The 72,089-nt window shown below is 32.3% G+C and overlaps 2 protein-coding genes across 9 annotated transcripts; both read left to right on the plus strand.

The window, feature by feature from the left end:
• Nucleotides 1-8,688: 8,688 nt before the first annotated feature.
• LOC134721676 (GATOR2 complex protein WDR59-like) lies at nucleotides 8,689-51,408 on the plus strand. 8 transcript variants are annotated; one of them, XM_063584830.1, is made up of 27 exons: nucleotides 8,689-8,780; nucleotides 11,583-11,632; nucleotides 12,220-12,355; nucleotides 13,585-13,673; nucleotides 14,163-14,243; nucleotides 14,703-14,740; nucleotides 15,543-15,631; nucleotides 16,833-16,949; nucleotides 18,641-18,718; nucleotides 19,262-19,421; nucleotides 20,916-20,995; nucleotides 21,284-21,505; nucleotides 21,998-22,159; nucleotides 22,403-22,492; nucleotides 22,820-22,985; nucleotides 26,318-26,378; nucleotides 26,748-26,883; nucleotides 27,607-27,758; nucleotides 28,470-28,551; nucleotides 28,912-29,024; nucleotides 29,580-29,721; nucleotides 32,209-32,260; nucleotides 38,467-38,577; nucleotides 45,602-45,746; nucleotides 46,520-46,662; nucleotides 47,499-47,606; nucleotides 49,617-51,408. In XM_063584830.1, the coding sequence occupies exons 1-27, from the start codon at nucleotides 8,724-8,726 to the stop codon at nucleotides 49,754-49,756; spliced, it is 3,000 nt and encodes a 999-aa protein (XP_063440900.1). In that variant the 5' UTR covers nucleotides 8,689-8,723; the 3' UTR covers nucleotides 49,757-51,408. The 8 variants fall into 8 exon arrangements, 5 of the variants coding, with proteins under 5 accessions (XP_063440900.1, XP_063440899.1, XP_063440902.1 ...); XM_063584829.1 differs by lacking the exon at nucleotides 32,209-32,260 and adding an exon at nucleotides 33,531-33,585; XM_063584832.1 differs by lacking the exon at nucleotides 38,467-38,577.
• Nucleotides 51,409-58,825: 7,417 nt separating this feature from the next.
• LOC134722899 (uncharacterized) lies at nucleotides 58,826-64,183 on the plus strand. The gene is made up of 4 exons (XM_063586533.1): nucleotides 58,826-59,221; nucleotides 60,707-60,819; nucleotides 61,222-63,164; nucleotides 63,906-64,183. Exons 1-4 carry the CDS (start codon nucleotides 58,826-58,828, stop codon nucleotides 64,181-64,183), a joined length of 2,730 nt encoding a protein of 909 aa, XP_063442603.1.
• Nucleotides 64,184-72,089: the final 7,906 nt, after the last annotated feature.

Raw genomic sequence — 72,089 nt, forward strand, 5'->3', positions numbered from 1 at the left:
TTTGTTTTTTGCTAAACGTCCATTTGGAAATTATTGCATATATGTTCAGGACGAGCACAAGTTGTCAAAATAACAATATGTACGTCTTAAAATAGGAGGTCTCCGGATGAAATGCGTGAAATTTTGATTGTCTAGATATTGAGTGTATCTTGGATAGGGACAGACATTTGCCTTGAAGCAGATCACCAACAGACCCCCCCCCCCCCCCCCCCACACACACAAAGAGTAATTCACAATGAACAATTTTCAGCAATGGATGCAATGTACATAACATTGAACAACAAATCGGAGGACTTAACTTGTTTGTATTGGAAACCTAAGCTTCACAAAATTCCCGCATACAAATGTGCATATTTTACAGTGGCAGACGACATTCTCCGTCATCTGAGACCCAAGGGGTCCCAGTGTAGAAAAATGATTATTCTGACGTATATTGCCAGCTCATCTGCATGTTCCACTAATTAAGTGTCCTTTAGATTGACTAAAATTCTGTCCGCATGCAGTGAAAGAGGGTCTTCAAAAATACTATGAAACTGTTTACTTGCGTATCGTTATTAACCATAAGTGGATGCCGCAATTTTGCACCTATCCCAAGTCAGGATCCTTTGGCCTTTGTTAGTCTTGTATGATAATAATTTAAGTTTTTTGTGTATAATTCGGAGTTTAGTATGACGTTTATTATCACTGATCTACTATACATGTTTGTTTAGGGGCCAACTGAAGGATGCCTCCGGGTGCAGGAGTTTCTCGCTACATTGAAGACCCATTGGTGGCCTTCGGCTGTTGTCTGCTCTATGGTTGGGTTGTTGTCGCTTTGACACATTCCCCATTTCCTTTCTCAATTTTATCAATCAAATCTTTTGATTTTTCAACCGTGTAAACCGGCATTCCCAATGTGAAATGAAAAATCGCATAAAAGAAATAATCCACAATGCTTTCAACATAAACATGGTAGTATACGCTATAAATTTATTACTTTGGGATATCATAAGGCCTGTTTTGTTAACAGCGAAGAAAAGGGTTAAACATACATGCATTTTTTTATCTACCACATATTTGTTGAATTTGGAGTTACACTTTTTCTACAAATTGGCGGCATTCCCATGAGAACGAATCGTGCGCCTCTCCTTTCGACCTCTTCTTATTTTCATATGAATCGGAGTTCCTTCAAACACATGTCAAAAACAAGATCAAAGAAGCCAGATTATTTAATTTGGCTTTCAGATATATTGATGATATTCTTTCTATTAAACATCCGAACTTTTCTGATTGGGTTCCATTAATATATCCCCCAGAACTAGAAATTAAAGCAACACCAGACTCGGCTTCCTCCGCGTCATTTTTAGACTTACTCATCGAATTTGACAAACACAGTCATCTCAGTATCAGAATCTATGACAAACGAGACGATTTTAATTATGAAATTATCAATTTTCCCACCTTAGTAGCAATATACCAACTTCACCTGCATGTGGAATATACATTTCCCAACTTATTCGATATTCAAGAGCTTGCAGCTCCTACTCATACTTTGTAAAACATCACCAGTGTCTGAACAGAAAGTTGATGAACCAGGGGTACGCCATAGAACGTCTCTTCCTTTTAAAAAAAAATCATCGGAAGGTACCAAGACCTTGTTGAAAAACATTCCATATGAACTTCACACACAATACATGATGGTCTTGATGTATAGATTCAAGGTACTGACGTTGTTCATCATCTTAACGTGATATATTGTTCGGTATTTGTCCTTGTTCTATTATTTCTATTAGTTTTACTGTTAGGTTTGTTTTGGTGATATTCAACTGACGTGGCTCGGTACTTATGCATCCCGTCAATGTATTTTTTTGCATTATCTTTCGTTTTAGATGGTGTACTTTGTACGTTTAACTTTTCTGTTTCTTTGGTACATATGACGTGACTCGGTACTTTTAAACATACCGCTAATATGTTATTAAACTCAATTTTCGGCTCTCCCTTGACACCATTTGCGAGTATGGTCTCGAGGAAGCGATGATAGTCCGTCGGAAGGGGACGATAAATGGCTGACCCGTGTTAAGAGAGAGCCATATCTCTTGCACGTTAAAGACACCCTTGTAGGTTTCGAAAAAGAGTAGGCTAATGCCGCTACAAGGTAGCACTTGCACCCGCAAAGTGTACATAATGTGGCGGGGTAAAATATGTTAGCGGGTTCCCAACCCTCAACCTAACCAGGGACAGTGGTATAATAGTACAACATAAGAACGAACTATCAAAATTAGTTGAAAAAGGCTTAACTCATCAGATGGACAAAAATACAAGTGGACGTGGCCGGGTACTTATACATCCCGACACAATTAACAGATCTGAAAGTACTCACAGTTATCTGACACCTAGTTCAAAGCCACTAACAACTAATAAAAAAATCATTCATCTAAGACTAAACTATCAATCCAATATGTCTGTTTGGTTCATGCATCGTTATAATTTTAATGTAATGGAATTTGATGCGACTGGTAAACAAGTGAGAGGGTTAGCGCTATAAAACTAGGTTCAATACACTATTTTCTACATTTGGAAATGCCTGTACAAAGTAAGGAATATGACAGTTATTGTCCTTTATTTGATATGTTTTATCACTTGATTTTTCCAATTGATAAGGGACTTTCCGTTTTGAATTTTCCTCTGAGTTCAGTATTTTGAGGTAGTTTGTCCATCTATATTATATTGTAATACTATATATATATATATTCATCTTTTTTGCAGAAATTATTTGGGTGAAAAAGACTTGACTTTGTTTAATTGTTAAATAATCAATGTAATCAATATGTAATCACTTGTATGAAATTGAACCTAATTGTACTGCTCAAATAATTGGGCGTCATAATTGACAATAAAAAACTTTGTATTGTATTGTATTGTATTGCAAGGTAGAGTCCGTAATCAAATAGCAAAATCAAATGCTCAAACACATCAACCGAATGGTTAACATCTGTCATACTTCTAACTTGTTACAGGTATTTTCTTATGGAGAAAATGGTGGACTTAACCTGGTTTTATAGCTAGATAAACCGCTCACTTGTAATGCAGTCACATAAAATTCCAATACAATGACAGGGGTCTCGATGACCGAGTGGTTTAAGTGGTTACTACTGTAATCACTAGCCAGTCAACACTGAGGTTGTAAGTTTGAACCCCGCGGGTGCGGGTGCACTCGACTCCAATCTCAATTGACTATAGGATCGTCAGTTTTCCAATCGTTGGTTATCTCAGGAAAGTCCGGTTTCTCTATCAATATCAACTGGTCGCCATGAAATAGCCCAACAGCGGTGCTTAAAAGTAATGTTAAAAATAAACATAAAATAAAAAACAAAACTAATCATTATATTGACAACGATGTGTGACCAAAATAAAGACATATAAAATATGTCAAAATGTCAAAAATTAGGGTATAGCAGTCAACATCGTGTAACTAATTATTTTCATCACATTAAAACAGACGTGTAACAAGGAAACACTAAAAGGCAAATAGCACAGTAGCGAAAATGGAAAACAAGAATTGAAAAAATTACCACAGTACAAAAATTTAATGACGGGATGTACAAGTACCGAGCCACTTCATCTGTAATAAAGAAACACAAAGAGGTAAATAGACAAAACACATTAGCGCAAATGAAAGACAAGAACACAAAATTTTGCTTTAGCATATTAACGGGATGTAAATGTTAAGAGCCACATTATATGTTACCAAAAACAGTATAAACAGTAAAAGTAGTATTCTTAAAGACAATTTGAAAAATATTATACATAACAAGTTCTTAAGATGACAAACAATGTAGGTACACAGAACCAATATTTCAAGACCATCGTTTATTATTTGTGAAGTTGATATGGGAATATTTATCAACAAGTCTTGGTACCATCCGAAAATCTTTGAGAAAAAGAACGAGACTTTCTTTGACATATCCCTGGTTTGTCAACTTTTTACTAAGACACTGTCTGAGTAGCAGTTGCAAGCTCTAAAACACCGAAAAACGTGGGATTTTTGGCATGAAAAAAAGCATCATACTAACCCCTCAGAGTTGTTACAAAGGTTCTGTATATGTAGTTATGAGTTTGGATGTGCCTCGGGTACCTTTCGTCCCGCTTTTGTAGACTTTCAACTAATTTTTCAATTTCCTTGACCTTAGTAGCAATATACCAATTTCACTTGCGTATTGGATTTACTTATCCCAACTCATTCGGTACTCATAAGCTTACAGCTACGACCCAGTCTTTGTTAAATGTCACCATGCAGTGTCTGAGCAGAAAGTTGTAATCCAAAGGTATGTCAAAGAACGTCTTGTCCCTTTTTCTAAAATAAAGTTCATCGGAATACAAGAATCTTGTTGATAAATATTCCGTTGCAACTTCGCTAAAATACACGTTGGTCTAGATTCTAAGTACTGCTGCTAATATGAAAAAAAAAGAAGATGTGGTATGATTGCCAATAATACAACTCTTCACAAAAGACCAACTGACACTACAATGAACAATTCTAGGCAATCTAATTAAAATATTGATCTCTGATTTTACGTTATACTGCATATCTCATATGCAGTATAACGTAATCAGAGATCAATATTTTAATTAGATTATCTCATATGCAGTATAACGTAATCAGAGATCAATATTTTAATTAGATTGTATAACGTAATCAGAGATCAATATTTTAATTAGATTGAATTCTAGGTTACCGTACGGCTTTCAACAATGAGCAAATATAAAAACAAGAAGACGTGGTATGATTGTCAATGAGACAATTCTTAAAAGAGGGACGAAAGATACCACAGGGACAGTCAAACTCATAAATCGAAAATAAACTGAGACAAGAGATCAAAATGACAGAGAAATGAACAACTATAACTGTCACCGTATGACCTTCAACTATGATCAAAGCCCATGTCGCATAGTCAGTTATAAAAGGCACGAATTGAAAATATAAAACAATACAAATGATTAAACTGACGGTCTAATTAAAGTACAAAAAATGAACGAAAAACAAATATGTAACCCATAAACAAACGACAACCACTGAATAACAGGCTCCTGACTTGGGATAGGCAAATACATACATAATCTGGCGGGATTAATCATGCTAGCGGGATCCCAATCCTCCCCCTTTCTTGGGACATTGGTGTTACAGTACAACATAATAACCTAATTTTTTTTATTAACTGTGCATTTGAATTCAGGTATCGCAGATCAAATTTGTTCGTTCATAATGTGTTAATTCACGTGTTTTGGTTGAATTCAGCCTTCCAATTGATATTTTATCGTGTGGTTTTCTATGTTCTGATGTAGGAATCTGATGTACAGTAGTTGTTTTATGTAATTTTTAAGTGTTTCTCGTTTCTCGTTTTTTATATAGATTAGACGGTTGTTTTTTTCCCGTTTAAACGGTTTTACACTAGTAATTTTGGGGCATTCATAGCTTTTTGTTCGGTGTGAATCAAGGCTCCGTGTTGAAGGCCGTACATTGACCTAAAATAGTTTACTTTTATAATGAAAAAGGCAAAACTCATCAGATGTATAAAAATACAAATACTACTGACAATTACAAGTGGACGTGGCCGGGTACTTGTACATCCCAACTAAAAAAATCCATAGAATTGAGAGTAACCTCAATTACTGACACCTAGTTCAAAGCATCTAACAACTAATTAAAAAAAACCATGCCTATAAGATTAAATTATTAATCAGTAAACATCCAACATCCAATGGATTTAGTTTAAAGACGTCATAAACAGTCACAAAAAAACATGAACTTGTGAACGTGAATTTGGAAAGATACAGTTATCGACAGATTGTATATCCGTAAATGTGTATATGTATACAACAATAATTTGTAGTTTGCTTTTAATTTACTGATAACTAAATCAATATTAATACCAATAAAAACAATATCAAATGATCTAATTACAGTGTTGAATTGGTAACGTTTAAAACTAGTTTATTTAAAGAATCGATAAGTTTACCAGTATTATTTCTAAATTTCCAGGCATGGTAAACAATATTTCCGTAAAAATGAGAATCGATGTGCTATCCCGTTTGAAATAAGTTTTCTACAGGTACAACCAAGCTTAAACAGCAAATCTTTAAATCTATGTAAGAATTTAGTAAAGATTCTAAGTAATTTGTGGTGAAATGAAGATCGAAATTTGATTTACTTAAAAGTAAGTTCCTTTGGGTAAATGTCTGCAGTATATTGTGAAAATACTTTTATTTAACGAAAAAATATCATCAAGATAACGGAAAGTGTTGTTGAATTTATCAATTAAATGCAAGCTGTATTTTTATCGTCTGAATAAAGATAGAATAATGGCACTTTTGTTTTTGATACCGACTTCATCAGCAAAAAAAAAATGAAGCGAGCCCGAGCGAGTAGGGCGAGCTGATATTCGAGCTGATGAAGTCAGTATCAAAAAATAAAATGCCATTATTTTTTTTATGGGTAATCTGTCTAAACTCTATGGAAAATATAAGCCAGTAAGTTCAGAGAGAAAATGGTCTATTTGCCGATAATGGGTTATAATATTCTTTCAATTGTCTTTGTAAAATATAACTTTTACTGTAATTAGTCTATTCTTGTAATATTCATTTGACGTGGCTCGGTACTTATACATCCCGTCATTGTACTATGGTATTTTTCTGTGTTCTTGTTTTTTGTTTTACTAATGTGTTTGTTCAAGGTTGATAGTGATAAAGACTGGTTATAACACATTGTTGACTGTTTAAATATTTTTACATTTTCTGTCTTTGTTTTGTTCACATCGGTGCTTTCCTGTTGCACCAATTGGCATTTCATATAAGCCAACAACATTTTTGTTTGTGCCACAAACCAAGTTTCGTTTGCGCCGAAATAAAATATTCCGTTTGCACCACATACCATTTTTCGTTTGCGCTAAAATAAAACATTTTAATTGCGCAACAAACTATGTTTCGTTTGCGTCAATAATTGATTTTTCCATTTGAATAAGAACTTTACATTTTGAATTTATTTTGGAGATCTGAATTTTTGTTAATTTACTTTATACTCAATGTTTACTAAATTGTGCTTTTATGGAACGCTCAGCATCAAAAACTTTGCAAACCAAGAATATAATTATACATACTCGAGAAACTGTCCGCTTTCAGTAGTGTATGACTACTCAAGACACGTTCGGTTGTAATGGGGATGTTTACTCCTAATCACTCTAAGAACCCATGCAACTATTTGAGAGTCAAAGATGGTCTGGCGCATAGCATAGTTTATGTCCATATCTGATATATCCTTGTTCTATAGCAACAGTCTTTATCCTGCCTTTCATAACAGTTGTACTGCTTCATATTGCAATCGTTGTTATTTTTCTCTCGACCTTAATTTGCATGAAATTATCTATAAGTCTATAAGATAAAAATCAAAACCTATCGATTATTTTTGCGAAAATATATCCATAAAATAAAAATGAAAGCGGAAAATGTGTCAACAACACAACATCCAAACCAAAAAGCAGAAAACAGCCCAAAGCTATACCGATGGTTCTTTAACACAGTTGGAAATGCGCACCCGGAGTCGGGCTCCACCTGACTCATAAACAAAGATGTGTACCAGTTCAGCGGAAATGCACTTAACTCTGAAACATAATCGAAACAAAAATTATTAAATATACATAACATACAAAGCCAGAGGCTCCTCACTTGGGAAAGGCGCATACATTTAATAGCACAAAAAATAAAGATACTAGTATATCGAATAGGGACTGGTATTTAGCCTTGCAATATGCCATATACAGATCCCGCAAAATGTTATTTCAAAAGTTCTTAACGTGTAGCCAGCGTGACACTCTCTTAACGAGGCATCGGATTTAACATCCCCATTATGACTGGACGTTGATGGGTATTTATACATCTCACTCAGCCAAATGAGCGTCCAAAAGAAAAGCAAAATATACATGTACCAAAGTGATATTCGAACAAACTGATAATGCAATTGCAAAGCAATATTAAAAATACTTTTAAAGTATACTATAAAACCTAACATAGCAAACTAAAACCGGGGTTATCTCATGTCAACTGGAAAGGTAAGCAGATACTGCTGTTCAAAGATTGCGTCAGTTTAGTAACACAAACCGGGGCCCTCCAAAAAGTCCGAATCGCTATATATACTTTGGAACAAATGCACGTATGATCTCTAAATATCTCTATATTAAATATTGAAAGCAATTACAAGTACAAAAACATGGGTCATTCTTACAAAGCAGTATTCCATACTTCAAAAGTCACATCGACTAAGTCTGTCTATCTATCAATATGTGCGACGAATATAGCAATTATGCGTGCTTTACCGTGACTTGACGTGATCCAAAGAGCACCTGTTGATGGAGTTGGTACCTTAATTTGAATGCTTTTTTATTTTGATTATTTTTATGTTGTTTTTTTGTTCTTTGTTTTCCAACTTTATAAAATTTATTTTTATACTTTTTAAAATTTTCTTTATCTTTTCAATAGAACTTGAATGCAAAATATTTTCAATTAAGATGTATTTATGATGTTGACATTGTATATATATTGTATATGTCAGGTATATGTTGTAATTGTATGTGTAACTAGGATTATTGTTTTATTTGTCAATAAAGTAACTTGGGCCGATAGATTAAGGGGCGAGTGTAGAATATTTTAAATAGTAATCACATTCGTGTCTATCCCCGTACTGATGGAGATCCATGAAAATGTCACAATGGAGTGGCGAACAATCAGTTGCAGAATATGGGGATTTACAGGTAAATTAACTGAAAATAAAGTAGAACATACTTGTCATAGGTTCCATTAGGGTATGATGTACAATATTGGCCAGGAGAAAAGGTTAACATTTAGAACAGTCCACCTTTAAAAGTATTTTCCCTGAGAACACAGCCAAAACTGGTCAAAAGAACGAAAAGGGAAATAATTTTAGGGTTGGCTTATGGATTACTTTCGGTCTTCATCAATGAATTCAACCTTCAGTTTACTGTAAAACTGACAAAAATAAATCATGCTAACGAGAAAATTAATACAAATTATTAAAAAAGTCTAAAAAAAATTAAGGAAGGACTGTAATATTTTTTCTGTCTATGAAGAAATAACATAAAAAATTTGGTGCACACTGAATAACGCGTGAGCAGGTTAATTAACAGTGTGCACCACATTTTTAATGTTATTTCTTATAAGTTAATTCTTAATTCCATTTAAACCATAGAAAACCATGGGGAGGGGGGTCTGTTTGAAGTTCTTCTTTTGATTACTTTCCAGCACATGCCTGGTTTAACAATTTTTTATTCAGAAAAATATCAACTGGTTGATTACTTTCCAGCACATGCCTGGTTTAACAATATTGTTATTGATTAAAAATATATTTAGAATTTCATAATAATTTTTTAATTTTTATATATACAAAAAGATATAGGAAGATGTGGTGTGAGTGCCAATGTAACAACTCTCCATCCAAATAACAATTTATAAAAAAAATAAACCATTATAGGTCAATGTACGGCCTTCAACACAGAGCCTTGGCTCACACCGAACAACAAGCTATAAATGTATATGTACATTGTAACTAATATTTTTCAATTTTTATTTTGAATTTTTGGTTTAAGATAAAAACAAGACACATATTAAACATGTAAGTGTTTGTAAATGACAAGGAGCATCTCTCTAGTGAGTTTCTCCTTGAAGCACTCAGTAGTGGTGCTGCAGGCTATTGGTTCAGGTAATTTGTTCCAGTCTTCAGGGCTCACGCTACCAGGCGACTTGAGCGAAGAAGTCGCTTTCCCGACCGTCACTCCGCTTTCCCCGACCCCCAAAAGGGAAGACAAGTCGCCCTGTTGTTTATGATACTCGCTTTCAGTCGCTTCCGCCATCGGACATTTTAAATTTTTACCAAGTTGATGAAACATCAACTTTTTATTGATAATTAAAGGAATTTAGACATAAACGATTAATAATCTTATGAAATGAGGTTGAAGCATCGCTTTTGTAGTGTGTAGCAAGTTATTTGATAAAAATACAACATTTTATCACTTGGTGCACTTCCGAAAGTTCCGGTGCTTGTTACTCGAAAACGTACATCAACCTAACTTTCGGCTGCAAAATACATTGTAAGTTTGTTACTTCATTTAAACTTAATTAGAGTTGCCCCCAGTAAATTTTCAATCCATTTATTGCATTAAAAACGTCATGATCCTTTCCAAATAACTTGTCAAAGATCGTTTATTTTTGTAAATTTTCTTGCAATCGTCGCCATTGTCCGATTTCTAAACTACGGATCGGAAACGGACCAACTATGACCGAAATCCGTATTTTTACAAAAATTACTACGGACGCACGGATGGAACATCTGACAGAAGAGTATTGATCCTTAAAGGAAAAATTACGCATTCCACACACATTAAAAGACTTTTGGTTACATTTAAATAAACTCATCAGTGATTGGTGTATATAATTCCCTATAATTTATATGGATTGTTGTAAATTATTGTAAAGTTGCTTAACTCTTAGACTATTACACTAATATCAATATATTATGGCCCAGCTTACCTTTATATATCTTTTGATGAGAAACATTGATTTCATTCACAAGATAGTTTTTTATTTAATTGTAATTGATATATTATAAATTCTTTACCTTTTTAAAAAAAAAAAAAATTTTTTTTTAGTGCTAGACATTTAGTTGGTAGTTTCTCACAAGGACCATAGTAAAATTTAAACAACTTTTAATTTGAAATGTTATTTTAATTGAATACTCAGATATGAATTGAACAATATTAAAAGAACTTTATTTACAAATGACCTTTAATACTACAGTAAAATCCAAACATTGTAGTGCACCGCGTGAATGAGCACTTCTCTTTCAAATCTCACCACTTCTCCCTATCAGTTTCAAAAAGAGAAGTCACTTCTTCCTATAATTTTGAAGTAGTGTGAGCCCTGGTCTTTTATAATTTGGCAGAAAAATGAAAAATTGTAACTGTCTTTGCTACATCAAATTTGTTGGTATGTTTGTTCGTGGCTAGACTTGGTGTTTGATTGGCTTTTAATTAATATGTCAGTATTTGGTATGGCAATTTTGTTGTTTGTTATTCTATGGAACATATTTAATCTGCTTTTGAGTCTTTTTTTTGTTGTAATGTTGGCCAGTGAAGTGTGTTAATCATGTTTGTTACACTTTCAGTATATTTGTAGTTGTAGCATACACATCTCGCTGCAAGTCTTTGGAATTTTTCTAAGGAGTTAATGTTCTCTGTTGTATAAGGGTCTCAGACAGGGCAGCAGTTCTCATGGATAATCAATGAGGTCAAAGTATTCACTTGCAAGTGAATAATTCATCATCTATGTTTTTTTAGCTTTTATTGACAAAATTGAACCATAGTGGCTGTTAAAAACGATATATTATTTCACTATTTTACATTCATTATTGAATGAACAAAAAAATCATATTTTTTATATACATGTATCTCATAGCTAGTGCCCTTAAAAGGCTTTTGAAATACCTGTGTGTACAGTAGTATAATCATGATGATATATTGTTGTATTGTTTTACATTACAGGCAAGTGCAATGGCAGTGGACTGCACTGGACAATTTGCAGTCTTAGCTGGGTAAGTAATTAGTTTTGATGCCTTGGATTTGTCTCTCCTTCTGTAATGTATAAAAAAGAAAATGTGATGTGATTGCCAATGAGGCAACTCTTCACAGGGGGACCAAATGACACAGAAATTCTGAATGTTTCAGAATGCAAGACTTATTTGCTGTAGTAATGCAGCAACCATAAAGATAGTAAACTATTAGTATCAAGCTTTACATTTCATAAGGTACATGTTTAAAAGAGAATGACCTTGACCTCATTTCATGAATCCATGATATATGTTCAGTTTTGTTGTCATCTTAGATACATGTACTACAAATGTATAAGCCATTGGTTTACTATAATATAATTGTGTAACACTAGATGTTTACTTGTAGGTTTTATCAGACTTTGACCTCATTTGCATGGTTCATTGGTTAAATTTTTTTTTTGTTATATCTTTTTCTTGGACATACATCATGTACATGTTATATAAAATTTATACTATCAATTTGATATACCATTTTGTATATTATCAGATTTCCTTAAAGTTGTGAGGACACGATCACAATAACTTATATTTACCCTGGTACATGTTCTTAATATTCTCTTTTTTTGTAGCCGGAAAGTGATGACCTTGGTAGATTTAGACAATCCAACAGATAGAGTAACAAAATTGACACGACAGAGTAAATTTGATATAAGTTGTGTAGAGTGGCATCCATATCCTGTCTGTGGAGATCTATTTGCTACAGCTGTAAGTTTGTTTGATTTGATCATTGGCTAAGGCATGCAAAATACTTTGTCACTTACAGCAAAATACATTGAGTGTGTAGGTAAGAGTAATTCCTATTGTTAGCTTGTTTGCTAGCCGGACCGCGAAGTCATTATTAAGTTTGGTATGCTACCCTCCTTTAAGAGTAGACTAGTCCAACGGATAACCAATGTATCTGTCTGTTGGAGAAAACTACTCAGAATGGAGGGTAGTATACCTTAATAATGATTTTTCTGTTCAGCTGACAAGCAAGCAAACCAAAGATATTACCTTTATCTACACACTCAATGTATTTTGTTTGATTTATTTATGATCTGTTCTAAGGTACAATTTATGTTGCTGGGCATCCTGTTGATTGTTAAACAAATGCTGTCCAATGCAAATGTTGTATTGTGGAATATTTTTAGAGAGATTAAATTTAATAATTTTTACGTCAAAATCTGTTTGTAAGGATTGTTTTTTGTTTTTCTTTTCCATGATTCCACTAAGAAATATTTTCATGTTATTAAATTATTTTAGCATAAAATGCAATGATGAATCTTTAAGTGGTAGTTCTTATGAGACCATGTGACTTTTCTATGATACATCATTATATGTACATATATATTTCTATTTTTTTCTCTAATTATGTACATGGTATATGGCCCGAGAACACAGTTATTTCGTAGTGCATTTCTTTTAGACAATAAATTCAAATTAAAAAAATCGCACCTGCTCTTTCTCAAAAATACTTTTACAGTGTAGTGTACTGCCAGTGAGACAAATAATATCAAAATTATAGAAACTTCTTCCAGCTCTAACTCAAAATATTGACAATTCTGTGTTAAGGGGGTGTAAAATTCAGTTTGACAGCTTCAGAGGTGATAAAATTTGACCTTTTAGAACTGGACCAATTCACTACTTAACAAAGTTTCAGCACCCAAATTTTTTTGACATGTAATTACATTCCCCTACTTAATATTTCATGCATTTAATATAAAGAAATAAATTGGGAAAGTGTATAAAATAAAACATGCAAGTTATACACTGTTTACACTAGGGACTATACTCGTAGACAACGTAAACCAATGGACGATAACTGTGTCCTTGGACCATATACACTCTTCCTGATTAAAACCATTTCTATGTTAATAATGGATATTACATTAAAATTTTGTGTAACCATATTATATAAAGAAAATATAATTGATGGATAATGTTGTTATTTTCAGTGTAACCAGAGATTAGATTTATTTTCTTGGACGAGTTATGGAAATATTAATCAGAAATGTTCTATGAGAGGACATTCCAGAACTGTCAGGTATTTTATTTTGAACTTACAGATGATAATAATACACAATCATGTCTGTGGTCACATGATATTTAAATTTTATTAAAAATGGTATTTTTATTATTACCAATAAGAAACCAAAATATGTGAAAGTAATCAACTATGTAGGTCACTGTGGTCCTAAACAATGAGCAAAACCCAAAACATAACTTATAGTTGGACCTGACGTGACAAAATGGGGGAAAATAAAGCAGGAAAACCAACAGCGAATTAATGTAAAAAAACAATAAGGTAAAACTAAACATGATATTATAACCTGCTATTGTTCCAAAGTTTTATTCTGAATGCTGGCAACAATTTAAAAACTTTTCAAGATGAGATATAAGATCTAAAATGCATACAAAATTTTGATAAAATGATTAAATTCTATGGAAAAACCTAAAGGAATTGGAAACTACTGTGATTAAAGTAATTCGATAATTTGTCTGTTTGATATCATTATGAGGATTTAAATTTCAGTGATTTAGATTGGTCTCCCTTTGATGTCAACATAATTGCTTCCTGTTCAGTGGACTCTTACACACATTTGTGGGATATAAGGTATTTGACAAGAGTTATTAAAAAGAGATATACTTTATATTTATGTGACTGTTTTCTTGCAAAGAAAATTTCCCATGAGTAAACATTTTTGAGTGTTTACCAATGTGACAGCAACCGAAAACCATGCAAAAATAGAAACATATAAGACAACATATAATATTTTATCACAAGTTTTAAAGCTCACTTTGTACACTGTGTCAATGTATATAGAATAAATAGCCTCAAAGATCAACATCATTACAGCAGTATACCCAATCACTTAACAAACAACATCTTTAGCTCAGTCAATTTTTTATTCAACCACTTTAATAATTCAGCAAAGAGTTATTACTGCAACAAAGTTTTGAACTACTTCTTTATCTCACATTGATAGGGTATCAGATGGGAGACTAAGATGTGTTAACTCCATCTGATTCAACAGTGTGTTAAATAAACTAATAATTACAATTTTTTTCTCAGGGATCCAAAGAAACCATCAAATTCATTTCAGACAGTAGGTAAGTAATGTCATGCACAAATAATTATATCTCTCTGTAAGTAAATCTATAAAATTCCATCTCCAAAAGAGGTATATTCGTTAAGAAAAGAGAGATCCAACAGCTGATTTGTATTTAACAAAAAACAACTGAAAAAAACCCACCTATTAAAACAACTACTAGATTACTGGCTCCTTGATTGGGATATGAACCAAAAGAATTGATGGAGAGTGAAACATGTTTAGGTTGACGCACAACCCTCACCCAAATAATAATAGTGGTTTAACACTACAACAATAAAACATGTGGTAAAAAAATCAGCTGAAAGTGCTGGACTCTTTATATCAGTACTAATCACAAAGAACCACCAACAACATGACAACATTATGTATCAATCTCATACTGTGGATTCATTTATATTCGTTGGATACCAATTTTCGTGGGAAAAGGTGAATGTTCAATGAATAACATATTTTCAATAGGCCTTGTATACAGACATTAGCAAAACCACGAAATCTAATATCCACGAATTTGAAAGTTTTCAGCATTCCACGAAAATTGATACCCACGAAAATAAATGAATCCACAGTAGTACTCACAGTTCACTTAATGCTAGTTTTCAAAGTTAAATTTTTACAATGTGTCAACATTTTCTAACAAGTTCAATGTACATTCAAAACATATCTGTGATTTAAGGAATAAATCAGTATTTGCTTTGACATAGAGTTTATATTGCAGATTGTGACACTTTACAGTATGTTCTCTTTATCTCTATTTCAAGTAACACAATAAACTCTAAATTCCATATTTTTTTTATTCATAGCCGGAGCCTCTCAAGTAAAATGGAACAAAGTGACTAACAATTTATTTGCTACAACACATGAAGGAGATGTTAGGCTGTGGGATCCTAGAGTAAGTTATCAATGTAAAAATAGATTACCATAGATAAGGATATAGCAGTGTTTGTGTGACTGCTATACATGCAAATAATAAGTGCCAAAGGAGTAGGTCCGGTAAGACCCCTTTTTGGCTCCAAAATATAACAGTTTTACAAAATTGTTAAAATGTAAACTTTTAGTTATTTATTGGACAGTTGAATGCTTCTGCTACATAAATATGGGCTGTTTTTGACAATACAATGCACATATATCAGATTGTAGCACCATTGAGTCATGCTAAATTACTGAAATCTTCAAAATTCTATCAATTTAGTTAAATTTTAGACGGTTTCCGTGTAAAACGAAAGTGGCCGCATTCGTGTTCATCCTTAATATTGATTTGTAAGTTGTATTTTATGATAATACATAACATATGTAAAGGTTGTGGATGAACACGAATGCGGCCACTTTCATTTTTGACAAAAACCATATGAAAAGTGACGTTTTTTGGCATATTTGAGAGATTTTTCATATTTGAGCTTGAATCGGATCGTTTTTAATGATTAAATTCGTTAAAATCTTTCACAAAAACTAATTGAATCAGGTGACATAGCCACGTAAGTGTTTAAAAAGTGGTAAAATCTTTCGTCAGATGAAACTGAAATTTGAGGCCAAAATGAGTCCTTACCGGACCTACTCCTTTTAGCTTGAGTCTACACAATTTTGCAAAAACTTGGAAATCTCCTTTTATAAGGCCAGTCTTTTTTTCAAAGGTTCAAATCTATAAAGTTAGAGAGATGAGCAAAGCCCATACAGCATAGTCACAAAAGGCCCCGAAATGACAATGTAAAACAATTCAAACAAGATAACTAACTGTCTTATTTCTGTACAAAAGTGTATGAAAACAAATAGTTAACACATAAAAAAATGACAATCACTAAATTACAGGTTCAAAAATTAAGACAGGCACATATGTCAACAATGTGGAAGGGTTAAACATGTAGGCATGATCCCAACCCTCCCCTTACCTATGCCCATAGAAATTTGATTGTCGTTAAACATCAGAATTTGTGGTTCATCTTTACCAATGGAATCCAGGAATAATTATGATTCTACAATACTTCCTTTTCAAATAGTGTTGTGAGATATCAAGGTGAGAGGTCTGCTTGTCTTCTTGATTGGTGATATATAAAAAAATCCATTAATGATACCAGTATTCTGTTTGTTGTTTTTAGAAGGGAAGTTCACCTCTTCAGTATATAGCTGCACATTTATCAAAGATCCATGGTTTAGACTGGAGTCCAGACAGTGAGACAAACTTTGCAACCTCAAGTCAGGATGGTACTGTCAAGGTCAGTGTAATAATAAAAAATGTAAAGAAATATATGCTTTAACGATTTTTTAGCTGGCTTGGTTCAAATGCCTCTTGACAATTTTTTGACATCTATTGGTAATCTTTATGATATTCATGATGAAAATTTCTGTCTGTCCCACACATAAAGTGATGTAGGTATATCTTAAACTGTACTTGGATTGGTTTAAAAAACCATTACAGGGGTAAATTCAGTAAAAAATCTCCCATTGACTTTATTGCTAATCTGTGTATGGAATTAAATTTATACCTGATTTACCTTTAGAAATTGGACATTTTCATATAACATTCATGAAAGTACAAATGTAGCCCTATCTTTTGCACCAATAAAAACATGGGGTCATGAGGCATTTTTGGGCATTCACATGGCCTTGTTTTCGAACAATGTAGTTTCGCACTGAATTCCTATACTGACCCTCATTACTCTTCAACCCTGTAGTAGAAAAAATTAGTACATTCAGCATTTATTTTTTATTTTTTTTTCAACTCTAGTTTTGATCCATCTGCCACAAAATATTTATTACAAACATTATCTACCAATCAGAAGAGCATATGACTTCAGTGTTATACAGAACCCTCTCCCCTAAATGGGCGGACCCTGACGACGTATATATATTTATTTACTGAATTTAACCCTACAGAAACCAAACATATCTCATTTTACCTGATAATTGATTTTTTCATACTTTTCTATGACCTAAAGGGTAAATGAAAATAAATACCCACAGAGCTTTGATAAGCGCATAATAATGAATTGAAATAACTGTAAATTCAGAAATTATTTTGTGCATTTATTATTGCAATTTTGTCATTTGAGACTAAAATGTGATTTTGATTTTTGCAATATTTGGACAAAAACTGTTTGATTCATCTAAAAAAAAATTAAAAACTTGAGTTTTATTTATTGCGATAATGACCCTGTCACATTTTTCCCAATAATTTCTGAATATACAGTAACCTTTTTATGGTCTGAAACATTCTGAAAACCAATTTTATGGGTCTTTCAGGGAGGGTAAATTTCAGTTCTGTACAAAAAGATGGGCTTGGTAGCGTTTGGGAAGTTTTTCTTCTTCACAGATTATTTAACATTATAATAAGTGTTAAATGGCCCAAGGTTTCTGTCCTTAGAAAACCAAGTGATTGGTTGTGAGGCAATCTTAAAAGATAGACTACATTGTAAGTATATCATATAAATAGAGTAAACAGCAAAAGTTCATTAGAAAAATGTATATTGATCAACATATTAAAATTGTACAAACATGATAAAAACTTGTATTGCAATATCTTGTATATGAATGCTTATTGCACTATTGCAAAATCTTGTTTATTAATGGTTATTGCACTATTGCAAAATCTTGTATATTAATGGTTATTGCACTATTGCAAAATCTTGTTATATTAATGGTTATTGCACTATTGCAAAATCTTGTATATATATTAATGGTAATTGCACTATTGCAAAATCTTGTATATTAATGGTTATTGCACTTTTGCAATATCATGTACAGAAAAAGTCCAGTATATTAATGTTTATTCCTTCATTTTGAGTTTTGCTAGTTATTTCATGCATAACTCTGAATGTAGTAGTCCTCTGTATACTAAAACAAATCACAAGCTCATATGATATATAATATTCTAATATCTATAACCTGATTGTTGTATGTATTTCAGTTTTGGGATACCTCCAACCCTCGTCAGAGTAAAGGTGTCATTACATCTGGTTCTCCTGTATGGAGAGCAAGGTACACGGTAAGTTCTATCTTTACATTACTGGGGAAGTTTTTTAAGCCCCATTTATGGGCATAATGTTTGCTGGTCTATGTGTCATTTTGTGCGTCTGTTTGTTTTCGTCCGTCTGTCTATTCCTCAGTCCGTCCTGCTTCAGGTTAAGTTTTTGGTCGAGTTAGTTGTGGATGAAGTCCAATCAACTTGAAACTTAGTACATAGTTCCCTATGATATGCTCTTTCTAATTTTAATGCCAAATTAGAAATTTTACCTCATTTTCAAGGTCCACTGAACATAGAAACTGATACTGCAGATGGGTCATCCATGTACTAGGGACCCTATCTTGTTTGTGAATGTCTTATATAAATGTGAAAATTATTTTATTCCATGATTCAAAATTTTTGTAGTTGATTGAAATTTATTTGATATCGTTTTCATTAGTTTTGGATAAGCTATTTTCACTCAATAAATAAAAGGAAAATTAATATTTAATGGCTTTTATTTTACACATATAACTCTCTTCCTTCATATATATAGACATATCACTACAAAAATTGTTCTTGCAGCCATTTGGCCATGGACTAATAACAGCTGTTGTTCCCCAACTTAGAAGAGGAGAGAACTCTTTATATTTGTGGAATTTTGAGAATTATGTAGCACCTGTACATCAGTTTGTAGGCCATCAAGATGTTATTTTAGAATTTGAATGGAGAAAACAAGCAGAAGGTAAATTTAAAAAATGGAATTAGTTAATTTAATTAAGATTCTATATTTACACATTCACTTCTAACAAAACTTAAATCATCAAGTTGTGTTGAAGATTGACCTCAATTTTTAGCTCACCTGGCCTAAAAGATGAATGGGACAACCCGTTGTTGGGTTGCTGCCCCTGAATTGGTAATTTTAAGGAAATTTTGCTGTTTTTGGATATTATCTTGAATATTATTATGGATAGAGATAAACTGTAAACAGCAAAAATGTTCAGCAAAGTAAGATTTACAAATAAGTCAACAGGACCAAAATGGTCAGTTGACCCCTTAAGGAGTTATTGCCCTTTATAGGCAATTTTTAACCATTTTTCGTAAATCTTAGTTAACTTTTACAAAAATCTTCTGCTCTGAAACTACTTGGCCAAATTTTACCAAACATAGCCAGAATCATTATAAGGCTATCTAGTTTAAAAATTGTGTTTTGTGACCAGGCAAACCAACCAAGATGGCTGCTACGGCTAAAAATAGAACATAGGGGTAAAATCCAGTTTTTGGCTTATAACTGAAAAACCAAAGCATATAGAGCAAATCTGTAAAATTGTTTATCTGATAAAGATCTATCTGCCCTGAAATTTTTAGATGAATCGGACAACTAGTTGTTAGGTTGCTGCCACTAAATTGATAATTTTAAGGATATTTTGCTGTTTTGGGTTATTATCTTGAATATTATTATAGATAGAGATAAACTGTAAACAGCAATAATGAACAGCAAAGTAAGATTTACAAATAAGTCAACAGGACCAAAATGGTCAATTGACCCCCTAAGAAGTTATTGTCCTTTATAATCAATTTTTAACAATTTTCATAAAATTTGTAAATTTTTTCTTACATTTTCCACTGAAACTACACGGACAAGTTCATTATAGATAGAGATAATTGTAAGCAGCTAGAATGTTCAGTAAAGTAAGATGTACAAACACATCACAATCACCTAAACACAATTTTGTCATGAACTGTCTGCTTCCTTTGTTTAATTCACATATACCAAGGTGAGCGACACAGGCTCTTTAGAGCCTCTAGTTTTAATTATAATTGTTAAATGTACAAGAAATATTCAGTATTCACTCAGATACCTGTTGAATTTGTTTTTCATGTAAACATAAAATTAAGAATGGAAATGGGGAATGTGACTAAGAGAACAACCCATCCAAAGAGCAGAAAACAGCCAAAGGCAACCAACACAGTGAGAAAATCCTGCACCAGGAGGTGTGCTTCAGCTGGCCCCCAAAAATGGGAACTAGTTCAGTGAAAATGGACATACTAAACTCTGAAATCTATAAATTAACTAAAATATAAAACTCATAGAAAACTTACAAAGGTCAAATGATTGTTTTTAAATGATTTTGCTGTATTTCAAATATTTTTTTCTTCATAAAAACAACATAATGACTGAGATCAAATCCAATGAAATTCTAAGTGTATTTAAGTGTTTCTTTTTTTATTTATAAAGGTCTCAAGGACTATCACCTTGTCACATGGTCCAAAGATCAAAGTTTACGGATATGGAAAATAGACCAACACTTACAAAAGGTAATTGATTGACTATATGTTTTGAAAATATCACAAAATTAAATATTCATGAAAGTATAATTGTTTTTCAATTCCCATAAAAATAGACTGCAATATTGAGTGGTATTGCATTATTGCAATATCATTTATAAATGGTACTGTAATCAGCATTAAAAAGTCCCCTCTGGTGCAACAGCTAAAAATAAACAATATTGATATTGTTAAAAAAATATCTTTCTGATTACAACTATTTGTTTTGGTATGTTCTGAAACTGATATATATTATTTATTTTTCTTCCAAATGACCAGTTATGTGGTCAAGATGTTGGTGAGATAAGTGATTCTTCAGAAAGTGACAGCACATCATTACCATATGAAACCAATGGCTCCAGTCCTCCTACTAACCAAGAAATGGACTTCCAGAGACAGATGTCCGCTAGTCCTGAAGTATATCCTGGTCAGAAACCACGGACTTTAGAACAGGAGTTTATGATGGTCAATGTAGCTATAGATAATGTTAGAGTAGATGAGGTAATTTAATGAACACATGATTGTTGAGTCACATTTCTGTGTTTGTGGGGATAAAGAGTTTAAGTTATAGGTACATGCACATTAGATTCAGATTTTTGAATGCACTGCATAGGTAATATAAATGTTGAAATAGAAAAGCAAAATCCATGACTATTTCTGAAATATCCATAATTGTATTCTTACTGAAAAGTAGAATATTCTACATTTCCAGAAATATTAAATAAGCATTTTAAAATGGGTTAATTTTTGATTAATTTTTTTTTACAGTGTGGACCTTTGAAAGGACTGTTTTATCTTTCCTGCATTATCACAGTTTCAAAAATAAAATAGTCTGTAATATTTGTTAAGAATAAAATAAAAGGTAAAGAATATTTGTTTCACAGAAATACATATGCCATTGTTTATAACAAAAAGTTTCCGGGGGGAAATTTTGTTAGACAGAACAAATATACATTGTCAGTTGTCAGTATAGAATGTGATTTTTATTTCCAGCTGGATGTCAGTACCAGAACCTGTAAAGTAACAGGGATGATTGGGAATAACAGTCTAAAGCTTGTCATTTCATTCCCCAATCATTATCCCATACATGGGGTGCCTTTCTTTGAATTCACAGATATATTGGTGGATAATAATGTCATGCTGAGATTGCTGAAGGTACTGTAAAAATTTATTGAGAGAGCTATATTTAAAAATATCTGACATTTTAAATTGGGTAGATATATTTGAGGTTTCGGGAAATGTTAGTTGCTTGCATGTAGATAAATTTAGAAATATTGTTTTCGTAAATGAATAGTATTTGTTAACTATAAATTTGGCAATTGTATATAATTTTGCAACTGTATAGCTGTGAAAATTATTTGGAGATATTTTTTAATACAAGATATTGGTTTAATTTAGGTATTGAAGGATACAGCAAACAGACATGCCAGAAGGAATTGTTTGGAACCATTACTGAGACAGTTTTCTACAACACTAGATTCATTGTCAGTAAGTATTTATTAGGAATATAATTTCAGGTATATATTGCTCATAATTGCCCTACAGAAAGGCTTCCTCCATCGATAAAAACTAGAATACACTTTTAAGTTCCAATATAACATTGACTTTTGAGAGATGGGGGAGGGGGGAAGTCCCTCTTAATTTTGACGATCAATGCATTTGAATAGGGACATATAAGTTGGAAACCCCCTTTTAACAAAGGCTGGATCCACCCCTGAAAAAAATGATTGTCTATTTATCATTTATTTTATGTTCAAAATAGCAGTCTTCTTACAAATATATTATGTTTTTTGTTTCTCAACACTTTATTAACAGTTTCAGACAGAAGAAAGGATAACACCAGACACAGAAAATTTGCCAGCCTTTTCTCCTTTCTATTTACCTTATTCCCGAGGAGATATACCTTTTGTCAAGTTTGGATCCAGACTGGATTCTCACATTCCATTTCCTAGGACTAGTGGTGCAAGATTTTGCTCTGCAGGTATTTTAATGTTATAAACAAAAAAAATAATCTAAAACAATTGATACATTTTTCTTTTTATATTTACCGAATATTATATAGATGTGGTTTTGGGTATGATACATGCTAATTTCGAGTATTCCTGAAACATGTGAAATCAATAAATCTATGAAAAAAAATCACATTGCATTGGTTAAAGAGCCCATTGGAAAATCTTCATATGTGTATTTTTGTTGTCATGGTTATGTTATCTTTATTTCTATCAAAGGCATTCTTCAGTTTTAACCTTGCTTGGTTAATTTATTAACAAAAGCATATGTGGGTACATTTGTCATGGAGACAGCAACCCAACAACAAAACACCCAAAAGACAGCATGAGGGCAACATATTTCTGACAACATGCATCAAATTATATTTCAGTAAAGATAACATATTAGATTGGTTGAATATATACTTTGCTCACTAATCACAGTATGAAATATTTGCCAGTGGACATCAAGCAAAGTTCAACCAGTCAATAGGCCCAAGACCACAATTAATGACCCCGCTTTTCGTTGTTCACGAATATAGTTCCCCTTAATTATAGTGTATTTTTTCTTTATTTTTTTTCTTTGCCTTTTTCATTCATTTGTTAGTTTTTATGGGGTGGAAATGAAAGAAGAGAGGTGAAATAACTTTTTGTTGAAGGTATTTTAACTGATTTTAATATGGAAAGAGTGATTAGGTCAAGTGCAAAAAGGTAATATTTTCAGTTTTCGGAACATCTCTTGACTTGTCCATAGGGGTATGGATGTGTATTGGCTAAATTTGTAAGTTACATCAGAGCAATCTTTCTGAATTTTGGATATGTTTTTGGACTAGTACTATACATTACACACACAAAAAATTTGACAAAAAGATTAGGTCCAATTTTTTTAATGAGACAAAAAGTTATAAAGAACTAATAGAGGAATTAATTGTGGTCTGTGGCCTAAGAGGTGCATTTCAGCAAATTTTGAATTTATACTTTGACAACTTCTCTGAATGATCTATTGGTATTGATTTGTCAAACTATATGAGAAGAAATGATTTCCACTTTTATTTGATAGAAATTTGTATAAAAGTCACTTTTCAGCTAATATGCCCAAAAAGTAGCTTTTTCACTTTTTTCAACATTTTTGCAAAATCAGCATCCTTATTTTTTCTCTGACAATTTTTTTCTGATATCTATTTGTGTTTGTGGTATTTATTTCATGTGTTTTACTCATTTGTGAACTTTGAACACAAGGAAAAGTGGATAAAAGCATAAAAAGAGTATAAATAGTTATCAAAAGTACCAGGATTATAATTTTATACGCCAGACGCGCGTTTCGTCTACATAAGACTCATCAGTGACGCTCAAATCAAAAAAGTTAAAAAGCCAAACAAATACAAAGTTGAAGAGCATTGAGGACCCAAAATTCCAAAAAGTGGTGCCAAATACGGCTAAGGTAATCTACTCCTGGGGTAAGAAAATCCTTAGTTTTTCAAAAATTCAAAGTTTTGTAAACAGAAAATTTATAAAATGACCATATAATTGATATTCATGTCAACACCGAAGTGCTGACTACTGGGCTGGTGATACCCTCGGGGACGAAACGTCCACCAGCAGTGGCATCGACCCAGTGGTGTAAATAGTTATCAAAAGTACCAGGATTATAATTTTATACGCCAGACGCGCGTTTCGTCTACATAAGACTCATCAGTGACGCTCAAATCAAAAAAGTTAAAAAGCCAAACAAATACAAAGTTGAAGAGCATTGAGGACCCAAAATTCCAAAAAGTGGTGCCAAATACGGCTAAGGTAATCTACTCCTGGGGTAAGAAAATCCTTAGTTTTTCGAAAAATTCAAAGTTTTGAAAACAGAAAATTTATAAAATGACCATATAATTGATATTCATGTCAACACGGAAGTGCTGACTACTGGGCTGGTGATACCCTCGGGGTTTGTCATATAAAATGTGCTGTTTTAATAGTCTAGGTCTATGCACTTTAAAATTGTATTTCTTTAAACAGATTGCACTGAATCTATATGAAAAGCACTTATTACAGGTTGTTTAAACTTGTCTGTTTCACAGAATACCTTTATTTTCTTCTGCTGGATGGCTGGTGGTTAAAATATTGGCATTTTAAGACTGAAATTCCATGCAGGTTTTAACAGTAAATTGAAAAAACTTTGCATCAGACCATACTTTCTACATATACAATTAAAAGCAACAGTCTTGTTACATCCAGGCTTCAAATTTGATCATATCTCAGCAAGGATTTTTGCAAAAAGAAGCATATTTCCATCTCCAATATCATTTATATGCAATTAAATATGGAAATATAGGGAACGGCCTAAATTGACAACTTGTTATTTTAAGCTTGACATTGCTTAATACCATGTAAAACTCATGTGTTATGCTTTTTGAAACTTATATTTACATGAAAAGAACATTTATGATATGTTAAATGTTTTGTTTTAACTTAACAACTTCAGAAAATTGTTGTAAGTGGAAAATATTGCATTTCATATAAGGCCTCGCTTCATTTGAAAACCTCTATTTTTTGGCATAGGCACATATAAAATTACTTTTTGTCAAATTTGTATAAGTCTCATACATTAAGTATGCTATCATTTACTTTGAATATATAATATCTTATACATGGAGACATAAAAAAGTGCAATTTGGTGTTTTGGGGAAATTTTTGAAGCCAAAATTTGAAAGTTGAAATTTTTCTATTTCAACGTCTCAATTCAGCAACCAAAGTTGAGATATAAAAAATGCCACATTTTCTATAAAATATATCATATGGCTTTTAAACTTTGTAAAACTGACTTATAATACACTAAGCTTAAATCATGCCAAGTTTTATTGGAATTGGTCAAGTTTTTGGCCCCTAATAGGCCCAAGACCACAATTAATGACCCTGCTTTTCGTTGTTCACGAATATAGTTCCCCTTAATTATAGTGTATTTTTTCTTTATTCTTAAAGAAGAGAGGTGAAATAACTTTTTGTTGAAGGTATTTTAACTATTTTAATATGGAAAGAGTGATAAGGTCAAGTGCAAAAAGGTAATATTTTCAGTTTTCGGAACATCTCTTGACTTGTCCATAGGGGTATGGATGTGTATTGGCTAAATTTGTAAGTTACATTAGAGCAATCTTTCTGAATTTTGGATATGTTTTTGGACTAGTACTATACATTACACACACAAAAAATTTGACAAAAAGATTAGGTCCAATTTTTTTAATGAGACAAAAAGTTATAAAGAACTAATAGAGGAATTAATTGTGGTCTGTGGCCATATTTTCAGACAGCATTAAACTTGTTATTAATGTTTTTATAGGTTATCTAGTTATATTTGGAAGATCAAAAGAAGCACAAAAAGGTTCAGATTATACACCAAAGTAAGTTACTGTGTGAGGACAATCTCAGGGCAACACAAGCATATGGTCCATTCTATTTAAAGTTCAAAATTGAATTAGGCTATAAGGTTTCAATTATTTTGAATACACATTTCAATTCTCATATTTATTTTCACCTATGAAAAAAGTATTTGTTAGATAGTAATAAGAAATTGTCAATTGCTTAAAAATAATTATCTCTTATATATTTATACTTTCTTGCTATTAAAGATTGAAATAATATTCCTTTTAATAAAATTACCAAGATGAAAAACGTTCAAGTTTTAAGCTTGAAAGTTCTATATCATTTTTGAGGTAAAATATTAACTAAATATGCCCTTAACTAACTGCTGTTTTAAATTAAATTTTCAGGTCAATGTCTGACTTAAACAGCTTAGTTCAGAAAAACAAGATGCGTCCACATCAGACAGTTCCATTCAATTTTGCTGCCTATTCTCGTAGTCCTCCAACAGCTCAACCTGACATAACTATTGCTACATATTACTATGTAAGTAAATATGGTTATTTTAATATAGAAATTACTGTGTGCATTCATTTTGGTGATTTTTGAAGAATGGACAAAAATGCAAGATTAATCATTGCGATTTTTGAAATAAATGTATGTATCAAATATCAGAATGTGTGTTCTTAACATGGTGATATTTTTCAGTCTTATTATTTTTATGAAAAAGTAAAAATAACAAAAATACTGAAACTCCAGAGAAAATTCCTCACAATAGCTGAATTTACAGTACTTTTTATCACATAATGTTCAGTAGCAGATTCAGTTGCATTGATGTAAGATGTTGATGTTCTCATATGGAGGATGCTGCCTATTGTCGATTTGTTGATGTTTGCTGTGAACCAATTAATGAAAATTGCATATGCAGATGCAGATGAGCCACAAATTGAAATGCTTAAATATAATATATTAATTTACTATAGACAAAACTGATTATCCATTGAAACTACAATTTCTCTTCTAAATATGAAGATTGAAACCCATATCAATGAAATCAAAGTTATTTTATTATCCCAAAAAGAGTGATAACTTTTAAACCATTTTACATGGAAATGATAAATGTTTGCCTTCCAATGAATGCTTTAATGTATATTTTTAAAATGCAACATTATACATAAATAAAAATTTTGTTTTTATTTTTCACATTTTTGAATATCAATTACATACTTCTTATAATTCTGATGTCTTTTCTGTACATGATCATCATAGAAAAGTGGTCCAAAGAAGAATAGAGCCTCAGGAAAGAGATATAGTGCTGATGTTAGAGAGACAGAAACCAAGAAACCAAATATCGCTCCAGTTAAAATCTATGACAGTAGTAGACTTTTAGCATTGCATAAAATTTTGGGAGAACATTACATGTAAGTAAAGTCCTATTAATAATCAGGTCCATTCCTGAAACCATTCTTAAATTTACCAACCTCAATATATATTTAAAGTACAACTTTCATATTTTCTTGCTGTGTTGTCTCTTTGACATACTCCCTATTTCCATTCTTGTTTTTACAGACTTTCAACACGAGTTCAATCACAATAAGTCAAGTTGCCAAGACAATTTACAATTTGTGTTCTTGTCTTTTTCGGATTCTAGTACCAAGTCAGAAATTGCACACTATTGATAATTTGTAATGTACGGTTATAGTTTATTAAAAGTCTAGTTTTAACCAATTTTACTGTTTTGATGCCTAATTTAGTGGCATAATGTTTTTTGGTCTGTGTGTCCATTTGTTTAACTGTCCATACATTTGTCCATCTGTCCCGCTTCAGGTTAAAGGTCAAGGTAGTTTTTGATTAAATTGAAGTCTAATCAACTTAAAACTTAGTACACATGTTCCTTACAATATTATATATCTTTCAAATTCTAATACTAAATTATAGTTTTGAACCAAATTTTATGTTCCATTGTACATAGAAATGATAGTGGGAGTGGGGCTTCTGTGAACTATGGACACATTCTGTATTCTAGTCAGTTCAAATAAAAATATCTTCTGCTAACATCATTAAAATTAGAATAGGTAGTTTGTTCCTTTATGTAGACAGGAGTTGTTTAATATACTTCATTGTATTTACAGAATTAATCAGTCAGATATATCTACAATGTGTAAACACAATACCAGTGTAGCTGCCACGGTTGGTAGAAAAGATTTGGTTCAGGTAAACTTTTCTTCAATGAATAATGAGGAAAAACTTAAAAGAATATGTAATACTGTTCTTATTGTATCACTTTGTAAATAGCATAGCCTTAAATGCATTGAACAAAAAAATTTTTTTTTAATAGAAAGACATAAGTAGAAGAAACTAAAGTTTTAAAGATAAAGGATGAGATTGTAATAAAAAATAGTTTTGCAAATGAAAAAAACATTGAAACTAAAGTTGTAAATTGTAATAAAGAATTAGTTTTGCAAAAGAAAAATATATTTTCTCTCTGTTATTTTTGCAAATTGTTTGTTTTCTTTTAAATATTAAAGAGGTAAGTTGTTACCTTGCTTATATTGATGGTGTATTTATTTCTAGCTGTGGTCATTGGTGGCACTAACTGCTGATAAAAGACTTCAGTGCTCTGAAGACCCAGATGAGGGACCTCCCTGGGGTCGACATCCTTTTGGTAGAAAACTTATGCAATCATTGTAAGTAATAATTGTTGTGAGATTGCATTTCTGTTAATATAGATAATGCATTTTCCCATAGGAACCCTTCTTATGGTGAAAATTGTGCCAATTTTACTATGAAAGGTGTAGTTTGCAAAACAGTTATATTTACAAGTGCAACCTTGTACATTCTTTTACTATATTCAGCTTGAAGATGATAATCTATACAAGAGTTATTTATTTCCAGAAACTTATATGTTTGTTGGATTTATAGACTCTGACATATTGCCTACTTTGAAGATGAACATATTTTTCAGGAATTATCTATATGTTATATATTTTGCTTGTAAAAATAAAAAAGTGGAAATGTAAATACATGTCATGTAATAAAATCTTGTGCTCATTAGTATAAATATTCAATTCCTAAATTCACACAAATATAATGTATCATTGACTCCACTTTTAACTGAGAAGCTTCACTTAAAGTTTTTTTGACAGAAATACTGCTGATTTAGATAAGTTTAAACTTAAAATCATAAAGGTGAGAGATACAACACTCCCCCTTGATAATGGTGTTTGTTTTAATTTTGACAGAATGGAATATTATATAAAGCTGAGAGATGTACAGACATTAGCAATGTTATGTTGTGTGTTCTGGAATGGTCAGGAGTTGATGGCGCCACCTCCACCCAAACCACAGCAGTCAATATCAGTAGAATATTCAACACCACCAAATGTAAGATCAAAATTTCCTACCATGTAAATATTTAAACATCATTATGAAAATAATAGTTGTACATGTATATGGATGTTTTTAAAGTCATGAATACTGTGGATTCACAATTTTAGTAGGTACCTTTTTTTGTGGATTTAAAAAAAAATATACATATTTGATTTTGTGGATTTCAAAATTTCTGCAACAATACTGTAGAATCATTTTAATTCTTGGTCTACAATATTCTCTTGAAATCCACAAAAATTAGTACTTTGCAAATAATTATGAATCCACAGTTAAGAAAAGTGTATTTATGCTGGTGGATCAGAATAAGAAATCACAGAAAACAGAAAATAACAAGTTTTCCCTTTTTAAAGGAGAGATGAATGAAAATTAAATTCCCATAATTTGATGAAGATTTAATCAACTATTCCAAAATAGTTGCAGAATTTCGAATGAATATATGCAGATTAAGCTTGTATTTTTCTGTTTTCCAATACAAAATACATTTGAAATTATTGTCAGTGTCTTAGACAATGTTATGTTTTTAGACCTGTCTATAAGACATGAATAATATCTATCAAAAACATGTCTGAGATATAAATTATGTTTTTCTTTGAGAAATGGTTAAAGACATTAAATTAAGGGCATACCATACAGTTACAGGGGAGGTAATGACGTTACTAACGTATAATGTTATTTTTCGCGACGTCAAACTGTGACATATCGGGAAAAGATGCATTTTTCGACTGATTTTTATCATTCAAACTGATTTAATTTGAAAACGAGTTCATGGACCCCTATTTTTCAAAACAGCAATTTGTTTCATTTTGCAAGAAGATTATGTGACCCAAATTTTATAAAACTGTAAATAGAGGATTTTTTTTAATTTTGATAAACATGCAGCAAAAAATGACAAATTTTCCTCAATTTATGAACATTTGATAAATATGAGTTATTTCTGAATGAAAAATGCATAATTTTTTTACAAATACTTATAAAATACAGAAATTACCGATTATTTAACAAAAAACAATTTGTGTTTATTTTTTATAACAAAAAAGTTATGTCTTTCTTTAGAAAAAGAAATTAGGGCCACAAATCTGCACTTTGAGCAAATATACAAAAATTCGACCTCATTTTACTCAAAAAGTAGCACATGGAGGTATATATTGTATTACATATTTGATTTAATCAGGTAAAAAATAGCCTATATGCAAATTTTCACAAACTTGTAAATACAGGATCAAAACTGTATCGTATGCCCTTAAGTCTTTAATGAACGACATAAATAGCTTTTTTTTTTATATATAAGACATGTCTTTAAGACAAGAATTCATCCCAAGATATGTAAAAAACTGATGATAATTTAATATGTAATGCTATTACAGTGATACCATTTCATGACAATTTGGAACTTACTCATGAATGCACATCTAAATCTATATATTGGAGCCAGTGTCAATTTGATAGGAATATTATATACTTCTTTACTTATTGTATTTTAAAATTCACCATTTTGGAATCAAATGAATTGTGGTTATTATTTTCAAAAGTATTGCCAGAACATATTGATTGGTTCATTGGTTTAGAATATTCTCAACAACTTACTTCTGAAGTCAATAATAAATAATAATGTTTTTTTGGGTATAGATTGCATGAAATAAAAAGCAAATGTTCAATACATTGCAATGTTTAATTTTCAGTTCCCGCTGCAAAATGAATGTAATGTATTGTGTATTGTTGTCATTATGTCCCGTCAGGGGCCCTTAATTTGAAAATAAAGAACTTTGAACTTTACCCTGAAGTGCTGACTGATTAGGACTTTGATTTTATAGAAGTACCTTTTCATGAATTGTAATGGTCCTTTAAGATTCTTAAATGGTGAATTTTTATAAGTTACTGTAAAAGTATTAATGTTTAAAGTGTACTGATTTTCAAACTCACATAGACGTGAAAATAACACCACAAAAAAAGATGTATACAAAGCACACGACTTTTTAGTTAACCATGAAAATAATTTCTCTGTGACTAATACAATCATGAAAAATGGATGCAATAAAAATTGATACTTTTACACTACAGTATATTTTTAAGTCAATGTTAAAGTGAAAATGCCAAGAGATCGGTGGAGCTTATTACGCTTTAGGATTTGACATCTTTGCACACATGCTTGTAAGAAAAAATAGATTTTTTTTTTAAGTTTGTATCATCTGAAAATTTGAAAAGAAATAGAGTTATAAGTCTCTGCCAAAAAACTTAATTTCACTTGAAATTAAGTTTTAATTGAGCATTATAATTTTGGATTTCTTATTCCAATTTAAGAGATATGTATATGAAATTTTATGCTAACCATTTGCATAAGAAGAAAAACATAAAAAAAGATGTCATTTAACAAACATTCAAAAGATTTATTTATACAAATGCATTACAACACAAAATATAAACAGTGATTTGTTAAGAAATATCATAAAACAGCGTTGTTTGTGCCTGGTATCTCTTTACTAGAATGAAGCTAGTTATTCTTTGGGAAGTACTGACAGCGGCTGGAATGTTTTACGTAAGTCTTGCACGGCGGGAATTACTGGTAGGATTATTTTTCTCTTCTCTTCTTTCTTCAGTCAATCTGTTAAAAATTTTGATACAAAAAGAAAAGATTGAAGGTTGATGTGAGAAAAACAATCCTCATTTATACATATAAATTGTAATTATGGCTAAAAATTGTGGTATTTAGACATTTCCATACTGGTTCAGTTGACGACGTCTTGAATTAAAAACTTTTTATGTCATTGTCAAGGACTTTGAAAGAAATGTGTTTCCAGTTTTATCAATATTTTGACCTTAAAAATCTCTTAGAAAAGATAAAAAAAAGTTGAATTTTTAATTTTCTGGGAAAAAAGTAAGCGTTTATTATTTTTAAATATTTGCAATGTTTTGTTTTGATTTTAACGGATACAATGCAGTTCCAATTTCAACTTTCTTTTCATTAATCATAAACTCAAGCTCAACCACATTTCATTATTTTGGTACTCAAGAACTGTTGTTGAAGTCAGTATAGAAAGTGGCTATTTAGTCTTTAAGTTCCCTATTTGTTATAGTTCTTAATATTTGTATCAAACTATTTATTTTCAGGGATTATTTACTGTTTATTTTTACCCTACTGGGCCTAAGAATACCTGTTTAAGAAAAAAAATAATTAAAAAATGGTCACAGCTTGCCTGTTAGGGGAAAATAAACAGAAAATAATCATATTAATTGGTTATGGGATAGTTCAGTAAATTACACTTAGCTGCATTAAACAGAGGGGTTACAAGTTGTCAGTGTGGATTAAAGCCAAGTGAAGGTTTTTTCAAAAAAATGTCCATCATTTACATATTTGTTTTCTTTTTCTGCTGTGGCTTTCAAAATACTGACTTCTTACTTAATGCTTTTCTAAACAACCATTTTAATTTTTAAACTTCTTGTGAGTTAATATTTTAGGGTATAATTGTGTTTGCCGTCACTCCTACTGCTTTGAAGCTTCAATCTTTTCTTGCTTTTTCTTGTGCAATATTAAAAAAGAGCTCACTAATTTCATAAATATTAAATGCACTACTGATCAATCTTGTTTTGACTGCATACAATCTAACTTTTTGCTCTTTTGCAGATAATACCATATACATATTTATACATATGCATTTTATCACTTTTAAATGCCTAATTTCACAACCTGTTAATTCTTACTTCAAAATGGTTGTTTAGAAAGTTTATTATTTGGGTGTGAGTTAATAAATAATATGAATATTAAAAATCGTTATTGACAAGAATATGTCCGATTTCTTTTTCTTCAGTACAACCCATATCATACGGTATCTTCCATGTCAAACCTTGTGAAGGGCTTGCAGAGTAAGTCAGTGTTACCAAATAACATAAAAAAGGCTGAATATAACTACTAGCTTAGTATGTCTGTCAAACATTTTGTTGCTTTTGATTTGATCTTCATTTGGTGTCCCTCTGGTGCTTTCCATTAACAGGTTGACCATTTAAAGACTGGTTGTTTGTTATAATTTTGAGCTTTGCAAATTTTTACAAGATAAGGCAACTTAAGTTGATTGATTGAATTGTGGTTGCTTTATGCCGCATCAGCTCAAAAATGTTATATATATCGCAGCGAGGACAAACATTAGGTAAACAAACTGAAAAATAAATGTATTTATCTGTACTAAAACAGTTTAATTTAGTTTATCACGTATTATCAAAAACAGGAATTTTGTTAGTTTTATATGCAAGAATTCTTTTAGAAAGTTTGTTTAAATATGAATTAAAAAAAAAAATAAAAAAAAGGAGTTTGTTCCTTTTAAAATTTTGATAAAAGTTTTGCCATTGTCATATAGTTTAATTTACCATGGCTTTGCTGTTCAAGCATTCTGCTAATAGAAAATGCAAGTTTAAGCTGAAATCTTGTAAAATGGAAAATTCTTGCAAGAATAATTAAAAAGTGAAGAAGCATCAGGGGTTGAAGTCATAAAACTTTGTTCAGTGCTTGCAGCATAAACATCATGCTCGAAACATGAAATCCAGCATTTTGATTGGTTGATTTTTCGAGTATGAGTACAAAAATATACTCGAAAGTTTTATGACTGCAGGCCAGGAGTCATGAACAAAAACACATCACAAGATCTTTTGAACAGATTTTGACTTGTAAATCTAAAAAAAAAGTCTGTGAAGAAAAGAGTTTTTACCAGAAGAACACATAGAAAATAAGTGGAATAAAAACTTAAGTAATATGAAACACATTAGCATGTTAAGTGATGTGGCTGGAATTTTTATATTTTAAAATCAAAATTGAGCAAACAACCAGTTCGGCCAAAATTTTAATCACTAAATACATGTAGTGTGTTAAGTAGCACTTGTGAATTGTTGTACAGGTATATGCTAAATTAAAGTTCATAAGACTATTTAACCTATAGTTTTTACATTAATTGATCTTTCTTTCAAAGAATTCTTACGCATATATTTGCCTTTCTGAAGCACCTGAGTTCACCCATGTTTTAATGGGATTTCTTTAACTCAATCTATAGTTTTATGTGTCAAATGTTGTCTGTTCGTTTTTTTTTATTTTTTGGCCTTGGTGTTGTCTGTCTTTATTCTACTTTTGGTTTTTGATTGATCCTTTGTAAGGGCTATCTTTGTTTTCCATTATAACATAATTGATGTTTACTTCATTATTCTAATCATTAAATAATTATTCATAATTTAGAAAATTTTGCAGTTTGAATATAAAACTTTTTTTTATATCAAATTCTCTCTATGTAAAAATTTGGAATCAAAAAAGTTTTTTGAACTTTTCAATGCTGTGTAAGTAATGAAAATGCAAGTGTAACACAATTGGAAATTGTAATTTTATTCACTGTTAGTAATAATTTCGCATAAATTAAGCTTTTCAGTCCATTCCATTTTGAAGATGGTATTTTGAGTTTTTCACCATATGAAAAAAATAGTCTTATGAATTTGATTTTGTCATGTATGTGTACATAAAACATGTACATTTAATAACAGTTTGGTGTGTTTAGATATATCATTTTATTTATATCCATGTTTCCTTTTTGTATAAATCAAAATTATTCAAAGAATGTTTCTTCGACTGACCAGTTTGCTCTTTGACACCATAATTTATGATATACCAGTTAACCCAATTTAGGCTGAAATTTTAAAAATTACTTCTTTTGAAATCAAAGACCAATTTGGCCAAAATTATGCTCACCTGAAACATTTAGGCCTTTTTCATAGAATTCCGAGAGCAAGTTAAGTCTTTACAGCTTCTAGATGGAACTTTTTTATTTCTTCTTCACAACTTTAGATACTACATTTGTAAGTAAAAAGAAGTATATTTATTTTTTTGGCATTTGTTGAGTTGCATATTTCAATTTTTTAATTTCTTATTTCTTCACCTCTGGTTAAAATAATTTATTAAATTTTGAACACCATTTATCAACATGACCTTTGATTTCGACTATTTTGTATGGGGGAAAATGATTGGTCAACCTGAAGTTTAAAAGCTACATTATCCAGCATGAACTAAATGTTATGTTTATATTTAAGTATGTTGTCCCGTACTTATTGTATATTCAAGATTTCTTTCTGTTATATTTCTGTCGTTAATTCTATTTTATTTAGTTCCCTCCAAATTTAGACTGTTCCTGAATGAGAAATGCTATATTATTTGGATGTTTCAGTTCTATGATGTATATTTAATAAAAAAAATTGTTTCACAAACTTGCTGTATATAGCAGAGTGAAATCCTACAAACTTTATGTAGTTGTTTTTTGCATTTAAGTGGTATTTTTAATCAGTTGGTGAAATCACTTATTAGTAATTTGCTAACACAACTCCAAATTGAGAATTCATAAAAAAAAAAAGAAAGAAATTGTTGACAAAAATTGTAACACAATGCTCTAATTCATGTAAATAAATGTGCTCTAATCAGTTAGATATATTTTTATTTTTACAACACATTGATTAAATTGTCAAACATGTATAAAATTTCCCTTCAAATTTATTTTGAATTTGTACTGTGACACCTGATTACAAAATCTATTAAGCCTCATTGAAAAATACCACTAATGTGATGTGTAATGATATCGTTTTTTTGTCATATTTAGTTCATTTTGATATTTGTTTCTGCTTGCTATTTGTTGCTTATTTAATATAGCAATGTTTTGTTTTATGATGTTTTTTTAGGGAGTTGGTAGGATAATTCACAAACCCAAACACCACAAAAAAATATGACAAAGAAAAGGCATTTTCAACCAATTAACGTTTGTTTATGCTTTGTACTTTAGTTTAGTTTTCTAAATTTAAATCTTCTTTTAATTTGATATAAAATGCTTAATAGAAAAAGGAAAAGAAAATAATACAAGTAATCAAGTTAGTCTGTGGACCTACTCAGAATTATTTTGAAAATCTTTGGTTTTTTTCTTATTTTTGTTGTATTAGATGAATTAGATGAATATGTCTACTTCATCATGAAATAGTGAGATATATTTGATATATTTACTTCTGAATGAGCAAACTTATAAAATTTTTGTCCTACCTCCTCCTTGAGAATCATTATAAATTTCATAATTAAAATGTTTATTGTTTGTTAGTTTGTAGGTGTGGAATACCACATTCTTGTATAAATACAATTTCATAGTCATTTGTCTGGAGTTCCATAATGTAAACTACCAACTTCACAGTGACATACTTTTTCACTTATATAGCCTTGTAAATAGAGGGCATCTTCAATTCTGTCACAAATTTCAGGAATTTCTGAAAAAGTAAAATACCAAAAAAAAGTGCAAACTGCCAATTTTGCAAATTCCCCATGAAGTAATCTGATTGATCAGAACTTATCTGCTTCTAGCCAAGATTAGGCAAATGAGTTAATGAAAAGAGAATGAGGGAAAGGAGGGGGAGTCTTCAAGCATGAATTCTGATTTTGACCGAAAGTAGGTCCACTTGGTAATTCTATAAGCTATTGTGTATTGGAAATTTCATGTGAAGTAACATTTAGGAAATCTATATTTATTATTATTTTTATCTACATGATACATCACACATAATCTTAACTTTTCTATTGTCTGATCAGTTTAAAACTTTTATTAATGTATAGTTAGCTATCCCCTGTACATTGAATGGATAATCTTGAATACTGTGGATTCATTTATTTTTGTGGGTACCAATTTTCGTGGATTGAGTAAAGCTTGCATATTTCTGGATATTTAATTTCGTGGTTTTGGCAAAGTCTGCTTACATTTCTTCAGAAAATTGGCAATTTGTTAGTATTTAAATTCGTGGTTCCCCTGTTCCCACGAAAATTAGTATCCAACGAATATTAATGAATCCACAGTTTATAGTATCAAGTCACTATCAACTATATTGTTATGTTTTATTTCTATAGTAGTTCTGCTAGATGCTACAACCTATAATTATTGCAGCTTATTCATAACATGACTTTGATATAAAAGTGTTGCTCTCATTTAAACCTCGACCTTTTGATATAAATTTTAACCATACCAAGAAACTGTATTTTATTTACACCTGTGATATAATGCAAAACTTTTTAAATGAATTTGTTATGATTACTAATATGCTATTAAGGGTAATTATTGCTACTGTTACATTGCTCTTATGTTGAAAGATATATAATATTGTTAACATACACACTGTGTGTTTTGATGATGAAATTAACTCTTATTAACAAAATTATCTTTGAGTTGCGGTATATGTTAAATTACTACATTTTAGCTCACCTGACTGAAAGGCCAGCGTGATGTACTGCCGTTACTTGGTGTCCATTTTCTGTCATACAACAAAGCAATATTTCCATTTGCAATAGTATATCAATCTTATGAAGCTACCAAAACTTGGCCAACAGACCATCCGATTGAATAATTCCTAAAATAGGGCAAAGGGATAAAATCTGTAAAATTTCTAATACAATGTCTAGCAGCTAGAGAACATGTTTTCCATTATTGTTTTAGTATTTGAGAACATTTGACTTGCATTACTGCTTAGCAACAGGTGTGTGGTGAGCGAAACAGGCTTCTATTGAGTGTGGAAAATATTAACAATGTTACTAAAACCTTTGTCATCATTGAAAAATGTACTAAAGCTATTAATATTTCATAAAGATTATTCTTAAAAATATCACTTTGAAATTTACTAGAGTGACTTTGTTACTAATTATCACATTTTGTTTGGATTTCATTTTATTTGATCACCACTAACCTTGCTTCATTATAGCTCTTCCTGTTGCCAACAAGCTAGCTGATATTGTTAGCCTGCTATCACCACCTCTCTCAGAAGTCTCATCACACCCTAACCTTCCTGAGTTAATACAACCAACCAACCAAGGTATGTCATGGTTGGGGATGGGGTCTTGTCACATTCTAATACTCCTGAGTTTATACCACCAACCAACCGAGATGTGTGATTGTTAGGGAAAAGATCTTGTTACACCCTAACCTTCCTGAGTTAATCAATGAACCAAGATATGTCATTCTTGGGGAGGGGAACTAATTAAACCTAATCATCTGGGATAATACAACCAACCAACTAAGTTATGTCATAGTTGGGGATGGGTCTTGTCACACAATAACCTAATTTATTGAATACCATCAACCAACTTAGGTATGTCATTGCTGAGGATGAGGTCTTGTTTAATCCTAATCTTTCTGAGTTAATACAAGCAACCAACTAAGGTATGTCATGGTTGGCGATAGGTTCTTGTCATTATTCTTACACTCCTGAGTTAATACAAGCAACCAACTAAGGTATGTCATGGTTGGGGAAAGGGTCTTGTCATATTCTTACACTCCTGAGTTAATACAAGCAACCAACTACAGTATGTCATGGTTGGCGATAGGTTCTTGTCATTATTCTTACACTCCTGAGTTAATACAAGCAACCAACTAAGGTATGTCATGGTTGGGGAAAGGGTCTTGTCATATTCTTACACCCCTGAGTTAATACAAGCAACCAACTACAGTATGTCATGGTTGGCGATAGGGTCTTGTCATTATTCTTACACTCCTGAGTTAATACAAGCAACCAACTAAGGTATGTCATGGTTGGGGATAGGGTCTTGTCATATTCTTACACTCCTGAGTTAATACAAGCAACCAACTAAGGTATGTCATGGTTGGCGATAGGTTCTTGTCATTATTCTTACACTCCTGAGTTAATACAAGCAACCAACTAAGGTATGTCATGGTTGGGGAAAGGGTCTTGTCATATTCTTACACTCCTGAGTTAATACAAGCAACCAACTACAGTATGTCATGGTTGGCGATAGGGTCTTGTCATTATTCTTACACTCCTGAGTTAATACAAGCAACCAACTAAGGTATGTCATGGTTGGGGATAGGGTCTTGTCATATTCTTACACTCCTGAGTTAATACAAGCAACCAACTAAGGTATGTCATGGTTGGGGATAGGGTCTTGTCATATTCTTACACTCCTGAGTTAATACAAGCAACCAACTACAGTATGTCATGGTTGGCGATAGGTTATTGTCATTATTCTTACACTCCTGAGTTAATACAAGCAACCAACTAAGGTATGTCATGGTTGGGGAAAGGGTCTTGTCATATTCTTACACTTCTGAGTTAATACAAGCAACCAACTACAGTATGTCATGGTTGGCGATAGGGTCTTGTCATATTCTTACACTCCTGAGTTAATACAAGCAACCAACTAAGGTATGTCATGGTTGGGGATAGGGTCTTGTCATATTCTTACACTTCTGAGTTAATACAAGCAACCAACTAAGGTATGTCATGGTTGGGGATAGGGTCTTGTCATATTCTTACACTTCTGAGTTAATACAAGCAACCAACTACAGTATGTCATGGTTGGCGATAGGTTATTGTCATTATTCTTACACTACTGAGTTAATACAAGCAACCAACTACAGTATGTCATGGTTGGCGATAGGGTCTTGTCATATTCCTACACTCCTGAGTTAATACAAGCAACCAACTACAGTATGTCATGGTTGGGCATAGGGTCTTGTCATATTCTTACACTCCTGAGTTAATACAAGCAACCAACTACAGTATGTCATGGTTGGGGATAGGGTCTTGTCATATTCTTACACTCCTGAGTTAATACAAGCAGCCAACTACAGTATGTCATGGTTGGCGATAGGGTCTTGTCATATTCTTACACTTCTGAGTTAATACAAGCAACCAACTAAGGTATGTCATGGTTGGGGATAGGGTCTTGTCATATTCTTACACTTCTGAGTTAATACAAGCAACCAACTACAGTATGTCATGGTTGGCGATAGGTTATTGTCATTATTCTTACACTCCTGAGTTAATACAAGCAACCAACTACAGTATGTCATGGTTGGCGATAGGGTCTTGTCATATTCTTACACTCCTGAGTTAATACAAGCAACCAACTACAGTATGTCATGGTTGGGGATAGGGTCTTGTCATATTCTTACACTCCTGAGTTAATACAAGCAACCAACTACAGTATGTCATGGTTGGGGATAGGGTCTTGTCATATTCTTACACTCCTGAGTTAATACAAGCAACCAACTACAGTATGTCATGGTTGGGGATAGGGTCTTGTCATATTCTTACACTTCTGAGTTAATACAAGCAACCAACTACAGTATGTCATGGTTGGCGATAGGTTATTGTCATTATTCTTACACTCCTGAGTTAATACAAGCAACCAACTACAGTATGTCATGGTTGGCGATAGGGTCTTGTCATATTCTTACACTCCTGAGTTAATACAAGCAACCAACTACAGTATGTCATGGTTGGGGATAGGGTCTTGTCATATTCTTACACTCCTGAGTTAATACAAGCAACCAACTACAGTATGTCATGGTTGGGGATAGGTTCTTGTCATTATTCTTACACTCCTGAGTTAATACAAGCAACCAACTAAGGTATGTCATGGTTGGGGATAGGGTCTTGTCATATTCTTACACTCCTGAGTTAATACAAGCAACCAACTAAGGTATGTCATGGTTGGGGATAGGTTCTTGTCATTATTCTTACACTCCTGAGTTAATACAAGCAACCAACTAAGGTATGTCATGGTTGGGGATAGGGTCTTGTCATATTCTTACACTCCTGAGTTAATACAAGCAACCAACTAAGGTATGTCATGGTTGGGGATAGGGTCTTGTCATATTCTTACACTCCTGAGTTAATACAAGCAACCAACTACAGTATGTCATGGTTGGGGATAGGTTCTTGTCATTATTCTTACACTCCTGAGTTAATACAAGCAACCAACTAAGGTATGTCATGGTTGGGGATAGGGTCTTGTCATATTCTTACACTCCTGAGTTAATACAAGCAACCAACTAAGGTATGTCATGGTTGGGGATAGGTTCTTGTCATTATTCTTACACTCCTGAGTTAATACAAGCAACCAACTAAGGTATGTCATGGTTGGGGATAGGGTCTTGTCATATTCTTACACTCCTGAGTTAATACAAGCAACCAACTAAGGTATGTCATGGTTGGGGATAGGGTCTTGTCATATTCTTACACTCCTGAGTTAATACAAGCAACCAACTACAGTATGTCATGGTTGGCGATAGGTTCTTGTCATTATTCTTACACTCCTGAGTTAATACAAGCAACCAACTAAGGTATGTCATGGTTGGGGATAGGGTCTTGTCATATTCTTACACTCCTGAGTTAATACAAGCAACCAACTACAGTATGTCATGGTTGGCGATAGGGTCTTGTCATATTCTTACACTCCTGAGTTAATACAAGCAACCAACTACAGTATGTCATGGTTGGGGATAGGGTCTTGTCATATTCTTACACTCCTGAGACAATACCACCAACCAACCAAGAAATGCTATGTTTGGAGATGAGGTTTTATAACATAACTACTTCCCCCAAAATGATACAACCATATGAACCAAGGTATTTGGTTGGGGATGGGGTTTTGTCAAATTCTGACTATAACAATACTTGAAAGAATTCAACCAACCAATAAAGATATGTCATGGTTGGAGATGGTGTTTTTTTATGTCAACTTTCATGAGTTAATTCAACCAACCAAGCTATGTATTATATATGGGGAAGAGAACTTGTCACACCCTTACCTTCCTGAGTTATTACAACAAACCAACTGAGGTATGATGGTTAGGGGTGCGGTTTTGCCATGCCCAAAACTTTCGAGGGTAATACAACCAACCAACCAAAGAACATAATTTTTGGGGATAGTTTCTCGTCAAATTCTAACCATTCTGAGTTTATTACTTCAAATATCTGAGGTATGTTATGGTTGGGGGTAGGATGTCATTACACCATAACCTTCCTGACTTAAACAATCATCCAGCCAAGGTATGTCATTGTTGGGAATAGGGTCTTTCTTGTCACACCCTCACCTGATTTCTGCACAGCCAGTCAAAGTAGTTAAAAACTCCCATTGCCTCCTATTTCATACCAACCAAAGTATGTCATGGTTTAGGAGTGGGTCCTGTCACACCACAACCTTGCTGAGTAAATACTACCAACCAAGATTGTCATGTTTGGGGATGGGGTCTTGTAACACCCCCGCTATCCCAAAGTTAATACAACCATCCAGCTTAGGTATACATGTATCATGTTTGGGGATTGAGTCTTGTCACACTACATTCTTGAGTGAATCCAACCAACCAACAAAGATGTCCTGGTTTGGGATAGTGGTTTTGTCTTTTCAACCATTCTGAGTTAATACAACAAACTAGTGCATTTTATATTGGGATAAGATCATGTCACAACAAATTGCCCAAACTCTCTTAAGTTAATACAACCAAAAATGACATGGTTGAGTATGGGATCTTGCCACACCCTTACCTTCTTGAATTTATATAACCTTCCAATGAACCAAGGTATGTCATGGTATGAGAAGGGTTCTTTTCACACCCTTACCTTTCTGAGCCAAAACAATCAGCCAAACATCAAACCAAGGTATGTTATGGTTGTGTATTGGATCCTGTCACACCATTAACTTCTTGAGTTGATACAACCAACTAACCAACCAACCAAGGTATGTCATGGTTTAAGAATGAGTTTAACATGCTACCAACCAATTTATCTAATGTTCTGCCCAAAATTTATTGTTTAGTACAACCAATCAAAAAGTGGGGTAAAGAAAGGGATTTTTGTAAGACAGATCTTCAAATTGCTAGTTTTATAGTTTGGGAATGGTTATTTTTGGTCACACACTAACCATCAGAACAGCTCAATAAAAATCATAAGTTGTTAAATAAACATCAAGGAGACATAAACTCAGTAAAGAAAAAAGCAAGAGGACATTTCATTGCTAACATACTGTTTTCAACAAAATAAAATTGAGAATGAAAATGGGGAATGTGTCAAAGAGAAATCAGCCGGACCATAGAAAAAAAGACTAGTCTGAATACAATATATCAAGCATTAAATACTCAAGAACTAGGAAAGTAGTGAATAGATTTAACATTATCAATGATTTGCCATTAACACCAAATTCCACAAAGGACTAAATACCAAAATATACTATTTTTGAAAAAAAATCCTAAGTCCTATTATCTCACAACCAACTATGGTCTGTTGGTAGTGTGTTCGATATGAGTGGAGGAGGTTGTGGGTTTTTAATCAAACTGGAACACCCATAAGATGTTAGAATTAGTATTTGTTACAGTTCCCCATAGCTAGTAATATTATGGAATAAGAGCAAAGATTGGTCTACTCAGAATAATGGATCTAAGGCTTACTGTTTCTGTGTAGTACATAGAACAGGGTTAATATTCATATTATATTAAAAAGGTGTATTGAATAGGCATTAAATTTGTCGTCCATCATCACCCTCATCATCAAACAATTTCATATTCACTTTTTCTTATGCTTGCTTCTCCCAGAATGTTCGGTATTTATATGACAGTTATGAATTTGTGACCACAAAACATTATTGTGTTGCCTGCCAGTGCCAGCTGCTAGTGGATTACTTTTTACTTCCTGCACACCCATGTAACACTTTGTTCAACTGCAATGCCTTAAAAACAAACTCCTCAGAAGTCAACCAAACTTGTACATATTCTGCTAAATGACATAAAGATGTTCACCTGCTACTTTAATTTTTGATCTGAGTGAATTTTGGGGTTTTCAAACCAAAACTGGTATCAAGTTATATCAGTTAAAATTATCTCATTATTCAGCTTTCCCTTTGCTTAAAAGAGCTTGACATAATTGCAACATACTTGTAGATTCTTTTCAAAATTAATTGATAAACCAAACTTTTCTTCAAAGTTTTGTTTTAAAACATGTAACATGCATAGAATTGACCTGTAAAACATGTAACATGTATAAAACTGACCTTTGTTGGGTTTTTTACCACAAGAAATGTTTTTCCGCTGTTTGATATCGGTAATCATTTATCAAAGTCAGAACTTGTAAACAAAAATTAAACCTTTGTTTTTTTAAAACATACCAGTAATTAGCTGTAAACATGTGCAGCAGAATTCTCCTAAAAAACACTTTCATACTGCAAAGCTGCTGTTATGCATTTGTGTTTCCATGTTGTCACTAAGGGTAGCCTCTTTTAGAATAAGTTGTCTTGCAGTTGTGGATCCAGAACTTTATGAGAGGAGGCCCCTCTGACAACCATAAGAGGTGGCCCGCTACAGTCATGCTTTAGTGATTCCCGATATTATCAACTAAATTTTTCCCATGAAAAAGGGGGGGGGGGCCTTTGATCATTATATGTCTTGACTTCTATATTTGTCATTTTTATGAGGAAAGCTTTCTGAGGGTGATGACACGTTTTGGTTGTGGAATATTTGTGATACAAAAACATGACCATTTGGGATATCAGGGAGTATTTCATAAATTTATTTTATAAATGTTTTTCATGTAGGCTATATCTGTCTGTCTTTTGGTTTGGTTTCTTTTCATTTCTGTTTAATTTTGAAATAATCTGTAGCATGTAGGTTATTTGGGTATTAATGCAAACAAGAGCTTCTCTTTTGTAGTTAATACTTTTACTAATTGATTTTATCAGTTTTACTCTACAGAAATTGTGTCCTGAAATCTATAATTTTATATTATTAAAAGAAAATTTGAAATTTTCAATAGGAAAAAAAGGTGTATTTTGTTTTTTTGCCTTTTCAAAATGAAAATGAGTTGGAGGGATTTTTGGTGAGTTTTGTTTTTATGCACCAAACTGTGGTAGAAAATAAGATTAATTTACCAAAAAATTATGCAAATTAATTTTTGTAGCACACCATGGGTATTGCAAAATTGGTGTATTTCTCAGCAAAACGAGAACATATTATTGTTAAGTTTTTGTTGAATTATTAACATGAACCCCACTTCTCTTTAATTCTAATCACTAAAAGTTTTCATAGATTTTTTCGAACACTTTTAGGCGTGATGAAACTTAAAAGATCAAACAGTTATTCTGGATTTGAAATTGACACCATTGACAATGATTTCAAATTAGAGGAAGAAGAAGAGGATGTGAAAGAAAGACAAGAACAACTCGATAAGACATCTCATGAGAATTATTGCAGGTAAAAAAAAGTATAAAGTGAGAAGTTATTTGCATGCATTTATTATTGAAATTTTGTTATTGTGATTTGAATTTGCAATATTGAGAAAAATCCTATTTGATTCATATAAAAAATTTCAAAATGGGAGACTAAATTATTGCGATTATAACCCTTTTGCATTTTTCGCAATAATTTATTCATTAGCAAAAGTATTTACTTATGATTTTGTCAAGTAATATAATCTTAGTACATATATTTTGAGCTCACTTGGCCTAAATTGTCAATTTGAGACATGTTCTGTTGTCTACCAATCATTGTTCTTACAAAATTAATGACATTTTCAGCTTGCATTTTTGGAATCGCAACCTGGTCATTTGGAACAAAACTTCAATGATATGATCCTTTGTTGGTCCTTTCAAAGTCCAAACTATAATTCAAGATTGCCATTTGAGGCTCTGTTTTGTCATAACATTTTCATGCCCTGGCTGCAGCCCAATACTTGTTGCCACAAAACATAGGTCAAGTTTTCTGTGGATATTATAATCAGCAGAGATACTTTATAACTAGGTTAGAATAATTCTATGCAAAGTTCACCTTTCCAGGTTTGAATAATCCTTATATTGTCCACATTTAAAATAGTTTCCAGTTTGGCATTCAAGATGGCTGGTGTTGCTATAAAGTGGGGAATTGTTTCAAAAGTATTTGCCTTATTTTTTATCAAATATTGAAAATTTTCAGATTTTTATAAAAAAAATATTTTAATTAAGCATTTGTTTGTGTTATCTATTTTACAGAATGTTAGATCCCGTAGATAAGAACAAGTATGATGAATACTTGAGATGTTACGCTAACATCCTTGACTGCTGGGGTTTGAAGAACCAAAGTAGAGAAGTGATGAAATTTGTTTCAAATGCTCCACCAGAACACAGAGGAATTGGTGAGTAAAGATTTTTTTACAATTTTTACCATTTGTTCTAAACAATTACAACATACAACATGTACAATGTGTAGTTAAAATTTCTTAAAAAGGGCTTTTAAAAATATAGACTTCTGGCACTTTTGCCTGACTTAAAACATGCAAGAAGGTATCATTATCTTTGTGACAACCTGTGTACTTGATAGAATATTTTTAAAATCCAAACTTTTTTTCTGCATTGGATAGATGATTGAAAAGTACCTGAACCCTTTCCTCCATTGATATTTTTTTTTTACATACTTGATTTGCATAGGACTTTTTCAATAAAAAAAAATCATCAGGTTTAAAGTATTTTAATACATTGTGATTTATGAAAACAAATATTTCATCAATAAAATTCCAGTGAGATATTCTCATGAATATCCTTTTTATATTAGATTCAATTTTTTTAAGTCTGATTAAGTTTTTATGCAGACAATGCATTTCAACTGAGTCACTACACAGGCGTCGAAAGGCATCATTATGGAGGAAAGGGTTAACAATATTTATTTAGATATATGCATCATATTTGTTAGAACCAAGTAGAATAAAATCAAAAACTTGATTTGAAAACACATTTTTCTACCACTAATCTCCAGAAGTGAGGCAAAATTGTTGGTCTGTCCATATGTATCCAATACATGTAATTATACTTTTTAATTGTATTTTTCTCTGATATATTGTTTTACATTCTCAAAATGATAACATTTGTAATCGTCTACTAAATCATTTGAAAATTGAAAATTTTGTACAAAACACATCTCCATGTCAACAGTTTATTATTTATTTTCACTCCTGTTTTATTTCTTTTATTTCAGAATTCAGTGTATATTGCTACAATTGTAGCCAGCCAGTCCGTGGATCACAATGTTTATCATGTAAATACCCAGCATTCAATTGTGCAATTTGTCATTTAGGAGTCAAAGGTCAGTATATTTTAAAGGTGATAGAAATTTGCTTTTTAAAATTTTTATGCTAGCTTAAATATAGGCAATGCTAGTGGATAAAACTTGACGTAAAAACCAACACTATTGTCATTTAATTCAAATTTAAGATTTGATTTAATGCATTATAAATTTCTCTTCGTTCATTCATTTTTTCCCCTTTCCAGTTCTTCCTGATCAAAATACTAAATGTGGTGTTATAAGCACAAACATCAGTACTCTGGTTACTGAGTAAATTTTTATGACACAGGCCCAGGTGAGCTAGCACATTTAAAATCCAACTCAGCAGTATGTCTAAGTTTACCTATAAGAATTTCCAGTAATCATGTCTCTTTTTAAAAAATGTTATTGTACTGAATATGCATATAGTATTTGCTAATTGAATTGAAGCATCCATTTATTCATTTATTAAAAAATGCCTCTCAACATGTTAAATTGAGTGATAATTATAGATTCTGGTTGATCATCTCAACAAATTGATTTTCTAACATGAGCTGGTACAGCCAAAGTGAGAAAAGCAATTGAGTTGAAATGACCAATGATAATCTGTTTATTGCTATTTACCTATGACGACGTTGTCAACTTCATGTCAATATCATAAGCAACTCCATGAGCCCCCTTAGTTTCTATTGATAATTTTCATATCACTCGACTCAGCTGAGAATGGAAATTATCAGTCAGCAAGATCAAATGAAAATTTTGTAAACTGGCGATAATAAGAAGTAATAAGAAACCATGTGAGATTTAAGTTGACAGATTTCATCAAAATTTTAAAACATTTTGTACATGTAGTTGCCTTCCATGGTCTTTGTTCTATTTACCAAAGGGTGTTCATGGATATACAGTCAAAGACTTTATTTGGTCAACAATTTGTCCGCTCAATTGTAAAAACTATTCAAAATAAAATTACATTGAAAAAGCCAAGTTAATATATGTCTTCTCTTGTTTACAGATGTTTACTAAAATGTGTCTACACCAAATCATTTGTAGTAATAAAATTCCAGAAGATGTATATTACCGATGTATATTACTGCTAATGTTCAAAATTAATTTCAGTTTTATTGCTTAAGTTATTGGGATTTTATTAGGTTTCTAAACATTAAATTTATGGATACATTTTAACCTTTTAAAATTTTAACACTAAAACATTTAATATGACATTCAGGTTAAATTTGATATTTGCAAATATGACACATACTGTTTAAAACATTTAGGAATTGACAATTTAAGTTATAGTACCTGTTAACTGATTTAAAAAAAAAATATTAAGCACAAATGTCAGAAACTATAAATAAAAAGAATAATGTTGATTTTGTCATATTTGACTTTTACTGTTCAAGAACATTGCCCCTGTTATTTAAAATACTAATTCTGGAGTAATGAACCTTTTTTGGATTATAGCTATTGTATCTTTGACCACAAGTCATAATTTTGTTCATTATCTGCAAATGATTAAGGACTGTTGGTTGCTTAACATCTAGTGGCAAATATTTCATGCATGTACATAACAATTCTGCAAATGAAGATTTGTACACAGAAGTTAATAAAAAAAATTGTGAATTGTCTTTAAGACTTTAATGGTTTATAAGGCGTGTATATTTTGGAGGAATCAGTGGCTGAGAGGTCTTAAGTATTTTAACCCTCTGACCACAAGCCTAGCAACACTAAGGTTTGAGATCAAACCCTTCCACTTTACAGGTGTGTTTGTCTCCGATCTCAATTGAATAGATTTAAAAGTTTTCCGAATATTTGGAATAGTTGTACCTTTTAGGGTATTTGTTTAAAACAACCAATTGTGCAATAAACTGAATAATCATTAAAAAAAATCCAAACCTTAATGATGGTGAAATAAAGTATTCCTGTAGAAGGTCCTCCACCAATAAAAACTAGGCTCCATGAAATAACCAAAAGGGCTGAAAGAGACGCTAAGACAACAAACAATCAATCAATTTACTATATATATTTGTAAGAATTAAAATATTTTTGTTGTAGGTTTATCAAATTTTTGTCTTGCATGTGGACATGGTGGTCATACTGCACACTTAACAGAGTGGTTTAAAAGAGAAAATGAATGTCCTACAGGATGTGGATGTCAGTGTCTAAAAGCCAAAATACATATTACTTTACAGTAGATATTATGGACTTGTTACCTAGTTACTCTGGGTAATTACAGTTGTTAGGATGATTGTGAAAGAAATTCTTCATAAAGTTTCACTTTAACCTTGAGGAATTGTGGTAAAGTTAAATGTGTCAGAGACTTTTATTTGGAGGTTAGAAGATTGAATTAGAAGGAAAATTAGGAAGGACTTGTAAATAAGTTGTTCGTGCCATTCTGTGGATTGATGGGAAAGAATTAATGCATATAGGTTTACCTTTATCTTGTGGTTTTGTGGAAAAGTTAAATGTGTAAGCTACTAATCTATCGAGAACTGTTGGAAAGAAAAAAAAAATCAATAATTTCACAGTATTATATAATGTTTCTAGTAAGGAAGATATATTTATTATGTAATCCTTTTGAAGATGGATTGGGATGTTGTGTGGTCTTATATGTTAACAGAGTGCTTGTATTGTGAGTCATTGAAAGAGTTTGTTAAGCAGTAAATGTTGCTTGTTAATTCTTGTTTACTTGATTAACTTTTGACACAATCATATTTCAAATCATTTATATTTAAACACTTAATACTGATCAGTATTATAAGAGAAGAACCATAATCACTAGGAGAAAAAAAATCCTGAGATGATGGTATAAATGTGAGGTTTAAAGTTGACAGGTGTTATGTTAATATGTCCTTAGTTAATGGTATGAATGTAAGGTTTCAAGTTGACAGATGTTTTAAGAATATATCCAGAGTTGAGGGTATAAATGTGTATTTAAAGTTGCACATGTTATGTTGATATATCCTGAGTAAACAGTATAAATGTGAGATTTAGATTTGAGAAACGTTATGTTGATATATTCTGGGTAGATGGTATGAATGTGAGATTTTAAAATGACATATGCTTATTATTATGTTCCTGAGTTGATGTTTTGAATATGAGATTTAAAGTTAACAAACGTTATGTTAATATATCCTGACTTGATGGTATACATGTGAGATTTAAACTTGACATGTTATGTTAATATACCAAGAGTTGATAGTATGAATGCGAGGTTTAAAGTTGACAGATGTTATGTTATATCCTAAGTTGATGGTATGAATGTGAATTCAAAGTTGATAGATGTTATGTTAATATATCCTGAGTAGAAGTTATGACTGCGAGGTTTAAAGTTGACAGATGTTATGTTATATCCTAAGTTGATGGTATGAATGTGAATTCAAAGTTGACAGATGTTATGTTATATCCTAAGTTGATGGTATGAATGTGAATTCAAAGTTGATAGATGTTATGTCATATCCTAAGTTAATGGTATGAATGTGAATTCAAAGTTGACAGATGTTATGTCATATCCTAAGTTGATGGTATGAATGTGAATTCAAAGTTGACAGATGTTATGTCATATCCTAAGTTGATGGTATGAATGTGAATTCAAAGTTGATAGATGTTATGTTAATATATCCTGAGTAGATGTTATGAATGTGAGGTTTTAATTTGACTGATGTATCGTAATGTTAGTATATTGAGAGTATATGGTATCAATGTGAGGCTTAAAGATGACAGATTTGTTAATCTATCTGAATAGATGTTATGAATATGAGGTTGACAGAATGATACTTAAGATGTTATGTAATGTAATACCATTGTCTTTCAAAGTTGTTTGTTGTAATAAATGATATTTGTTATACTGCTTTTGATATTTCATAATCAACACAGATATAGAATACTTTTATAGATAAAGTTATCTGGGGTATATATTGAAGATAGCTGTCAATCAACACAATTAAAACATACATCTAGGACACAGCATAGGTATGGTCATAATTCATCTATATTCGTCCAAATCAATGTTTCATGGATTTAGGATAGAATGTCTTTATTTGGACACTTGATATAAATGTTTTGACTAAGTTTGCACACAAGACTAAAGGAAACTGTTACTTTTCAATCAGATAAACTTATGGTTCTGCTATCCTCATAAAATAATTGAAAATTGGTACTGAAGGAATTGTAATGTTTCTACAGTACTAACTCTTTCAAGTGTTCATTCTTAATGTCATAAATGATTTCAATAGTAAATTAATTTTAGTCTTAAATTATCATCTTATCTCAACCTTGGTTTAAAGTCTGAACAGTAATCTTTTTAAGTCAGTCTTTTACTCAATTTTCAAACTTATCCACTGTGGTAAATTCAGTCCATTCAATACAGTTATTAACTTCTCAGACAAATCAGTATGATATTAAGGTGTGCAGTTAAATACCAAATGCTGAATGGTCTGAAAAAATCTTAATTTGATATAGGAAGATGTGGTGTGAGTGCCAAGGAGACAACTCTCCATCCAAATAACAGCTTATAAAAGTAAACTATTATAGGTCAATGTATGGCCTTCAACACAGAGCTTTGGCTTATACTGAACAACAAGCTATAATGGGCCCCACAATTACTAGTGCAAAACCATTCAAACGGGAAAACCAACGGTCTAAATTATTTGACTGCAATTGCATTGTCTGAACTGCATTCAATTTACTGAAGAGTCTAAATATTGACTGAAAGACCGAAAAATTGTTCACTCAGGCATTATATTTGTGTTATTTTAGCCATCACTATCGCTGGGGCAAAAATAATCACGAATAGAATGCCTACCCATGTTAAAACTACAATAAAGTATAGCTTGCATCAATGATTTCTTAAACGTCTTTAAAAACCGTGATGAATTCTCCAAGAAAAATCAAAGCTCTGCCATCAACATTAAGTTCTCCAAATAAGGAAAATCATTATAAAGACATAACATACAACTACTACTTACAATTACAAATGTACATGTATAGGAACAAGCACATGATGGGCTTATAACTTACAGGACAGCGAGACTAAGCGATCCTACTTTCCGTCGGCGTCGGCGGCGTCCACAAATATTCACTCTGTGGTTAAAGTTTTTGAAATTTTGATAACTTTCTTAAACTACACTGGATTTCTACCAAACTTGGACAGAAGCTTGTGTATGATCATAAGATAGTATCCAGAAGAAAAGTTGTAAAAATAAAATTCCATTTTTTCCGTATTTTACTTATAAATGGACTTAGTTTTTTCTGCGGGGAAACATTACATTCACTCTGTGGTTAAAGTTTTTAGAATTTTAATAACTTTCTTAAAACTATCCTTTGTTTGAACCAAACTTGGACAAAAGCTTGTTTATGATCATAAGATAGTATCCAGAAGTAAATTTTGTTTAAAGATATTTCCATTTTTTCTGTATTTTACTTTTAAAGGGACTTACATTTTCTTCCAGTTAACATAACATACAGTCTGCAGTTTAAGTTTTCAAAACATTAATTAGATTCATTAACTATCCTACATTTTTACCAAACTTGGACAGATGCTTCTTACAATCAAAAGGAATATTTTTAATGATTTTTTTTCCTCCTTTATGTTGAGCCTGCGATTTACAGCAAAAGTAGGCGAGACACTGGGTTCCGCGGAACCCTTACAAATTTTTGTCAGAGGAAGGAAAAGCATAAAGAATATGCATTTATACATGTGTAATATGGTTTAAGTAACTTTAATAAAAAAAAAACATGTATTGTTTAAATTGTCTAATTAGTTAAACATCTTGTCAGTCAGTAGTCAAAATTAGCCCTAAGAGGTTACTTTAGCTTGTTCTTTTTACTTTGTACTTTTATATGTACTTAATTTAACAAATTAGGTATTGCAGATGAATATACATGTATTTTGATATTTCTGTTCTTTAAAACAATCATCATTCAAATATTTTTTTAATGTAGTAACGTAGTAATAAATGACAAATCAGAATCCATGCATGCAGGTTCAGGTCAAGAAAAAAAACAGTGCCAATATACCATTTTAATATTTAGAGAATGTAACGGGAATTACAAAAAATATTAGACAGCACATTAGACTACACACACAAAAATACATGTAGTTACAGTGGCGGATCCAGAGGGGGGGTTCCGGGGGTGCGCACCCCCCTTTATTTTTGCCGATCAATGCATTTGTATCGGGACATATGTTTTGCACCCCCCTTTGCCCTGGGTTAGCACCCCCCCCCTTTCGAAAATTCCTGCATCCGCCCCTGAGTTATATATACAAACGACATTGAGAAAACCATGAATATTGTCCATTCTTTGATGAAAAGATAAGCTAGAATGTCATTGAGGCTAACTTAAAGAATAAAAAGGAAAATCACGCTTTCCACCTATTTTCAACTGAAACTACTATTTTTAGTTATGAGCAGCGATTACATAATATTGAAGATATACACAGCTACTTTTATAGTACTATAAATTTAAAGTACTGAAGACTTAACAATGTACTGTTTTCAGTACTACGAAATTATTGCACAACATACATGTCCCGGGATACATGTATGTGTACAGTAGTTCAGTATTATAACTTTGGATTAAACTTCAAGTTGAAAGGAACAGTTTTACATTTTTTATGTGTAGTACATTATTATAATTGATAGGTACAACATTGTTTCGTACCAATCCAGTATTTTTGTTCAGTAAATTGTTACACTAAGATTTGAAATTCCAATCAAATTATAGGAAGAAAAAAGGAGGGCTACCACGGATAAATTTGTAGAACTGTAAATATTTGGTACTGAAAAGTACATTAGTTTGGAAGTACATGTACTAAACCTCTGCAGCATTATTAAGTTTAATTTTCAGATCTATATGATTAAAAAATACCAATAAAGATTAATAATAATTTGTTGGTTGCTTAACGTCAAGTGGCAAATGTTTCATGCATATTCAGTACCAATAAAGAAGCTGCAGGTGTATCTGTCGTGCTTCATTTCACTGGTACTTTTTCCTGTCACGGATTTTCTTGCTACATTGTTGCTGCTAGCTAAAAAGTCACTGAAAGACATACTCCTATTACTTATTAATAAAGTTGAAAGTCTCTTGTTTTCAACTGAAAGGATCGATGTCATAAATATGAGACTCTATGTAGTATTCAAATCTTTGATCTGGTAATTGCTACTTAAATTCTATAATTCTTTACAGAATAAAAGTCATTTATCATTTCTGTTTGTTTCTTCCGAACTGCTGCTTATATACGCTCATCAGTGCAAGAAGGTTCTTAATATATATACAAGTTTTTTTTTTGTATAAACTTTAAAGTCAATGTCAACTCCAGCTCCAGGGATCAAGTTCATGAACTTATTACTTACTCAAGACTTACCCAAACACAGGACAACTGCATATACATTAAAAAAAACTACACGCATTAAAAAAATCGTGGTTTCTTTCAGATATAAAATTTAACCTCGAGATGTTTTTATTTATTTGCGCTAGTTAAATTTTGTACATGATATTTAAAATATTCAAATAAATAAAAACAATTGATTTATTGGTGTAAAATTCAAATAATGGATTGTTACCGAGACATACATTACATCAAAATGACAAACATTTACAAACATACAAACATTCGTATTATATTTTGATATATATTTTTAAAGAATTTGCAAATTCAAAAAATAAAAGTACAATATTCTTAATACCAATTGCTCACCTGTCATATAAACTAAACAAATATTTATGTAATAAAAATAATTACGGATTTGTATTACATAATTTTAGTTTCTTGTTAGTTGGGTTATTTCTTAGTTCTTATATATAATGCATTACTCAAGTAACAATAACTTTAGTTATAAATGCCTACATGCATATGCATCCGAAGAAAATGTTATGAAGAAGGTGCGAAACGCTTAAAAACTTTAACCTGATACTTCGTCTATTGTGGAGAGTTGACCTATTGGTAATGATACCATATCTTTTTTTCTTATATTGTTTTTGAAATAAGAATAAAAAAGAAAATACTTCTGAATCGTATTCTCCTCGAGTGCAGAAGGTCATGGGTTCGAACCCCGTCCTTGTCAAACTGAAGACTTAAATTGGTATTTGCTGCTTTTCCGTTGAGCAAGCAACATTAAGGAGTAAGAGCAAAGACTGGTCGGCTCGGAGTCCAAATAATGTGTCCGGGTATAGTAGCAGTGGCGGATCCATAGGGTGGGTTCCGGGGGATGGATTCCCATTTTTTTAGACAATCATTTTATTTGAATTTTGACATAGAGTTGGAACCCCCTCCGTTTTATCTTGGGTTGGGTCCCTTTTTTAATAAATGACTGGATCCACCCCTTGGGAAGGATGACATGTCTTCATGTAAACTGTTATCTTGTGAACAAAGAAATTTAAAAAAAAGACCGTACAAGAGTTTCGGTCTAGTACAAAAAGCTGGGTTCTTATTCAAACCTCACTTGTCCTAGTTTTGCACCATATTCAAACCCACTGATAAAGAGTGCACACCGTTCTTTAGGTATAAGATTCATAGAAGGTCCCCGCGCCCTTGTGACGGTTAATAAATGCATCATAAGAGATGAACAGATAAATTATTTTTTGAACACGTACTTGTCTTTATATAAAAAATAAATAAAACAAATATTTCATAGCATAAAACTTTCGACATGCTTTTGTCATATTTTTTTGTAATTCTACCATAGGGTCATATATTTTTACATCTATTTAATTTAATTTCATCGGAAATCTGTCTTGTAACATAAGTAATAGTTACTATTTTGTATTCACAATGTCAAAAATTAACCCTCTCCCCCAAACCGAGAAATAATTAACGAAAAAAAATGAAATAAAAAGGATTATGAATAGTTGTAGCTGATAAATGAGGATACCGTTAACAGAGGCGGACTTAGGGGGGGGGGGCTGTAAAGCTTGAAGTGAGTGGGTCCCCTCTTAGGCAGTCATTGGCCCGGGCCCCAACTTATGACAACTTCTAGATCCGCCAGTGGTTAGCGTCAAATTGGTTGAAATTTTACCGTGATTCGTCAAAATATCCTATTCGTGATTCTTTAGAGATCTCAAATAACTATCGTTACCGTCATTTTTGGAGAAAAAAAAATAACGTGATTCGTCAAAATCAGTCGATTATTTTAACATCTAAAAGAAATGGATGCTACTTTAAGAAATAATTTCGATTCCCCTAGGTTAAGGCAGTATTTGAGGGGTATATGTAGGATTGTCCGAAAAAAATTCATTCAAATCATTCCATTACACCTCAGTCATATCAAGCGAAGAGAAAACCATCTAAAACTCAACAGTTGGAAATACCGTATTATCGGATAACATACTTTAGTTGACCGAGTAGTTTAGTCGTTCGAAAGTGCCACATGGAATCAATGATAGAATTCCGAAATTGATTTTTTACGCTTCATATGCCAACCTTTTGTTAAAACTGACAGAACGCAGTTAAAAAAACAAATTTAACTGTTCATTTTGCTCAGTTTTTGTTTCGTGCGTAGTGTTTTATGTACTAATCATGGTCTTTTAATGTTTATTTTTCATTTTTTTGCCGAGTCATTGTAAGTTTATTTCGATTACGAGAGCTTGAATATCGCTTTGAAATCTTTTGCCTCTCTTTCATCCTTCAAAGTTAAGTGTGGTTTTACCTCCAATATCAATATTTTAACTTAGGTAACATGATGATATTAAAAACTACACCATTTCTGTTTTTACACCGAAAAGTTTACAGCTCTAGGTCAAGAGTTATTTATAAAGCAACACTCTTTGTATCCAGCCTGACGTTTTTATTTTCTAGATCCTAGCGGATACTTTTGTAAAGCAATGAACTAAAGATTTCAAACTCGTTCGGAAAATGTTACAAATTTTGTTTATTAGTTTTTTATGTGCTTACATAACACGGAACTATAAAGATAAATTTATATATCCATATATACAAAAATCATAATAAAACCTCAAAGATAGACCATTTTTTACGTGGTTAGGTCTCACGATTATAGCTATTGATGACCTTGAAGCTTGTTTTACCGCGTATTACAGGAAATAAAGACATGTCAAACACAACTCCTCTTCAAAAGAACATTCAATAAAATGTTTGTTAAATTATTTTAACGAGTGTTGATTTTAATAGTTTTTGACAATTTTCCGAATTAAGATGAATGACAAATTCGTCAATTTCCACTCACATGATCAGAGTCGGACATGGCATACATTTAGTACCTTTTATTTCTGATATTATTTAATTTAATACACAACAAACAGTTAGCTACGGGGATTTTTTTGTCAAAAAGGTCAGTATTTGTATTTTTAAATTGCATTTTTTTTTATTTTGATTGTTTGCTAAACATAACATGAATAATAGTATATATACATTTCGAAGAAAAAACTATTCTTAGCATCCAGTCATTAAAACGCTTACAACATGTATTTAAAATAAAATAAAAAATAAAAATGTATACTCTAACATAGTTACAGTTATTCCAAGAATGAAACTCTTATATAGCTACATAGTAAAAGTGACATTATCTGAAAGTCACAAAATGAAAGAGGATATTTCAAAGTCATAATTTGAGGTCATATCACCTTTTTACAGGAAGCTAGTCTGTACAGCTATATAATGGACTAATCTCTCATGTTATCTTATTCATGTTAAAGATGGAGTGGCAAATCTTCTTTGATTATTTCATGCTAGTGCTACTTTTAAAAAAATCTTTCAATCTTTGCTACTTTTGCTCTTTATGTATACCCTTTACAGAGTCATATTCTTTTATAGTCTCGTATATACAGTTTGTTGTTATAATATTTCATTGTTTTTTTTAATTCGAATTATAAATGCTTTTATATCTAAAAAAAAAAAAAAAACAAAAAAAACAAAAAAAAACGTGCATTTTTGAAAGATTTCAGTTGATTGAGATTATCTATCCATCGAGATAATTCTTGACCTGTTCTATTTTTCAGTTAAATTAAAATTGCTTCAATTTGGCGGTGATTGTCATTGACCCAACGTTTTATAGAACCATAACGGTAAAATTTGCAATATTATAATTGTACCCAAATTTCTCTAGCAGCAATGTATACGGAACCGAATACAATTTTAATTATATTTAAAATAATGTTGGAAAATCTTATAAGATATTTTTTTAGACTCTGCAACATACAAATTTTACTAGCTTTCCAAAACTTTATAAGTTGTGAATGATTATTTTTAGAGGAAATTGCTATGCGTCCTTACAAATGAAAATCATAATATATCTTCAATGTTGCAGATGATAATCCGAATTATTTTAGCGCTGTCCTTGGTGATAAGCGCCAATGCCATGATTCAGGAGATTTCAGTACCCCCTAATCTACTGGAGTGTTTCCAACATTACGCTTCTAAAACAAGTGCTGCAAAGACAGTAGGCCAATCAATTCATTGGATGTGTACACATTTATTTGTGTGGCGAGAGTCAGGAGTAAAAGGATGGTTAATGTTTAACATGACCCACGAGGCCAGGATTTGGTACCATTCGTTATTACCTGTTATCAATAAAGGTTTTACTGTAAAGAAAAGGAGTGCCCGGATGTCTCGGGGATACCGCATCAGAAAGGAGATTCGTATGATGACCAATAGGGAGAGAGACGACTTCTTTCGAGCAATTCAATTACTGAAAGCTGATACAGTAAGCAGATTGTTTGTTTATGATTTACTCATAATGCATGCCATATAAAAATCTATGTGTGGTTCCAGTTTCCCTATCTACCTTACTTTTTTAGGGTCCTAGTAATAACTTGCCCTAAAGATGTGTTTTGTAATTTCTCATTATACAATGGTAAAGTCAGAATGTTGCTCCCAAAGACTCAATGTAAATAAGACATAAAAATAAACAAAAATCCTACATACCTGCACTAACTTGTTGATTTTTTTAAGATGTAACTGGAAGCACTAAACATACTATTTTATTTGGCCTTAATATAAACTGAAATAAAATATGATTTATAATTCCCAGAATAATAACTTTTTATTTCAAACTGTTTAATTATTCAAATCATTAAGGTTTTATTGGCTAAGACGAATTTGGAACAGCTTTTTGGAATTTTGGGTCTTCACTGCTTTTCATCTTCGTATTTGTTTTGAGCTTCCAACTTTTTTTTTGAGCACCACTTATGAGTCGTAGTAGTAGATAAATTGAGCGATTGGCTACAAATCTTCAAGCGTTGGTATCTTTGATAAGTTTTTACTGGACTAACCAAAGGAAACCGTCTACATGATATATATACAATATATGTATGTTGTCGGAAAAAATAAAATTTATTTGTATGAGCTTTAAAACAGGACGAAAAGCGAGGTACCGCCGAGCTTTTCTTCTGTTTTGTAGTGAGTACAATTACAATTTATATGCTTCGACAATGTACATACATTGTGTTAATCCTGAAATTACCACCAACACTTGAAACGTTAGTTATTTAACTAAATTAATGTCTCTAATTTCTCATTGAAATCGACATAGTTGAAACGCGGACCACGAAGAGGACCCCATTTGAACTGGATAGGAATCAGAAATAATCATATAACCGCTTGCTCAACATGGAAGGGGGAAATGCGTTTCCGTGTATTATGTTTCGTTTGGAATGATCGAGACCAAAATATTAAAAATTCGAAAGCACACGAACAATTTATTTTAGAAACGAAGACCATGAGAAAGAGAACCAATAGAATGAAACAATGACAACACAAGAACAGAATATGCTTTATCAACACGTGAACCAATACACGCTGTATTGCAACACGTTGAATTAAAAAAAGAAATTCTCAATCAGTTCATATGCATGGATTTCATTAATGTCAAAAAATCTATAATGATTCTAGTTTGCATAATGAGTATACCACCTTTCCCCCAGACAACCGGCTTTGACCTGTTTTGCCGGAGAGAAAAAGTAATAAATCAGATTCAAGATTTTTTTAAATCCTTTTTGTCCTTTTTGCCAAGGAAGGCTATTTTTTTAATAATTTTAATGGAGGCAACGCATTAGACTCAGAAACTCTCGGTAGTTTAGAGGAACACAGTAATGCGTGTCTTGCAGACTCATATTATACTCAGTGGTAATCAAAAGCTATGAATAGGGAGCATATTGTGTTTAGATTGTTGTAATTTTTCTTCTTCCAGAGTGTTCAACCAAACAAATACAGTGCACTAGCAGCATTACACGAAGGACTTGCTGTCGACTCAGCTCATGGTGGTCCAAATTTCCTAGGATGGCATCGGTATTTTCTACTCATGTAAGTATAAATGTGTACCTTTACAGTATTGCGGTGTAAGCTGGATATAAAAAAAGACTATATACATTTAAAACAAATCGAGCTGAAGTTATCATTGGATCTTCAATACCTCATATAAAACATCTGGCAATATCATTGGTTAATAGCGAACATGTGGGAACTGTGTACATTTGATATAAGAGACAGTAGGCGTGTTTTATATATAAGAATTTTAATAAAACAGTTAAAAAGAGGAACCAATATAGGTAATACTTTGGGACTGATTTTGAACAATAATTTAAGTTGAAAAATAAATATGAATTAAAATTCGAAGGAAAATTAGTACATTAGTAAAAAACTAAATATTAACCTGAAACAAAAGTGTCAACAAAAAAACTTTTTATTGATTTTTTTCGTCGACAGGTTTGAAAATGCTTTAAGAGAGAAAGTTCCTGATGTTTCAATACCGTATTGGGATTCTTCCCTTGACGAACCAATGGCGAACCCTAGACAGTCATGCTTGTGGAGTGAACATTTTTTTGGTAATGGCGATGGTATTGTTACTGTCGGTCCATTTGCAGACTGGAATACTGCGGTTGGACCGTTAATTAGAAATATGGGACACTTTGGGGAACTATTCAGTAAAACAAATATTGCAAACATTATGAGTAGAACATACGTTGCTGAAATTACAGAGCCACTTGGTTTACCAGAATATAACATTGAAGTTCAACATGGAGAAGTCCACAATTGGGTAGACGGACAGTTAGGCGAGTTAAGTACAGCAGCCCATGATCCAGTATTCTATCTTCATCATGCTTTTGTTGACTATTTGTGGGAACAATTTAGAAGACAACAACGCATGCGCGGCATTAACCCAGATCTCGATTATCCTTCCATTGTAAACCATACACTACATGCAGCAAGTGCACCTCTTGGGTTTGGAAATCTTCAAAATATTGACAGTTATAGCGATTATTTAATTAGTGGTATGTATGAATACATGCCATCACCGACTTGTACATTTGAAAACCCGTCTTGTGGTTCTCCGTTCCTCAAATGTGCAGCAAATTTTACAAGCTCATATTGTGTATCCGTAGACCGATCCGATCTTGGAATGAGTTCCTCCAATATTCGACAACAACAAGCAATGATGCAAAACAGAGGTAATACTCAGCAGCGAAGATGGAAACGACAAACGCCGGTATTTTCCAAAAATCCCTGGGAATCAATAAACAATGCAAATAATTTTAACTCAGGTGCAATGTTCCAAAGAAGTTTTCAGAGTTCAGTAAATATGATGGGACAGACCAGTCCAGGAATAATGCAGAAAATGATGCAACAACAACCTCAGTCTCCCTCTGCTATTTTATCAGCATCTGGTCGACAAATGATGGCTCCAATGAGAACCCAACAAAACCCAGTAGGTGCGGTACAACAGAATATCCAGAACTTTGTAGCGTCTAATAGACGGATGATCGAACAGTCAATGGCCCCAAACCCTCTTAGAGGATTCAGTAGCATGCAACAGGAAACAACATGTCCGGCTATTCCTGTCAATCAACGTTACCAAAACTCATTTAATATCAACGGCTTGAGTGACGTGAACCAGTGGGTATATTTACCGGTAAAGATTATATACAAACGTCCCCCAAACTACAATTATAATTCTTATCCAATCATTAATGGCGCTTTATCTATTACAAACGATATATACTCTTCAATGGGTTACACCAATCTTCACCAAAGACTGAAAACAATTCAGCTGGCGACATACTCAAGTTGCAAATCTTCAACTTCCGGTGCTGGTATGGTTTATGTACAGTCAAATGGATTGAATTATCTTGGGACTTATAAAGAATTTGCAATTGTTGATAATCGAATGGCTTTGTCACTTTCAACAACATTCATAGCTGTCAAAAGTCCAGAGTTAGGTGTTACTGATGTATTGTTGTCAGCTTTTGATTCTTGCGGTAGAATATGTACTCCTTACTGCCGTAATCCGACATCACCAACTGGTGAATCTCATCCATGCTCTGGAGCAGTACGAATTTCCTCAAACTATCCAAAATTATATAGTAAAAACTACGGAGACGCTGTACTCACAACATGGAATATGGCGACTGGAAATTGTCCAAAATTAGTAGAAGATCAAGTTTTTGTTTCATTCTATTGTGATTATGGTCAAGAATGGCCATTGCCGGGTAATATGCCAATACAACCAACCCCAATGCAAATGCAACCACAACCTCAACCAAACAACCGAGGATTCATGCACTTCTTGCCTACTGTTCCACCAAATACAGGTATGGTTCCTATGGTTCCAACCCATGAAGCAACCGCCGTTATCATTGCTACTAATGTTGGTAAGTTTTAATTGAAAGGAAGTTCTCAAAGGACAAGGTATGATAAGGGCCGTTTTTGGCCCCCCTTTTTCCAGAATTTTGATCATTTATTTTCAAATATATAAAATACACCGAATGTTTGTGTAAATGATGATACGAAATAATGATAGCAGCAATAACAAGAAAGATAAAAAAAATTCAATCTTTATTAAATTGAGAATGGAAATTGGGAATATGTCAAAGAGACAGCAACCCGACCATAGAGCAGACAACAGCCGAAGTCCACCAATAGGTTTCAACGTAGCGAGAAACAACAACAGAGTTATCTGTTTCTGCACGATTTTTTCTTTTAGTGCTCTTTCTTGCTTGGTCAATGAATGTCCATGACAACGTTTTCATATACATCAGTACAATTTTTGTTTCAGAAGTAAGCAACACAAATTTACCTACATGTAGCAAATTCGAGACAAAGTCTTCAGTACATCGTTCGAGCTCGAGGTATCACTTGCAGACGCCATGCAGTTACCATGGTTACTTAGCTATAAATCTTTTGAATATTATTGCATTAGATTTTCTGTAACGAATTATGGCAAAATGTGTAAAACATTAGGAAAGAAATCTCTTGTAATAAAAATAAGATTAAAAAATTATGTAATTAAGAGTGCTATATTTTGATCGTGTATTGGTTTTAGCAAAATTTTAAGGTATCGATGTGAGTTACGTTCCAACAATTTTTATTGCATTTTCTTTGAATAATTTTAGCGTGTGATGTTGGATATGGATGTATCATTGGTGCACCTTGCAAACCTTGCCAACATGGGATTGCCATCAAGTGTCATGGAACATGTTCTTTGTACGCACAATGCGGCATGGGAACGTTCTCTTTCAAACGTTGTGTTGACGGTGGGAAGTTTGATGCAGCTACGAGCACGTGCGTTACAGGAACATGCGCAGAAGACGAAATGCCACCAAATTATACAGGATATAGAATGAGTGGGGCTAAAACTGTCACTAAACGTACTGAAGTGGGTGGAGACTAATGTTGGTTTTTAATATTTTTACTTAGGTTGTTGGTCATTTACATAGTTTTTGAGTTTTATTGTAAAATATATTGTTTTATTTATTTAGTGTTTGTGCTCTCTTTGACAAACCAGTTGGTAAAGTGAAAAGTAGGTAAATTGTTTTCTTCCTCCGTTGTTGCTTTACTTATCTCAGTGAAATCTGCTTTACATATCTGACTATGACATGACTCGGGAAATATTTCCCTGGAGTGCAATCATTTCCCGCATGCACTAATTCTAGCGGTGTATTCATTTTTCTCAGTAATGCCTATGTTAGAGGGTGTGGATTGATGTCCATCATTTCTTTAAGTTTTTTAAGGCCATTTTCTCTATTCCTTATATTTGCCCAATGTTCTCTTTTCTTTTGTTTAAGCAACCACCTTCCGCTTCCCCCGCAAAAATGGTCTCTGATTCTGATTTTGTTTGGTCCTATTATTCTCTATTCTTTATATTTTTGGACCTTGTCTGCATTTGGGGGCCATTATTTTCTATTATGTAAACCCCATACAGACCCTCATTTCAGTCAATAGTAAGTATCTCAGGAATAAACACAATTTTGCTCAAATTTTTAAGTATGAACTCGTTAAAAAAACAAATACTTCGTCATAAAATAATTTTACGGGATTTTTTTTTTATAAAGATTGCAAATTGTTAGGTGAGACATTCTCGTGTGTCCACACTTGAAATAATAATTAAAAGTTCAATATGCACGTATTCAATCATTTTAAAACGTTCAAATATGTTTTATGAAGCAAGAATAAGAAGCATATTCATTATTATAGACAAAGGGAACTTATTTGCCATATAGTTCAATAGATTAATTTAGTCTCACTATTTGTCTTTCAAAGTACATATGTAGAACAGTTTGTTTATTATATATAGCATCAGGAACATGGAATTATTAGTGTTTAATTGTAATCGCTGAAGTGATAAACTAATGTTTTAAAATGGCGTTAGCCTTTCTGTTGTCTTTTAAATACTACACAATTTTTGAAGATTTTCGCTGAGTTGTCAATCATGAGGTCACAGTGCACTCGTGCCATGTGACAATCTGTCTCGTGCAGGTCATATCAGGAACAAAGATATTACGTTTCCCGACTATAAAACCTTAATAATGCTATACACTTTCGATCTTTTATTAAGTTGGTACTCTGGAAGTGAAGAATGTACATGCATCTTGAAGATCGTGGAGTAAACCGATAGTCTGTTTTAATTTCGTGAGACTTAATATGTTATTCTAAAAGTAATGTAACTTTTTAATTAGTAAATGTAACATTTTTGAAAATCGACATCTAAGCGTTTGCGCTGAAGGACATAATTTAAATAAATACTTTTAAGAAACTGCGGACCCTAAGAAAAGAATGTTACAAATCGAACAGATACTTAAAGAGCTAGAATATATCAAAGCTATATCCTTTTTTTTATTTGACAAGCATCTGATCAAGTTTAAGGTAAAGTTGAGCCCGGCATGACAAATAAAAACGCATGCATCATTTTAACAAAAACAACACAAAAACAGACGTTAAACTAACGTAACAGCTAGACAATTCAAATCAGCTAAAGTAATCACCAAGATCAAAATATTAGTCAGTCTCGGTAAGCACTCAAGTCACAATATTAGTCAGCCTCAGTAATCACCAAGGTCACAATATTAGTCAGCCTCAGTAATCACCAAGGTCACAATATTAGTCGGCCTCAGTAATTACCAAGGTAATAATGTCACTTAGACCTAGTAGTCACAAAAAACAATTGCAGCCAGTAAAGTAATCACCAAAGTAATCGTGTCAGTCAGTTTAAGTAATCCCCAAGATTATCATGTCATTCAGCTCAACTTGTTATCAAGACAACTCCAAGCAGCTAAAGTAATAAACAAGGTAATCATGTCATGCACTTAGTAATCACAATGACGATGTTTTTCAGCTAATTTTATCACTAAGGTTATCATGTTATTTCTCCCTAGTAATCAACAAGATAATTGAAGTTAGCAAAAGTAATCCCAAAGGTCACAATGTCAGTCAACTCAGAAATCACAAAGTAAATTCCCTTTAGCTACAGTAGTAATGAAGGTAATCATGACATTCAGCACCAGTAAACATCAAAATAACTGCAGTCAGCTAGAGTAATCACCAAGGTATTCTTGTCAGTTAGTCATAGTAATCACCATGGTAATCATGGTACTCTTCTAAAGTAATCCCCAACACAATGCCAATCAGCTTAAGTAATCACTAAGGTAACCATGTCACTAGTTCCTAGTAATCACCGATACAATGACAATCAGTTACGGATACCACTAAGGTAGTCATGTCAATCAGCCCAAGTTATAACAACAACCTCGCCAGTTATATAAAGTTATGTCCTAGGTAGCCATGTTAATTAACTCGGTAATCACCAAGACAAATCAAATCAGCTGAAGTAATCAACAACGTTATCATGTCACTCAGCCCCTGTATTCATCAAGACAATGCCAGTTAGCTTCAACAAGTAAGTATGTCATCCAATCCTTGTAACCACTATAACAAGTATTTGTGTCAGTCAATCCCAGTAACCACTATAACAAGTAAATATGTCAGTAAATCCCAGTAACCTCTTTTACAAGTAATTATGTCGGTCAATCCTAATAACCATTTTAACAAGTAATTATGTCAGTCAATCCCAGTAACTACTTTAACAAGTAATTATGTCAGCCAATCCCAGTAACCACTATAACAAGTAATTATGTCAGTCAATCCCAGCAACCACTTTAAAAAGTAATTATGTCAGTCAATCACAGTAACCACTTTTACAAGTAATTATGTAAGTCAATCCCAGTAACCCCTTTTACAAGTAATTATGTCAGTCAATCCCTGTAACCACTTTAACAATTAATTATGTCAGTTAATCCAAGTAACCACTTTAACAAGTAATTATGTCAGTCAAACCCAGTAACCAATTTAACAAGTAATTTAATAATGTCAGTCAAACCCAGTAACCAATTTAACAAGTAATTATGTCAGTAAATCCCAGTAACCACTTAAACAAGTAATTATGTCAGTCAATCCCAGTAACCACTTTAACAAGTAATTATGACAGTCAATCCCAGTAACCACTTTAACAAGTAATTTTATAATGTCAGTAAAACCCAGTAACCACTTTAACAAGTAATTTGATTATGTCAGTCAAACCCAGTAACCATTATAACAAGTAATTATGTCAGTCAATCCCAGTAACCACTTTAACAAGTAATTATGGCAGTCAATCCCATTAACCACTTTAACAAGTAATTATGGCAGTCAATCCCAGTAACCACTTTAACAAGTAATTATGGCAGTCAATCCCAGTAACCACTTTAACAAGTAATTATAGCAGTCAATCCCAGTAACCACTTTAACAAGTAATTATGGCAGTCAATCCCAGAAACCACTATAACAATTCAAGTCAGCTATTGAATAATGACCGTTAGCCCCAGTAATCATGAATTTGAAGAAAACAGACAAAATGTCAATCAAAAGAGTAAGTCATTACGAAACAATCAAGATCAATAAGGGATCACTTAATATTCAAATGTGTTCCAGATTTATTGTACGATCCGTCTAAAGATCTGAAGCAAATATCGATCAGTTTGATTTTTTCGAAACATGTAAATTTAAAGTCTTTTCACAAATAAGATTACTTTACATTTTTAAAAATAATTTGTATCCCATTATATGTACTTAAAAAAAAATGCCAACCAAGCATTGTAATGTTTCAGCGATAAAAATAGTCCAAACAAACCCAACAAACTGTCACAAAATATATGTCAAACACGTCAGCCATGTAGATGTTTTGGTCAGAAATACTTGTTTTACACAAAACGGGACATGCGTAGGTGTCTCTTTATCTTGTATCCGTTCTTTTAGGTGTTCAAGTAATTTGTTCTCATTATCAAAGGAATGTAAACATTTAAAAGTTCGGTAAAATAATAATTATAATGTGATGTATATAGTTAAACAAATCAAATGTTTGAAGTTTTAAGATTAAAGGATAATACATTATCCTTCAGACGTCTGCATGTATTTCTTTTATCGAGTTTTATCCTTTGTCTTACATGTACACATCTACCATGACCCATAGATATGATAGCATTGTCTATATCATATCTATGCATGACCCGGCAAAATGGGGAAAAAAAATACGAAAAGACAACCAAAAATAAGATGAGATACAAATATAAGTACCGGACTAAAATCCCTGATAAGATATAGTAACTGTTACATTTTTATCAAAGACAAAACTCAAATGTTAAGTAAAAGGAAGGGGAAAAAAAAACCCAACAATTTTATTTATCTCATATATTGGCTTGTATATTTAGATGAGGCCCCTCATGGGGGGTCCTAGTAATCACACAATCACCATTTTTTTGCCAATATAATCACATAATCATTAAATATTTGCTTATCTTTAGTAATCAAATAATCATAAACTAAAAATACAGTCCTAGGTAATCAAATAATCATGAAATATTTGGCTTAATAATCAAATAATCATTAAAAAAACGGCCAAGTAATCACATAATCAAAAACCCCATGAGGGCCCTCTTAGATACACCAGAGACATTTCACTGCCGGACATAGAGGGGCGCGCAACTTGAGAAATTATCCATGTTAAGAAGAAAATTTACCCCCCTTTTTTTCAAGAGGAAGGATTCAAACAAATAAATAAAAAAACCCACACAGAATCAACCTTTTTCAAACTTGTTAACAAACTATCGTCCATACCTCCCATTCGGACTTATCAGGAACCTGTAGTTGCTTACCGCTTCAGTCTAGTGTATGTTTTATAACGATACAATTAAACATCTCAAAACACCAAAATTCCTTTTACAATCAAAACTTTGTAATAAGACCAGTTCAAATCTTTCATGAATTTCGGAATTATTATATCCAATGTGGACTTTAATAATAGTTTCTTTAGTTTACTTCCTGTTATTCTGAGCGGGAAATCATTATTTACCTCGACTTTCGAGTCACCAGCTGGCTCTTTTTAACCCTAACTTTTCTTTTGCTCCTCATTGCACTTTCTGTTGTTTTTATGACAAGTTTTCAGGAGAAAGAGGAGTAAGGTGGTCGGTAAAAAAACTTGTCTTGGTTGGAGTGTACACGTAAATATAGCAAAGCTGTTCGAAAATAATGTTATTTAATCACAGAAAACGACGTCTGGTTTTCGTTTCCATGTTGTTTATACTGTGGTTAGACATTATTTTCCCGTAGCAGTTTTTGTTGTATTACAGTGCATATTAATTGCAAATCTACAACACGCCACTTTTCGAGAGTAGAGTTGGTAATTGTAGCTTTGCTAACATTTTATTACGTTGACTTTCGTGGAAACATAAACAAAATATAACCCGTCATACCATATTATTATATTTTATCACGCTATTACAGTTTACCTGAATGAAAACAACAACAACTTGCTTTATAATTATTGTACGGTAGATAATCGTATCTTTATAGAGGTCATTTTCTAGATTGAGATGTAGCTATAAATAGCATTTAAATTATGAGAAAGGCCATGCTGAGAAGTATTTAAAAGCTCACTCATGGAAATAGATGCATGTATGTATACATATTGACGACTTTAATGACAGTATTTTAGATGTTATTTTATGTTTGTTTATAATATGTTATGATATCTTTTACTGACTGAAGTTGCTTCCCTTTGAACAGTTATGATGATAAATAAAAGTTGAATATTATGAGAACAAACCAGTAATTTTAATATGTAGTGATAACAGTCAATAAATCGAAAACAAATTATTTTACATTTTGTAAATTATATTTTTAATCAAGTATATTAACTTTTACTATAAGTAGCAGTTTTAAAAACATTCATATTTTGTATATTAAAGAAATTATATAAATTAAGCCACAACTGAGATGAGGCCGGACTAAGGTCAAAATTGCACCCTTTATATTGGGTATTCTTAAAAAAACTGAAATCGTTAAAAAATCATAGAACTTCAAACTCCTCTTGAGATAAAATTTTAAAACACCATTGCTTTGGTAATCGAGTGGTGTAAGAACCTTACTTAGCCGCCTCTGGCCTGTCAACACTTAGGTAGTAAGTTATAACTCCTCTTCTGCAAGTGCTCTCGATTATGATCTCAATTGACCAGAATTGCTAGTTTGTTGCCTGAGGTGTGTACTGAAGTCGTCCCGTTTTCCTCAACCAAATAATAACCATATAGCTAAAGAAAGTCGGACGTTCAACATCAACAATCAATAAATTAACCACCGGTTTTGAAGGATGAAATCCCTGTGTAAGTAGTTTAACATCATACTGACTGAAAAATGTTTAATGCAGAATAACAAACACGTAACTATTACCAAGGAGTGCATGATATCAACATGAGCAAACAATCTCTAATAAGTCAAGAAACACCACGAATAACGGCATATCGGGCGGCACTGAAAGACAGGCATTATAAGTCAAGGTACAACCTTCAACACGGAGCTTTGGCTCACTCCAAACATCAAGCTATAAAAGGGCCCCAAAATTACCAGTTCTTGTTTGTCATCAAAAGATAGTATCCAGAAGTAAATTTTGCAACAAAAAAAACCCAAATTGTTTATCCATATTATACTTAAAACTTAACTTAGCTTTTCTGTCAGTTAACATTACATTCACCCTGGGGTTAAAGTTTTAAAAATATCAATAACTTTCTTAAAGCATCCTTAATTTGTACCAAACTTGGAAAAGGAAGTTTATGATCAAAAGCTAATACATGTATCAAGAAAGAACTTTAAAAAAATTAATTTTCTGTTTTTCCGTATATTACTTATAAATGTACTTAATTTGTCTTCCAGTTAGTAATTACATACAGTCTGCAGTTGTTGTAAACACTTGTTAGATTCATCAACTAGGCGAGGCACTGGGTTCCGCAGAACCCTTACAATTTTTTTTATATACAATATACAGAACTACATGCAGCATAGCCCTTAGAACACAAAAAGTACATGGAATATGATAGAAACCAGTTCTGTCTATACTAATAAAATTGAGCATAATAAGCTTATATTAAGCGATATTGAGATAAGGTGAATAACATCATAAATTAAAATACTTCATCAGGTATTATTGATACAATTTCCATCCGGAGAATGTTGACCTGGTATGATTCCCATTGCTCAAGATTTTACCTTGGTGACCATAACTATTCCTGACGTAAACTGCAGTGCCTTCAGATACGTACTTGATGATAAAACCGGTTGAGCATGCGTCATTTCCTGGCGTTTCCGTATCTGCTGCCAATACTCCAATGACGGAATTACCACTCATTAATTCTGTGCCGTATTCTCCGTACTCCCACATACTACCATCAGTAAAGCTTCCATCCACACAAAAGCTCCACGTGAACCCGTAAACATCAGAAGAAGGTGCTGTAAACTTTCCTGTAGTGGAACTATAACCAACACCGTAATTTGCCTCTATTTTATCGAATATAATTATGTCTCTGTTAACCATGGAAGCACTTTGTGCATTTGCACTGTCTTCTGATATGTAAGATGAAAATGCAACTTTGCTGGAACAACCTGGAAGAAAACTAAGATTTCAACATATATTTTGAATAAAAGAACATCAAAGCGTCCTAACTACCGTATGGATATACATATATTTTTTGATACTTCCTGCTTAATCTGATGATAAATGCATGAGGTCTGCCGATTATATATTGGAATTTTATATAAATGGCAATTGAGATTTCTATCAACCATTTGGACATCACCCCTGACACCGAGGAAAAGAGAACAACGAATGGTGTCGAGTCTTTTCGTGCCTATCTGAACGTATGGAACGCCATAGCTGTCTTATGTGTCTTTTTTATTGCTTTTCTATTATAAGATGGTGGTTTTCTATTATAAGATGGTGG

Source organism: Mytilus trossulus, chromosome 6 (assembly GCF_036588685.1).
Source record: "Mytilus trossulus isolate FHL-02 chromosome 6, PNRI_Mtr1.1.1.hap1, whole genome shotgun sequence".
NCBI classification, from domain to species: domain Eukaryota; kingdom Metazoa; phylum Mollusca; class Bivalvia; order Mytilida; family Mytilidae; genus Mytilus; species Mytilus trossulus.

Bases quoted from the DNA above. Each gene is read 5' to 3' on its own strand.
- LOC134721676 (XM_063584829.1), top strand. From the start codon at position 8,724: ATGAAAATGTCACAATGGAGTGGCGAACAATCAGTTGCAGAATATGGG. The intron at 14,244-14,702 runs GTATTTGACAAG...TTTTTTTCTCAG, and splicing joins ACACATTTGTGGGATATAAG to GGATCCAAAGAAACCATCAA. The intron at 46,663-47,498 runs GTGAGTAAAGAT...CTTTTATTTCAG, and splicing joins ACCAGAACACAGAGGAATTG to AATTCAGTGTATATTGCTAC.
- LOC134722899 (XM_063586533.1), top strand. From the start codon at position 58,826: ATGATAATCCGAATTATTTTAGCGCTGTCCTTGGTGATAAGCGCCAAT. The intron at 59,222-60,706 runs GTAAGCAGATTG...TTCTTCTTCCAG, and splicing joins AATTACTGAAAGCTGATACA to AGTGTTCAACCAAACAAATA. The intron at 60,820-61,221 runs GTAAGTATAAAT...TTTCGTCGACAG, and splicing joins CATCGGTATTTTCTACTCAT to GTTTGAAAATGCTTTAAGAG.